The sequence below is a fragment of the Zea mays genome, chromosome 5 (genome assembly GCF_902167145.1).
Source record: "Zea mays cultivar B73 chromosome 5, Zm-B73-REFERENCE-NAM-5.0, whole genome shotgun sequence".
Taxonomy (NCBI): Eukaryota; Viridiplantae; Streptophyta; class Magnoliopsida; order Poales; family Poaceae; genus Zea; species Zea mays.
The window spans coordinates 60,774,295-60,846,383 of record NC_050100.1 but is presented as its reverse complement, the minus strand read 5'-3'; the positions used below and the strand labels follow the sequence as shown (position 1 = coordinate 60,846,383).

At 42.8% G+C, this 72,089-nt stretch overlaps 2 long non-coding RNA genes across 2 annotated transcripts; both read right to left on the bottom strand.

Annotated features, from left to right (window-relative positions):
- Positions 1-35,607: 35,607 nt before the first annotated feature.
- LOC103626425 (uncharacterized) lies at positions 35,608-37,137 on the bottom strand. Its single transcript, XR_552944.3, has 2 exons — positions 36,848-37,137; positions 35,608-35,729 (listed from the first exon to the last, which is right to left on the bottom strand). It is a non-coding gene; the product is annotated as an uncharacterized lncRNA (long non-coding RNA).
- A 3,114-nt stretch (positions 37,138-40,251) lies between these two features.
- On the bottom strand, positions 40,252-44,045 carry LOC111589268 (uncharacterized). Its single transcript, XR_002748267.1, has 5 exons — positions 43,581-44,045; positions 43,313-43,481; positions 41,247-41,359; positions 40,787-40,891; positions 40,252-40,580 (listed from the first exon to the last, which is right to left on the bottom strand). It is a non-coding gene; the product is annotated as an uncharacterized lncRNA (long non-coding RNA).
- Positions 44,046-72,089: the final 28,044 nt, after the last annotated feature.

Genomic DNA, 72,089 nt, shown 5'->3' with positions numbered 1-72,089 from the left:
GTCTTAAGTTGGGCATTGAGACTAGCCACTTCATCATTTAATTTAGAAATTGAAGCTAGGTGTTTGCTACAAGCATCAATATCAAAATCTTTACACCTAGTGCAAGTTACAATATTTTCTACACATGATGTTGATTTACTAGCCATTTCTAACTTAGCATTCAAATTATCATTTATGCTCTTTAAGCTAGAAATTGTCTCATGGCAAGTAGATAGTTCACAAGAAAGCATTTCATTCCTTTTAACTTCTAAAGCATGAGATTTTTGTGCCTCTACAAATTTATCATGTTCTTCATACAATAAATCCTCTTGCTTTTCTAATAACCTATTCTTATCATTCAAGGCATCAATTAATTCATTGATTTTATCAACCTTAGTTCTATCTAGACCCTTGAATAAACATGAATAATCTATTTCATCATCATCACTAGACTCGTCCTCAATTGAAGAAGCATAAGTAGTATTTCGAGTACATACCTTCTTCTCCCTTGCCATGAGGCATGTATGACGCTCGTTGGGGAAGAGGGCCGATTTGTTGAAGGCGGTGGCGGCGAGTCCTTCGTTGTCGGAGTCGGACGATGAACAATCCGAGTCCCACTCCTTGCCAAGGTGTGCCTCGCCCTTAGCCTTCTTGTACGCTTTCTTCTTTTCCCTCTTGTTCCCTTGCTCTTGGTCACTATCATTATCGGGACAGTTAGCGATAAAATGACCAATCTTACCACATTTGAAGCATGAGCGCTTCCCCTTCGTCTTGTTCTTGTTAGGCTGTCCCTTGCGTTCCTTAAGCGTCGTCTTGAAGCGCTTGATGATGAGTGCCATCTCTTCATCATTAAGCCCGGCCGCCTCAACTTGTGCTACCTTGCTAGGTAGCGCCTCCTTGCTCCTCGTTGCCTTGAGAGCAATTGGTTGAGGCTCATGGATTGGACCGTTCAACGCGTCGTCCACGTATCTCGCCTCCTTGATCATCATCCGCCTGCTTACGAACTTTCCAAGGATCTCCTCGGGCGTCATCTTCGTGTACCTAGGATTCTCACGAATGTTGTTCACAAGATGTGGATCAAGGACGGTAAAGGACCTTAGCATTAGGAGGACGACGTCGTGGTCCGTCCATCGCGTGCTTCCATAGCTCCTTATCTTGTTGATGAGGGTTTTGAGCCTGTTGTACGTTTGGGTTGGCTCCTCCCCTCTTATCATCGCGAATCTCCCGAGTTCGCCTTCCACCAACTCCATTTTGGTGAGCATGGTGACGTCGTTCCCCTCGTGTGAGATCTTGAGGGTGTCCCAGATCTGCTTGGCATTGTCCAAGCCGCTCACCTTATGGTACTCGTCCCTGCACAAAGAGGCTAGCAACACAATAGTAGCTTGTGCATTTTTATGAATTTGCTCATTAATGAACATGGGACTATCAGTACTATCAAATTTCATTCCACTCTCTACTATCTCCCATATGCTTGGATGGAGAGAGAACAAGTGACTACGCATTTTGTGACTCCAAAATCCGTAGTCCTCTCCATCAAAGTGTGGAGGTTTGCCAAGTGGAATGGAGAGAAAATGAGTATTTGTACTTTGCAGAATACGAGAGTAATCGAAAGAAAAGTTTGAATTAACCGTCTTTCTTTTGTCGTAGTCGTTGTCGTCGTTGTCCTTTTGGGAAGAAGTGGACTCATCGCTGTCGTCGTAGTAGACGATTTCCTTGATGCGCCTCGTCTTCTTCTTCTTCCCATCTTTTCGTTTGTGACCCGAGCCCGAGTCGGTAGGCTTGTCATCTTTTGGCTCGTTGACGAAGGACTCCTTCTCCTTGTCATTGATCACAATCCCCTTTCCCTTAGGATCCATCTCTTCGGGCGATTAGTCCCTTTCTTGAAGAGAACGGCTCTGATACCAATTGAGAGCACCTAGGGGGGTGAATAGGTGATCCTGTGAAACTTGAAACTTAATCCACAAAAACTTGATTAGGCGTTAGCACAATAATGCCAAGTGGCTAGAGAGGAGTCTCAACAAAACACAATAACCACAAGAGTTCAATCACAGAGATGGCACAATGGTTTATCCCGTGGTTCGGCCAAGACCAACGCTTGCCTACTCCACGTTGTGGCGTCCCAATGGACGAGGGTTGCAATCAACCCCTCTCAAGCGGTCCAAAGACCCACTTGAATACCATGGTGTTTTGCTTGCTTTACTATATCCTGTTTGCGAGGAATCTCCACAACTTGGAGCCTCTCGCCCTTACACTTGAAATTCACAAAGAAACACGGAGTAAGGGAGGGATGAGCAACTCACACAAGACACAAAGATCACAGCAAATACGCACACACAAGACTCAGACTTGAGCTCAAGAGACTATCACAAGTTCCTCACTAGAACAGAGCTCAAATCACTAAGAATGTTGAACAAGTGCGCAAGAACGAAGTGTGAGTGATCAACTATGCTCAAAGAATGCTTGGTATTATCCTCTGTTGGGGACCTTCGGCGTCCGAAGGTCCTCAAAAACATAATTTAACAATGTTTCTGGAGTATAAATGTCTGAACAGGTATCTTCGGACTCGTATCAGAAAGGGAGAAGCTCAAAAGATACGAAGGTTGACACAGCGCCGAAGCTGTGAAGCAGTAAAGCTTCGGCATGTTCGCAGAAGAGGGAACCGACTTAAAGATGAAAAGGCCATTTAGACCTCGATAGATTGCTATGGAATTATCACCAAATGTAAAGGGCATGTATGTAATTTTGTATGGGATGTACCCCGTGCCTATAAATAGGTGAACAGTACTCCCGTACTGTTCACGTTGACTTGGCATTTGCTTTTGCGTCACACTTGTATTTTCATCTCCTTCCAAGCCGAAGGTACATTTATAATTCAATATTGTCTCTATTTCTCTTTGATGAGTTAATAAAGTTAGATGAATAATGTTATATGGTTATTTATGCTATCTTTTATGTTTCATATGCCTCGTCTTTTACTAATGTATGCTGTATTGATGAAGGTTAGTCCTTCATGACCTTCGTCCGGAGATCGTTATATCCTAAGGGAAATAATGCTTCAAAGGACGAAGGACCTTAATGTTTAACATTTTCTGTGTTGCCTTGTTCTTAACTCATAGCATTTGAGAACAAGTCTCCAACATTGGCGCCCACCTCCGGTGAACTCACTTCCACTCCTTGAGCTTTTCAACACCTTCGGCAAGCATCACCTTCGTCATGCCGCCGAAGAAGGCTTCAGCACCAGGGGCTGGCACGCTGCAGCCGCTCGACCCCAATCAAGACGTCCTTTCTCTTAGGGAGGCACGAAGCCAGAAGAGGAAGGCTACCAGTCCAACACCTCCGGAGGATGATCTAGATCAGGAGATTCAAAACCTGGAAATCCTTCAGCAGCAGGTTCAACGCAAGAAGGAAAAGATGGCCAGAGTAGCTGAGCTGCAGAGGCAGATAGACGAAGCCTCTGAAGAAGTTCGTCATCTTGCTCAGGACGAGCAACACCGAAGGCCTCAGCATCAAGACCTTCATCAGGAGGGTTTTCCCAACGAAGATGATTGGTATGACAATTTCCATCATGGGAATTTTGTTTTTGATGATGCTTCTCCTCTGTCCGCTGAGTTGCAGGCTACACCTTGGCCCCCGTCATACAAGCCGCCTCAGCTCCCTGTATTCGATGGCCACTCAGACCCGAAGCAGTTTTTGATGAGCTACGAAGCAACAGTGTCTTCGTATGGTGGCAATGCTTCAGTCATGGCCAAATCTTTTGTTATGGCTGTTAGAAGTGTTGCTCAAACCTGGTATTCCTCCCTTCGACCAGGAACGATCACTTCATGGCAGAAGTTGAAGGATTTGTTGTTAACCAGTTTTCAAGGATTTCAGACTAAGCCGGTCACTGCTCAGGCTCTGTTCCAGTGCAATCAGGACCACGAAGAATACCTTCAGGCATATGTCCGAAGGTTCTTGCGTCTGAGGGCACAGGCACCAACGGTGCCCAATGAAATTGTCATCGAGGCCATGATCAAGGGGCTTCGGCCAGGTCCGTCAGCTCAGTACTTCGCCAGGAAGCCTCCTCAAACTTTGGAGAAGCTTCTCCAGAAAATGGATGAATACATTCGGGCCGACAATGATTTTCGCCAAAGAAGGGAGGAGGCTTTCAGGTTTTCTGAAATGACCAGGGGCTTCGGAGGGAGGTTTTACCCGAGGCATGTGAGATCAATTCACAATTCTACACAAAATGATGACAGAGGAAGCCAACAGCAAAGGCCACAAAACTCCTCACAGGCCTCTGGACAACAGCAAAGCTCCTTCCGGCCACCAGCTCCAAGAGGCAGAGGCGCCAGGGGCTTCGGAGGAAGATTTGGCGATCAACCGAGAAGAATCTTTTGCTTATTCTGCGGTGAGAACAAAGGCCATACTACCAGGATGTGCCATGTTACTATACAGAAGCAAAAGGAAATAGCTGAAGCAGCAGCACAACAAGCCCAGCCGAAGCAGGTCATGCATACAGCTTCGTATCATTCGCCCTACATCCCAGAATATGTGGGCAACCATCCTGCAGTCTCTGCTGCTTCGGCGAGTCAGCCTCAAGCTTCCTGGCAACAGCCTCCACCTCCACCTCCGTTGCAACAAGGCCAGCAGCCAGAAGGGAGCCAATATGCTCCGCATCAAAGGGACTTCAGAGAACAGTCCGAAGCTCGCACGGTCAACAGCACTGTGCCAGAATCAAAGCACATCTATTGACAAATATCCTACCTTAATAGCAATGTTTTTCATTCAGTTTTATTTTCTGTAATAAAGGACATTGTTTAGGTGTCATGTAACTAGTTTCGTTGATTCCTACAAGAAAAATATGTTTTCTTCACAGGCTTGTGATAATAAAAGGACCTTCGGACTATCGAAAATTCTTCGAAGCAACAAAAAGTCGTTCTAAGGAACGCAGAGTAAGTTTGACGAAGTCACAAAAAGACGTTCCGAAGGGAGCGCAGTGTAAGTTTTCTGCTCCAAAGTCGTTCCAAAAGGAATGCAGAGCATACAACGAAAAGTCAACGCTGATACCGCCTAAGTAAAAGGCGAAGAAGCTCCAAAGACGTTCCTAAGGGAATGCAGAGCTTATACCGCCTAAGTAAAAGGCGAAGAAGCTCCAAAGACGTTCCTAAGGGAATGCAGAGCTTACAGCGAAAAGTCAACGCTGATTCCGCTGAAGTAAAAGGCGAAGAAGCTCCTAAGGGAGGCTTATAGCGAAAAGTCAATGCTGATTCACAAAAAGATTATGTGTTTTATCGCAAATATGCGTGTATCTTCGGAATATCACCTTACATAGCATAACATCATCACATCATCCTTGCATAACATAAGCATCATACATCATAATGCATGTGGCACAAGAAAGAGATATGACATTAATCTTCGGAAAAACGCTTTGAAAAAGGGGCAAATCATGCCAAGTCACAAGGAGAAACAATATTGATTTCTGAAGTATAGCCTTGAATATTGTTTCTACGAAGCTTCAGCACTTTTCCAGGATATTTCGGATATTGTTGTGATAAATGGTAATTCTTCTTCACGAAGCATGAAAAGAAGGGAAGGTGTTTTTTCGCCAAAGACTCAAAAACGGTACGTATGTAAAGTTTCATGCATCGTAAAGAATTGAATAACAAAAATAGATATATTACGTTCACGATTACAAAATGTTACATTTCAGAAGTTTTTTACAAAAATGTTTAATCCTCTCTCAAAACGACTTCTGCAGCCTCATTCAGGAGCCGATTCACGACTTCGTCCATAATATCTTCGGCCATCTTTTTAATTTCGTCGTCCCCCTTCGGCTGAGGGTCCGAAGGTGCTTTAGTCGTATCTGAAGGACAGGACACGGCTATGCTGCTATTACAAACGGAAATTGAGGTTTAAAACTAAAAATTACAACACAATACAAATTATTAGTTAATACCTAGTTGACCTTCGGGCTCTGTGCTCTTTTCAGCAGCCTTAGCCACTTCTCTAGCATTGTGGATGCCCTTTTCACTTCTCTGAATAATTTCTCCTGCCATTTCTCGGCCACCGTTATCCCAGATATCAGTAAAAAATTTTCCACCAATTATGCTTGCTTCGACCGAAGGATCTCTTGTATCTTCAAAGGACAAGGAGGCTTCGGACTGTGCCAAAATCTTTACGTGTTCGCAGCCCTTCTTTTCTAAGATGGTGGCAATCCCTCTGGCGCCAGAGAAGGCGCATATATCACCTCGGCTATTTAAAATTTCTTCGAAGGCTTCAGCTTCGCGGCCAATCCATTCAATAACACCTTCGGGATTGCCTCTGGAAAAATTTTCCTCACTTGAGAATGCTCCGACCTTGGCAAAACTAGCTTTTAATTTCTTAACACAATCTATAGATTTGTTGTAGCATCTCTTTTTGGACGAACGAAGCTCTTCAACAGTCACTTCTAAGTGATCTGCCCATTGATCGCTGAGTTCACGCTTTGTTTCTTCGAGTATGCGTTCTTCCTTGGCTCTGGCCAGCTGTTTCCGAAGGTCTTCAATTTCACGTTTTTGAGCTTCAGCTTGAATTTTAAAAGCAGCTTCGTCCTCTTTTACTTTATTTATTAATGAGTATAATATTTTGTCTTTTTCGAGACCTTCGTTCCTCAGTTCAATTACTTCGGAACGAAGGTTGCTCAGGGCTATTGTACACCCTTCGTCTTCAGTATCTTTCTGTGCTCTGAGAGCATTGCTAAGTATCAAGCCCTGCAAAAAGGAATATGTGTGTGTGTTAGTGGGTTTAAATGAACGGAAAAATACAAGGATTTCATTTATCGTACCTTTAAACTGTTATAAGCTAGGCTGTCAGCCAGATCGTTTTTTGACAGCACCGAAAGTCCGTCTTCTAAAGTTGGGAATCCGAAGCTTCTGCTTATCTCCCGACAGACAGAAATTTCCTTGTTGTCGGGGAGACAGTACAAGAAGTCTTCTTCTCCACTGCCATTAAATATTAACGCCCCCTTTGGATATTTCAGTTTTTGGGCATAATGCTGGGCTTCTTGTTCTTCTTTTTCTGATAATTTTTTCCCCGAAGCATGACGAAAAATATAATCACGAATTTTGGGGGATGCTTCGGGGGCAACAACACTAGTTTCTTCAAAAGTTGGCTTTGTTATTTTCTCTGCCTCACTTTCCAAAGTTTTTGCGGGCTCTGAGGGCCCAGCTTCGGCTTCAATCTCTTGCTCTGGAGCTGTAGAACCAGAAATTTCAACTGTTGTTTCAGGAGTAACAGCAGCTTTCTTCGGAGGTGTGCTCGAAGATTTGATCGTTTCCAATACATCTAGCACATTAGCCATTCTCTTTCTCTTCAAAGTTGCAGCTGGCACTTTTTCATTTTTTGCTGTCCCAATGATTGCTGTAGGACTCAAAACTTCTGATGTTTTGGAGCCCTCAGTTGCTTCTTTTACCTCTTCAATTTTTTCTGTGAGCGGCGCTTCGGTTTTCTCTTTTGTTTCTGACAACAAAATGTTTGATTGTTCTGATTCTATCTTTGGTGGCACTTCGGCCGTTTCTGCGATCTCTGGCAACAAGGCTGGCTCGATTGGTTTTTCAGCTTCGGTGGCTGAAGAAGTTTTCCCGGTAAACTCCGGCACCGAAGCTGGTTCAATATAACGCGGCTGATGCGTAAGAACCTTTATCTTTTTCCTTTTCGGTTCTGGTTCGCTAGGAGCAGCTGCAGCTTCTTCTTTTGCAGAGGTTGTGTTTTTTCTCTTCTGCCTCCGAATGGGATAGCAATAATCAGGGTAGACAAACCCAATGGCATCAAATACCCGATTCAGTCTCTTCTTTTTTCGGCCTCCGAAGGCTGCTGACATTGCATTATCTTCAGCCTTCGAGTAGGTTCCGAGCAGCTCATCACTTAAATTGTCAATGCTTTTCAACCACTCATCATCTGGCTCAATAAATTTATCTCCAAATTTGAAGGTGTACTTCAGTCTCACAAGCCCACCTTCGTCGGCCTCTTTTATGGTTTCTTGTGGCATTTCCCATTTCTCAGCAAGCGGCCACACCCTGAAGGCGATATGCTCTTGTACTAAGTCCCTTGTTCCTATAAAAGAGCAGACAACGCCGAAGGCCCTCTGGCATTCTTCGGCAGCTTCATTCATTTCCACCTTCGGCCTTCGAAGGCCGAAGCTTTGCCAAATAGGTCGCATGATTATACCTTTGATGTCTTCCCGTGCTTTCAAATCATTTTTTACATAAAACCATTCTGTCATCCAGCCGCTAGGCCACCTCTTCCGAAAAGTTGGCACGGGACAGCTTGACTCAGACCGAGAAACAAAACTGTAGCAGCCAAAGTTGTTGTGATACTGTTCTTTACCCCAAGGTATTGTCTCGTATGATAATTCGTGCATATTGCAGAAACTTTTTGCATCAGGCTTTAGACCTTGGCTTCGCACGGCCCACACGAAGATGTTCAGCCTTATGATAGCCTCGGGGGTAAGTTGGTGAAGATAGACTTCAAAAATCTTCAACACTTCCACGACGAAGCTGCTCAAGGGCAATCGCAGCCCAGCCTTCAAAAAGCTTCGGAATACTACGACTTCATTTTCCTCAGGGTGTGGACAAGTCTTCTCCCCTTCGTCGGCCCTCACAATGGACAAATCCCGGAAATACCTTCCTCTCATATTAACAAGATGATTCTCTTTGATAGTTGATTTACCATAAACTGAATGGCTTGGTCGCCAGGGGCGATCTTCGGAGTCTTCGCCACCACTGTCTACATCATAACTTTCACTGTCACCAGTATCTTCAGACAGTCCTTCCAGAATCTCATTGGTGATTTTTTCTGTGTTGGTCTTTGACATCGCTATAAGAAATCCTAAATTCTTCTCTTCATCAAGAGTCAGCTTCATCTCAGCAGCAGCCTTCTTAGCAGCTTCAGACATCTTCGGAAGCACTAAAAAACTGTTTTCAATTCCGAAGCTTCAAAGCTAAAAAGCTTAGCAAAACACAGTGCACAAGAGCTAAAAACTGAGTAAGCGGGAGTGGTTGGCCAGAAAGCGTGCAAAATGAGTTTGCGGTATGGCCGTATTTATACGCTCGGTGCGTTGAAAGTTGAAAGACCCCACTTGTCATTGAATGTTGCTATTCTAGCATAGGGAAGGTGTTTTTTCGGACCTTCGGCGTAAAGCCTTCGTCCATATCGCAATCTAAATTTATTATTTCTAACAAATTAATATTGCGAGGGGCTACTGTTGGGGACCTTCGGCGTCCGAAGGTCCTCAAAAACATAATTTAACAATGTTTCTGGAGTATAAATGTCTGAACAGGTATCTTCGGACTCGTATCAGAAAGGGAGAAGCTCAAAAGATACGAAGGTTGACACAGCGCCGAAGCTGTGAAGCAGTAAAGCTTCGGCATGTTCGCAGAAGAGGGAACCGACTTAAAGATGAAAAGGCCATTTAGACCTCGATAGATTGCTATGGAATTATCACCAAATGTAAAGGGCATGTATGTAATTTTGTATGGGATGTACCCCGTGCCTATAAATAGGTGAACAGTACTCCCGTACTGTTCACGTTGACTTGGCATTTGCTTTTGCGTCACACTTGTATTTTCATCTCCTTCCAAGCCGAAGGTACATTTATAATTCAATATTGTCTCTATTTCTCTTTGATGAGTTAATAAAGTTAGATGAATAATGTTATATGGTTATTTATGCTATCTTTTATGTTTCATATGCCTCGTCTTTTACTAATGTATGCTGTATTGATGAAGGTTAGTCCTTCATGACCTTCGTCCGGAGATCGTTATATCCTAAGGGAAATAATGCTTCAAAGGACGAAGGACCTTAATGTTTAACATTTTCTGTGTTGCCTTGTTCTTAACTCATAGCATTTGAGAACAAGTCTCCAACATCCTCCATGCGCCTAGGGGTCCCTTTTATAGCCCCAAGGTAGCTAGGAGCCGTTGAGTGCATTCCAGGAAGGCATTTCTTGCCTTCTGTCGCTTGGCGCACCGGACAGTCCGGTGCACCACCGGACACTGTCCGGTGCAGATTTATTTCCTTCTTTGGCGAAGCCGACCGTTAGCGCTTTGGAGCCGTTGGCGCACCGGACACTATCCAGTGCACACCGGACAGTCCGGTGCCCCCTTCTAGCCGTTGGCTCGGCCACGCGTCGCGCCCGGATTAAGCGGCCGACCGTTGGTCCGGCGGCCGTTAGCTCACCGGACACTGTCCGGTGCACACCGGACAGTCCGATGAATTATAGTCGTACGCCGTTAATTTCTTCCTGAGAACAGCAAGTTCACCTGAGCCAGCTTGGCGCACCGGACAGTCCGGTGCACCCAGAGCTTGCTTTGGGTGAACAAGGCCATCTCTCCTCCAATTTGATCTCTCCTGTTTCCAGCACTTAGACACAATACATTAGTTTCTAAAACAATGTACTAAGTCTGAGAAACATACCTTTATACTTGATTTGTACTTTGTCCACCATTTGATACTTGGGCACTTGTATTGGACACTAAATCACCAAAACACTTAGAAATGGCCCAAGGGCACATTTCCCTTTCAAATGCCCAACTTAAGACTTGCAAAAATGACTTTGATAAGTTAAAATTTGCTAGGGATGCCTACACCGTTGGTAGACATCCTTCAATTTAGGATGGACTTGGCTTTCGAAAGGAAGCCATGAACTTAACAAGCCAAAGGGCTCCCATTCCCAACAAGGAGAAAGGGAAGGCCCCTATGGCTAGTTGTAATCAAAAGAATCATGCTTTCATGTACAACGATAGAAAATTTTCTAGAAATAGGAGTTATAATGCTTTTGACTCACATGCCATGATTGCTTCAAGTTCTAATTTTAATGGTAGGCCTAGGAGAAATTTTATGTCTCATGCTCCTAGGAAAGTGTGTAATAAACCTACCACTGTCTTTTATGCTTGCAGCACTACGTTTGTTCTTTCATGTAAAAATGAAAAGTGGTTGCTAGAAAGTTGGGGGTCAAATGCAAGGGAGACAAGACTTGCATTTGGGTCCCGAAGGCTATTGTAACTATCCTCGTAGGACCCAATAAGAGTTGGATACCTAAAACCCAAGCCTAATTTGCCTTGCAGGTTTATGCATCCGGGGGCTCAAGCTAGATTATCGACAGCGGATGCACAAACCACATGACGGGGGAGAAGAAGATGTTCACCTCCTACGTCAAGAACAAGGATTTCCAAGATTCGATCATCTTTGGAGATGGGAACCAAGGCAAGGTTAAAGGACTAGGAAAGATAGCCATTTCATCCGAGCATTCCATATCTAATGTGTTCTTAGTTGAATCGCTCGGGTACAACTTGTTTGTCTGTCTGTCAACTATGTAATATGGGTTACAATTGTTTATTTACCAATGTAGATGTGTCTATATTTAGGAGTGATGGTTCATTAGCTTTTAAGGGTGTACTAGACGACAAACTCTACTTAGTTGATTTTTCGAAAGAGGAGGCCGATCTAGATGCATGCTTAATTGCTAAGACTAGCATGGGCTAGTTGTGGCATCGCCGTCTAGCACATGTTGGGATGAAGAACCTTCATAAACTTCTAAAGGGAGAACATGTGTTAGGACTAACCAATGTATTTTTCGAAAAAGATAGACCTTGTGCAGCTTGTCAAGCAGGTAAACAAGTGGGAAGCGCTCATCACAGCAAGAATGTGATGACCACATCAAGACCTTTGGAGCTACTTCATATGGACCTCTTCGGACCCGTCGTCTACCTCAGCATCGGGGGAAGTAAGTATGGTCTTGTTATTGTTGATGATTTTTCCCGCTTCACTTGGGTATTCTTTTTGCAGGATAAATCAGAAACCCAAGGGACCCTAAAGCGCTTTCTAAGGAGAGCTCAAAACGAATTTGAGCTCAAGGTGAAAAAGATAAGAAGCGACAACGGGTCCGAGTTCAAGAACTTACAAGTGGAGGAGTACCTTGAGGAGGAAGGGATCAAGCACGAGTTCTCCGCTCCCTACACACCACAGCAAAACGGTGTGGTAGAGAGGAAGAACAGGACGCTTATCGACATGGCGAGGACGATGCTTGGAGAATTTAAGACGCCCGAGCGGTTTTGGTTGGAAGCTGTGAACACAGCTTGCCACGCCATAAACCGGGTCTACCTTCATCGCCTCCTCAAGAAGACATCGTATGAACTTCTAACCGGTAACAAACCCAACGTTTCATACTTTCGTGTATTTGGGAGTAAGTGTTACATTCTAGTAAAGAAAGGTAGAAATTCTAAATTTGCTCCCAAAGCTGTAGAAGGGTTTTTGCAAGGTTATGACTCAAATACAAAGGTGTATAGAGGCTTCAACAAATCATTGGGTTTGGTTGAAGTCTCTAGCGACATTGTATTTGATGAGACTAATGGCTCTCCAAGAGAGCAAATTGATCTTGATGATATAGATGAAGATGATGTTCCGACGGCCGCAATACGCACCATGGCGATTGGAGATGTGCGACCACAGGAACAACAAGAGCAAGATCAACCTTCTTCCTCAATGATGGTGCACCCCCAACTCAAGAAGATGAATAGGTTCATCAAGAAGAGGTGTGTGATCAAGGGGGAGCACAAGAAGAACAAGTTATGGAGGAAGAATCACAACCAGCCCCTCCAACTCAAGTCCAAGCGACGATCCAACGGAATCATCCTGTTGATCAAATACTGGGTGACATAAGCAAGGGAGTAACTACTCGCTCAAGATTAGCTAACTTTTGTGATCATTACTCTTTTGTCTCTTCTATTGAGCCTTTCAGGGTAGAAGAAGCCTTGCTAGATCCGGACTGGGTGTTGGCCATGCAGGAAGAGCTCAACAACTTCAAGCGAAATGAAGTTTGGAGCCTGGTGCCACGTCCAAAGCAAAATGTTGTGGGAACCAAGTGGGTGTTCCGCAACAAGCAAGACGAGCACGGGGTGGTGACAAGAAACAAGGCTCGACTTGTGGCAAAAGGTTATGCCCAAGTCGCAGGTTTGGATTTTGAGGAGACTTTTGCTCCTGTGGCTAGGCTAGAGTCTATTCGCATTTTGTTAGCCTATGCCGCTCACCATTCCTTTAGGTTGTTTCAAATGGACATGAAGAGCGCTTTCCTCAATGGGCCAATCAAGGAGGGGGTGTACGTGGAACAACCCCCTGGCTTTGAGGATGTCAGGTATCCCAACCACGTCTTTAAGCTCTCTAAGGCGCTCTATGGACTTAAGCAAGCCCCAAGAGCATGGTATGAATGCCTTAGAGATTTCTTAATTGCTAATGCTTTCAAGGTTGGGAAAGCCGATCCCACTCTTTTCACTAAGACTTTTGACAGTGACCTTTTTTTGTGCCAAATTTATGTCGATGACATAATATTTGGTTCTACTAATCAAAAGTCTTGTGAGGAGTTTAGCAGGGTGATGACACAGAAATTTGAGATGTCGATGATGGGCGAGTTGAACTACTTCCTTGGGTTCCAAGTGAAGCAACTCAAGGATGGCACCTTCATCTCCCAAACTAAGTACACTCAAGATCTTCTCAAGCGGTTTGGGATGAAGGACGCCAAGCCCGCGAAGACACCGATGGGAACCGACGGACATGTCGACCTCAACAAAGGAGGTAAGTCCATTGATCAAAAGGCATACCGGTCTATGATAGGTTCCTTGCTTTATTTATGTGCTAGTAGACCGGATATTATGCTAAGCGTATGCATGTGTGCTAGATTCCAATCCGACCCAAGGGAATGTCACCTTGTGGCTGTTAAGCGGATTCTTAGATATTTAGTTGCTACGCCTTGCTTCGGGATCTGGTATCCAAAGGGGTCTACTTTTTACTTGATTGGATATTCTGACTCCGATTATGCTGGATGCAAGGTTGATAGGAAGAGTACATCAGGGACGTGCCAATTCCTAGGAAGGTCCCTGGTGTCTTGGAGTTCTAAGAAACAAACCTCCGTTGCCCTATCCACCACTGAGGCCAAGTACGTTGCCGCAGGACAATGTTGCGTGCAACTACTTTGGATGAGGCAAACCCTCCGGGAGTTTGGCTACAATCTGAGCAAAGTCCCACTCCTATGTGACAATGAGAGTGCAATCCGCATGGCGGATAATCCTGTTGAACACAGCCGCACTAAGCACATAGACATCTGGCATCACTTTTTGAGAGACCACCAGCAAAAGGGAGATATCGAAGTGTTCTATATTAGCACCGAGAACCAGCTAGCCGATATCTTTACCAAGCCTTTAGATGAGAAAACCTTTTGCAGGCTGCGTAGTGAGCTAAATGTCTTAGATTCACGTAACTTGGATTGATTTATAGCATACATGTGTTTTATGCCTTTGATCAAGTTACTTTATGCATTTATGAGATTTGTTGTTTATGTATGGTGCTCAAGTTGTGCAAGGGATCCCCGGACCTCACAAGTCCATGTGTGAATGATGCACATATTTAGGGGGAGAAGCGCTACAACTTGACCCTTTGAGACTAACATTTGTGCTTGAGTTTACTTAATGTAGTCTCAAAGGTGAATTGAAAGGGAAAGGTGAACTTGGACCATGCAAAGACTTCCACTGCACTCCGGTATTAGTGTACTAACCTCCAAGTTCATTCTTAAGCTCCTATTGCCTTTTTGCTCTTAATTGACATTCTTGGTGAGGCAATGGGGTTAAAGGGCCAAAAATGATCTCGTTTTGGTGCTTAATGCCAAAGGGGGAGAAATTAAGGCCAAAGCAAATGGATCAGCTACCACTTGAGAATTTTGAAAAAAAGAAGAGTTAGAACTTTTGATTTGTCAAAATACTCTTATTGTCAAAATTTGGTCTCTTGTGGGGAGAATTTATGATTATGGGAAAAGGGGGAGTTTTTGGATCTTGATCATTTTCACTCTTGGATTACCTCTCTTAATGCCCAAACAAGTGAGTTTAACTTAGAGATAGGAAAATGAATATGATTTGCAAAAACAAACCAAGTGGTGGCAAAGAATGATCCAAATATGCCAAATTTGAGTCAAAAACAATTTGGTCTTCAATTTGAATCAATGTTGCATGTTTTGCATTTTCCTTTTGATGTGTTGGCATAAATCACCAAAAAGGGGGAGATTGAAAGGGAAATGTGCCCTTGGGCCATTTCTATATTGTTTTGGTGATTAAGTGCCCAACACATATTCTCTAAGTGTTAAATTGTGCCAAAGATTGAAGAAGTGCAAATCATGTAACAAGGTATGTTTCTAGACTTAGTATGTTGTTTTGGGTACTAATGTATTGTGTCTAAGAGCTAGAAACATGAGAAAATAGATTGTGAAAGAGTTGGCTATGTACAGCCAACTGCTGCTCGGTCTGGGTGCACCGGACAGTGTCTGGTGCGCCAGACGAGTCCAAGGTGAACCGACCGCTTTCGGGACTCGACGACGGTGTACGACTAAAATTCACCGGACTGTCCGGTGGTGCACCGGACTGTCCGGTGAGCCAACGGCCGCCAGCGCAACGGTCAACCGCGCAATCCGCGGGCGACGCGTGGCCCGCGCCAACGGTCGGCTGGGGGCACCAGACAGTGTCCGGTGTGCCAACCAGCCCAGAGTTGCAACGATTGACTGCACCAAATTAGGAAGGAGATCCGCACCGGACATGCTACAGTGACTGTCCGGTGGTGCACCGGACTGTCTGGTGCGCCACCCGACAGAAGGCAAGAATTGCCTTCCTTGTTGGTCTCCAACGGCTCCTAGCTGCTTTGGGGCTATAAAAGGGACCCCTAGGCGCATGGATGAGTCACCCAAGCATACTTCAAGCATTCTAAGTCTTCCACACTCTGTCTCCGCGCACTTGATCGACTATGTTAGTGATTTGAGCTTCGTTCTAGCTGTGAACTCGTTGTGCTTCATTTTGAGCTCAAGTCTTGGCTTGTGTGCGTGTGTATTGCTGCGGATTTGTGTGTGTTGCTTCCCATCCTTACTCTAGTGCTTTCACTGTGATCTTTGTTGTAAGGGCGAGAGACTCCAACTTATGGAGATTCCTCGCAAACGGGAAAAAGAGATAAGGAAAGAAAATTCGTGGTATTCAAGTTGATCATTGGATCACTTGAAAGGGGTTGAGTGCAACCCTCGTCCATTGGGATGCCACAACGTGGAGGTAGGCGAGTGTTATACTTGGCCAAACCATGGGATAAACACTGTGTCTCTTGTGATTGCTTTTCTGTGATTACTTGTGTGTTCGCAAGAGCTCGCTACTTAGACATACTAACACTTAACCAAGTTTTGTGGCTATTTAGTGTTGATTTTTACAGGATCACCTATTCACCCCCCCTCTAGGTGCTCTCAGATACTTACCATGCTGGGTAAGATTGAACTGGTCATTCCATTGTTGGGATGAAATGAAAAGTTATAGACAATTCTATTGGTCATGTTTTCCCCATAAGATGGATACTTGATGAGTGTCATCAGGAATGAGATTTTAAGTCCCTCTTATCTTAAAGTCTGATCTGAATTGGTTACGTTCTTTGAATTGTTTCCAAAAGAACGAGTGTGGTCCATTACAGAGATTGTATGGACATTGAAGGCTTTATATGGTTCTTTGGTGCATCTATATGATGACTTGAAGTGTGTCCTTCGGACAACACATGATCATTAAGTAATAATGTCTCAAGTTTGAGCACATTAGCCTCCACACTAATGAATTTACCAAATGTGCTTACAACGATGATTGTTTGTCTTGGTATTCAGAATGATATCCATAATGGATATGACGAGTCTATGATAGATTCAAAAATTTCAGATCATTAATGACCATCAGTAATGAATTGTCATTTCCAACTAGTTATGGTTGGAGTCAGGAAGTTTTGCATGTTCCTGACTTCTGATTATCTGCACGTACTGCATGTACAAGTTCCCCTATGGTTTTAGTATGTGGGAATCCATGAAAGATTTCCCATGCGTACATTGGGTATGTTCCCAATCTCACCACCGCAGCGTATATGTATGGGCACACAAAAAGCTGGGGATCTAAGTGAGAATTCATTCTCCGTCGATCATTAAGTTTTAGAATCTCTTCATGAGAATCTATTTACGGCCCGTGCGCTAGCTTGAATCATGAGTTTTTCCATGGATTAGGGGAGATATCAAGTACCAAAAAGAATGCCAGGAAATTATAATGAATGCAGTAAGCATTCAGGCTCAGGATCACGTACTAAAACTAAACCTTTAGGTTCGAATGATTTGCAAGAAGTTGCAAATTGACTGCCATGTGCATTTACTATGAGGTGTCACTCAAATTAATCCTACATGGAAGTGCCAGAAAGAGTGGTTACATGGAACACCACTCAACTCCCTATTACAATGATGTTGTAAGTAAGAGGGGGAGAAGTATGGTCACAAATTGGGATTAAGATGCTTGCAAGCAGCTGAAGGCTAGACCTTATGAGCTAGTAAATGCAAACCAACTATTCGTTGGTAACCAACTTAGCGTTGGTGGACACCTAGAGGATATGAATTATCCTATGAATGGAAGACATTCACAACCTAGCTCAGTGCGCACTGATGAGGCTAGGTTATCGGAACCCTTAATTCTCGTTTTGGGATTTCACGAGAAATCATAAGGGTACATAAGAAAATGACTTGATGTCAACTGGAGAATTGTGTTATTTAAAAGCTACAAGTGTCGACACATACATCTCAGCAATTGTATATGCGCTCCAAGTGATCCAAAAGACTATGGCCATAGCAGAGCACGAGTATGCTCAAACTGGATCTTGTTGAGTGATACAATGTTGTAGAGATAGCCTTGCTCACCAAAAAGAAGTGTTGAATTATTTCCACTTCATGGTATATTATTGTGGATACAAGTTTTCATGGACTTGAAAACAATGAGGTGGTGAGAAAGCATGGCTAGTAGCAATTGGGTTTATACGCAAACCCAAGCATTATTTTAATGCTATAAATTCTCCTCTACTGTGAGTAGTAAAATTCCGATACAATATTATGGGCAGTAAATCATCTATCTGTGCAGTTGATAGATGTAGTGACAACATATGCATATGTGGTAATTGAATTATGGTATTTATGGAGTCTTGAAGGATTCCAAATACATAATAATCAATCACAAATTTACAATGCTTGGAAAGTCTTTGTGACTTAGAGCATCTAGGTCAAATATGGTACATCCGACCTAGTGAATCCTTCTGAAAGGATACATGAAGAATAGTATGTTCAATATAAATATGTGCAGCATATTTTAAACATACATTACTTATCGATGGAGTTTGAGATAGAGGATATGAATTGTAAGAGATTTTCAATTCAAAGTAAACTATCTTGAGTATCTTGGATACAAAGTTGTCTATATCCAACGTATATTGAAGAAATTCAATATAACGGAATCATAGTTATTTGATTCTTTTGGATCATGAGATGTGCTATTGCAAGAGCATCCGACTGGATATTGCTTTGCAATGATTCGCTAGCTAAACATCACATGAGATCGAGTTATGTTCCCTATGAGTACTCATGATCTGTTTACGGTTGGATATACTGATCTTGGATATCTATAGAAGATCCCTAGGTACAAGATCAATGACCTGAAAGTCGCCTAGAGGGGGGTGAATAGGCAAATCTGAAATTTATAAAGTTTAAGCACAACTACAAGCCAGGGTTAGCGTTAGAAATATAATCGAGTTCGAAAGAGAGGGCGAAAACAAATCACAAGCAAATAAGAGCGGATGACACGGTGATTTGTTTTACCGAGGTTCGGTTCTTGCAAACCTACTCCCCGTTGAAGTGGTCACAAAGACCGGGTCTCTTTCAACCCTTTCCCTCTCTCAAACGGTCACTTAGACCGAGTGAGCTTCTCTTCTCAATCAATTGGGACACTTAGTCCCCACAAGGACCACCACACAATTGGTGTCTCTTGCTTTGATTACAAAGAACTTGGAAACAAGATTAGAGGAAGAAGAAAAGTGATCCAAGCGCAAGAGTTCAAAAGAACACAAAAGTCTCTCTCTAGTCACTAATTTGTTTGGAGTGATTCCGGACTTGGGAGAGGATTTGATCTCTTTGTTTGTGTCTTGGAATGAAGTCTAGAGCTCTTGTATGAGGTTTGATGGCTGAAAACTTGGATGCATTGAAGTGTGGTGGTTGGGGGTATTTATAGCCCCAACCACCAATATGGCCGTTGGTGAGGGCTTCTGTCGTATGGCGCACCGGATAGTCCGGTGCGCCATCGGACACTGTCCGGTGCGCCAGCCACGTCACCCACCGTTAGGGTTCGACCGTTGGAGCTTCTGACATGTGGGCCACCGGACAGTCCGGTGGTGCACCGGACAGTCACTGTTCACTGTCCGGTGCGCCTTCTGGCGCCTGCTCTGACTCTACGCGCGCAGTCGGCACTGTTCACTGTTCACTGTAGCCGTTGCAGACGACTGTTGGCGTAGGTAGCCGTTGCTCCGCTTGGTACACCGGACAGTCCGGTGCTACACCGGACAGTCCGGTGAATTATAACGGAGTGGCTCCTAGAATTCCCGAAGGTGGCAAGTTTGGAGTTGATCTCCCTGGTGCACCGGACACTGTCCGGTGGTGCACCGGACAGTCCGGTGCGCCAGACCAGGGCAGCCTTCAGTTGTCTTTTGCTCTTTTTATTTGAACCCTTTATTGGAGTTTTTATTGGTTTGTGTTGTACCTTTGGCACCTGTAGAACTTATAATCTAGAGCAAACTAGTTAGTCCAATTATTTGTGTTGGGCTTTTCAACCACCAAAATCATTTAGGAAAAGGTGTAAGCCTATTTCCCTTTCACATACTTCTGGTAAGTTGGACCTAGTGTTTGATAAATGTCGATCAACAGAGATTAATGGTCACTTACACTAATCATTCTATAGCACACTTCATGGGATTGTGCAGAATAATATACTACATACTGAGGGTATGTGGTGGTCATGATTTTAAATATCACTGACCTTATTATCTATGAAGATAATATTACTTTGTGTTGTTTAGATGGAAAACAAGTTAGGAATTAAGTCTCTACCTTACTCCACATTTTAAATGTGTTTGAGAGTAGGTATAGGATGACTTAGTGATTTGCAAAGATCAGGGGGAGTTTCCCTTTTGATCGGAAGAACTTGTTTCTACATCATGTTGTACTCGTTTCTTTGCATGAGTTTTTCCCCTGTTTGGGTATCTCATTCAAAGTTTTTAACGAGGCAACATCAACACAAGGCCTATGCCGTATCATCTATTTTTTCCCGTAGAGGTTTTCGACGATGATACATTATGACATAGCTATTGTTGTATTTGAACTAGGTTATGAGTTTATCTCCCTAAAAAGTTCAAATGGATCAACAATAGAGTATGACTACTCTCCTTAGTTTTCCCGTTGGGTTTTTAAGGAGACTCGGCTCATATGTTGATTTCTCAGATTTTCTGACTAGATTATCTTGGAGAAATATTAGCCTGAGTTATATGTCTCATCATTCATTTTCCCTACTAGGGTTTTTGAGATGATGACTGTAGACATATTATTGTTCTTTGGGCTAGAGGTCCATGGGAGAACAATGGCATACCATGGTTCAATTGAACTACCGACAATTATCTATAAGGATAATTGAGCTTATGCTGTTCAGATGGAAACAGGTTATATCAGGAGCAACATTAATAAGCATATTGCTCCTAAATTGTATTATCCATCTTGCAAACAAAGACTTGTGATAATATTGTTGATCTATTCACAAAATCTCTACCATACTCCACGTTTTCAGAAATGTGTTGAGGGGATTGGTATGAGAAGACTTAAGTGCTTGCAAGGATTAGGGGGAGTAATTCTCAATGATATTTGACATGTTTTGATCCATCATATTACACTCTTTTCTTTGTATGAGTTTTGCCTTGTTAAGGTTTTCTCATCCAAAATTTTTAATGAGGTAATATCAACTAAGCTATATGCTTCATCATCGATTTTTCTCCCACAGGGGTTTTTATACATGATGATTACAAGCATATTTTCTTTTGGAGTTCAATATGAGTTTTACTCATAATCCAAAAGACATTGTGTACTCCTTATTTTTCCCCACATGGTTTTTGAGGAGATGATATATTGAAAGACAAATTACAGATGATCAAATGGACGTGGATTGATCAAGGGGGAGTGTTACAATATATTGTGTACTTGTGATCAATCCTTCTGAAAGTTGCCTAGAGGGGGGGTGAATAGGCAAGTTAAAATTTTTCCAACAAAAACTAGAAGCAAATTGGGTAAAACTGAATTGATCTCGAAATTCACCCAGTTAACTTTGGAAATGAGATGTTCTAAATGATCCACAGGGTTCAAAGTAGTAGATCTGAGAAGGGCACTTCTCAAAATCCACACACCAAAAGATATAAACAAATCTTCCACACAATGGTGAGAGAACGAAGAACACTAACAAACACAATGAGCAAGAACACAAGAGACACAAGATTTATCCCGAGGTTCGGTCACACCACAAAAGGTGCCCTACTTCCTCGTTGAGGCGCCCACAAAGAGCCGGGTCTCTTTCAACCCTAATCCTCCCTTTGCCGACCACAAAGGTCAAGCTCACACACTAATCTTTGCTCAAATGAGCGGGTAATACAAACTTTCTTGTGGTCTTCCACAAGATTTGGAGACTCACAAGAGACACCTAGTCGTCTAGGAGCTAGAAGCTCCAAGAGTAATGAATCCACAAAGAACTCGATGTAGTACCAAAGCTCGAATGAAGAAGAAGAGCAAGAGAGATTTAGAGATGAAGCACAAAATCGCAGCTCTCAAGCTCACTCAAAGATTTCTCTCCAAAGATTTGAAATGGGAGAGGCAAGAGATGTGTGAGAGAGAGAGAGGGAGGTGTTTCTTGGGTTAGAAATGGAGTTCAAATCGTGCTCACTGCTGTGGGGTGAGAGGTAGGAGTGAGTATATATAGGTGGAGCTCAAAACTAGCCGTTTGGGCAGATTTTTCTGCCTGAGACCGATTGAACCGCCCCCTAGGGCGGTTGAACCGCCCCTGGCAGGCCTGGCAGCCTGTCTGCCAGTCTGACTGGCAGACTGACGCGTAGACTGACCGCAGACTGGTCAAAGTTGACCAACACCGGTTGAACCGCCCCTGACAGCTCCTGGCGACCTGTTTGCCAGTCTGACTGGCAGACTGCACATCAGAGGTCAGAGGGGTCAGAGACCAGCTGAACTGCCCCTCAGGACCAGTTCAACCGGTCTTGACCAGTGAGTTTAGGAGAGAAAACCCTAGCTCAACTGCCTGGAGGCAAGTTCAGCTGGTGTATGGTCAAAGAGGTTCACAGCTGAAGTTGAGTTCAGCTGAAGTTGAGAAAGCTCAACTTAGCTGAAGTTTAGCTCAGCTGAAAAGCTCAGCTGCAGCTGAAGAAGCTCAACTCAGTTGAAGTTAAGTTCAGCTGAAAAGCTCAGCTGCAGTTGAAGAAGTTCAGCTGCTTTTCAGCAAGAACACTCTAGGTTTCTCAACCCTAACCACGGTCAACCATAGAACGTTAAAGAGATTTTTGCTTTTCAAAAATAGCTTTTGAATAGAAAGGTTTGAGCTTTGGCAAACACCAACCTTCTTTTTGGATCCCCCTTTATAGTACGACGATTCCTATACTCAAGTTAAATAAAATAAATTGAAGTAAACTCCTTGAGTCATTGGTGTCTCATGTGTGATTTCTCCATGGCATTGCTTCATAAGGATCACAAACATCTTTGTCTCACCTTTTGAAGCAAACTCAAATCAAACCCTGTGACTTGTACCATATCACCTTATATGAGTTCAAATCATGGCTTCAAGTCACCTTACTGATGCATCAACATGGTATAACTCTTCATAGCTGATTAGTTCATCGACTTAGTGCAAGTACTCTCTTCTTCACCTTAGCCATGGTACCTCGGTCTACAAGCCGTCACTTGGCCTTCACCTTCGCCTAGTTCCTCGAAGCCCTTTCCTTGCTATCTTCACCCTATCAAGTCATTCTTGAGTCACATCATATTGAGCATCCATTGAGAGAATCATTTCTTCAATATTGTGAACCTTGCTTGAATGTCTTCTAGATATAACTGTTAAGATTAATCAAGCTCTAGTTTGATTCTCATAGAAGCATATATGGACTGATAGTAATATGGTCAAGCCAATTCACGATTCCTCATATCTTATTCTCTTTGGCTTGACCAATCCTCTAAATCACTTTGTCCTCTATTCTGGTCATATGTATGTAGTGATTTCTCAGGTCTTGTCCATATATTCAAACCAATATAGAGATCATATTATATCCATTTGCATTGTCTCACTGGATTTAACCTTGTGTTGAACCTTTGTTCACTGATCATTATACACTATTCAAGTATGTTCATCATACTGAATTTCCTGTTCAACACTTAGCAAACTTGTTAGACCTTTAAATGTGTTGTTATCCAAATCACCAAAACTCACAAAAGGGATGAATGCACTTTCAATCTCCCCCTTTTTGGTGATTGATGACAACACATTTAAAGCTTACATAAGATTTGATAAATAAGATTTTGAATCCTATGATAGTTTCCTCCTCCTAAACATGTGCATTTCAGAAAATAACACTTTTGTACTCAAATGCCAAAAGCACATATTTAGGTCAAAGAGTGAAGACAACTTATATCATACTATTCGTGGGGTGCAGTGTGTCATAAAATAAACGTGATACTCATGACATAGTATGCACTCATCAACTTTCTACATCTTATGTTTTTCTTATGATTCCCCCTTTGTTAATTATTTCTCCCCTTTTCAAAAATAAAGATAAGCTTTAATGCAAAATTTCTCCCCCTTTGTCATAAATCTCCAAAAAGGATACAAAGAATATAAAGGGTAGAAATTATGATTAAGCTAGATGGGAACACACTATCATGAAAAGGGTCCTTAGATGGCACAAAAAGTAATGTAGAAGTGACATGAAGTGATGTACCTTTGTGTTTTACCTTTTCAAGGGGGTGTTCCAAACTTGTGTTGGATTTAGAATTCATTTGCACGCTCTTGTTGGTATAGTTGTGACATAAGTCCAAGATATCAAATGAAGATTGTCATACTAAATTGAAGGTGAAACTTGATACCTAGAGTCTAGATGTCACCTAGCATTTTCTTATCACAACAAGAGGTAACATGAAAATTGCACAAGTATGGATTATGCAACTAGTGATCATGTATGAAAAATATCAATTGAAAAACACCAATTGATACAATTTGATAGATAAGCAGATCACTAATAGCATATTACACTAAGTTCTCCTCAAGTTTTAGTGCACACATATATATGAATTCAATTGATATCCGTTGAAAGTACTTATTTGCAATTTAAAGTACCATTGGCATAAAAGGAGTATCAATTGAACATAATCATGCAACATAAGAAACATGTGCACTATTTAATCAATTAAGTTCTAGACAGGAGAATTTATAAGCTATGCTACTTTAGACATTTGCAATCCAAAAGGATGTGATACATGTTTACCAATTTTAGATGATGTTGGAGTAGCATATAAAAGAGAAACTCATTCCCTTATAAAATGTATAAAAGATACATTTATTGGAGCAAAGAATCTTTGATACCCATCAAAATTTGCAGTGGAAGCGATTGTCTTTGCCCAAAGATTCCTTTCTAATTCGAGACTACACACATAATAGACTTGGAAATGAAGTTAGTCTCAAAGATTCAAATTATAGATTATTCTCCCCCTAAATGTGTGCATACAAGTGATGAATACTTGTTTAGCTTATGCACTTGGACTTGTGAGGCCAGGGGATTAAGTCCTACAATTTGAACCTTAGTACAAATAAAGTATGAAAATATGAAATTGCACCAATTTAAGGAATTACTCATAATCAAACGGTATACTAATAGACATGATATGCAATATTTTAAGCCAAGATTCAAGTGCAACCTTATGATGTGACTTAAGATATTGCATATACATGCATACACTAACTTGTAAGAGCCTAGATACACAAATGTAATACAATAGTTCATGGAGTGACATACCTTTGTTCTATGCCACATGGTCTCCATTATAATCATGAATTTCCATCTTAACTTTTGATAGGCTTGACATTTCAAAGAGAAACTCATCCTCTTTAAACGATCAAGAAAAACTCATTCTCTTCAAAGAACTACACAAATTCACTAAAAGAAAATGTTAGTCTTTAAGGACACAAGATATAGAATGAGCTCCCCCTAAATGTATGCATCAAGTACTCGAATTACTTGTAACATGCACTTGATTCCCATCAAAATTTGCAGTGGAAGCGATTGTCTTTGCCCAAAGATTCCTTTCTAATTCGAGACTACACACATAATAGACTTGGAAATGAAGTTAGTCTCAAAGATTCAAATTATAGATTATTCTCCCCCTAAATGTGTGCATACAAGTGATGAATACTTGTTTAGCTTATGCACTTGGACTTGTGAGGCCAGGGGATTAAGTCCTACAATTTGAACCTTAGTACAAATAAAGTATGAAAATATGAAATTGCACCAATTTAAGGAATTACTCATAATCAAACGGTATACTAATAGACATGATATGCAATATTTTAAGCCAAGATTCAAGTGCAACCTTATGATGTGACTTAAGATATTGCATATACATGCATACACTAACTTGTAAGAGCCTAGATACACAAATGTAATACAATAGTTCATGGAGTGACACACCTTTGTTCTACGCCACATGGTCTCCATTATAATCATGAATTTCCATCTTAACTTTTGATAGGCTTGACATTTCAAAGAGAAACTCATCCTCTTTAAACGATCAAGAAAAACTCATTCTCTTCAAAGAACTACACAAATTCACTAAAAGAAAATGTTAGTCTTTAAGGACACAAGATATAGAATGAGCTCCCCCTAAATGTATGCATCAAGTACTCGAATTACTTGTAACATGCACTTGATTCAATTAAGATTCTTAGAGGAGTTCATCATATATCTTGGTCAAGGCATAATATATTTGAAATAATTGAATTTATGCTAGAGAACACATATCGTTCCCCAATAGAACTAATCCATGGGGTGACATGTGGTAAATATTTGATCATTTCCTTGGAACCAATCATCCTCATTTGATGTTCTCCAAGGTGTGAGACTACACAACATGAACTTGAAAGAAATAATTAGTCTCACAAGATATAGGCTAAACTCTCCCTCAATTTGTGCATGCAAGAGTACACAAAGTACACTTATGCACATCAACAATACGAGGTTAAAGGAGTTGTTTGAACTATATCTTGGTTTAACATAACATGCTTTACATAGATGATGAAAATTAAACCAATTGAAAGTTTAAGAACTGAAAGTATATCAATTGAAATCCTGAAGGGTAAAGCATGCTAATATGAACCTCAAACCTCATAATGAAGGATATCATATAAATATGTCACTACATTTTCATTATTTGGTTGACAAAAAAAATAACTCCCTTCTTGAGTCGTTGTGATCTCTTTTCTCTTTACGATTTTATCCAACCAAGTGATCTTGAACTTCTTTCATCTTTTCTTGATTTGATCGTACTTGATATGAGACCTATTGAAACTCAATGATTGAAAGAACCAAGACTCTTATATCCGTAGATTTTGAATCCATCTTGAAAGCACTTGGAAGGACCTTGTTCAAACACTTAGAAAAGAGAGCATTAGAAACACAAGGGAGGGTTTCACAAATGATAATCCTTATATGTGGATGGAGAATGAATCATCATTCTTGAAACCCAAAAGGATAGATTAAATTTCTTTTAAATTAGTGCACACATATAGTTGATCTCAAAGTTATATGCACTATTGAACATTTTGTATTGCAAGGAAATTAACCTATAATATAGTACATCCCACTAAGGATAGAATACTAAAACAACTGAAGGAGAGGAAGTTTTCATACCTTGGCCTCTTATCAACTTCATCTTACTTTAGTTGAGTAGTATCCTTTAAGCTTGTGATTTATCCAATTCAAAACAAGCACCATCTCTTAACATAGATTTTCTATGGATAAACTCAACACAAGAGATGGCATTAGTAGTACAAGCACTAGTTTCTTATTTTGCAACCCTTTATATGTGGAAGGCAAGCGAGTTGCTAAAATAGAGAAACCTCATAATATGGACTAGATTTCCCTTGAGCCCTCATGCATAATATATTTTGAATGACATGGATAATATGCATGGTTATTCAATGAAGTCTAAAGGGATGACTTAATCCATATTATGGTGAGTGTCTAATATAGAAGAATCAAATCCAAATTAACTAGATAGAGAATACGTCACATAATTTTGGATTGTTCACCATATGATAATATTCATTCAACTTCCAATTAGACCTTTATTTCATAATCAACAACTGATGTATATCCTCAAGTGCTTCTTTTTCCTTAGTGGCTACATAAGTCACAAAAAGATAAGATTTGAAAATAATATGCACTTGAGATTCAGTTGTTACCACCCTAGCTACTATCTCCAAATATGATTTATACATTCATTATCGAGCACCCAACTTGATCCATTGAAGGAGTGATCCTGCAAAACAAGTTTAAGCTTCATATCTTGGTACCCAATTTGAATTGGGTCCTTTGAGATTAGTAGTAAAAGCCTTGAGTACCCACACAATCCTTATTGTGGCCTTTCTCTTTGTGTAGGCACCCACATATACATGACAACCATCTTACATGGTTTCAATTCAATATTTAATCACATAGATAAAAATTAGAGTTAAGAATAAGAGCCTTTTCTCCTTTTCTTGATACATCGTTGTGTTGCCTTCTTGATGATGAACCTAGCTTGACCTTGGGTGCACCTAGCTTATCAAGGTTAGTCGCACAAGCATTCATATCATGAAGACAAGTTATGCATGGAATTTATAACTTAGTGATCCAATTCAATGTGAAGCATATGGATACCGATTGAAGTAGATTTCTAAGATATCAAATTGTAGGTTTCCAAAATTTAGAGTATGGATCACTAATTTCATTTTTTTTACAGTTTAAAAAACATATCCATGTTAGTGCATATGCATATTATGAATATCAACAAAAAGGATTATTATGGACTTGATATAATATAAAGGAAATTTTAAACTACATCAAGAGTAGCTATTTGGAAAACTAAGATTACAATCCATATGAATGAGATACAAATTTATCATTATGGATTGAGTTAGTATAGCTTACTAAAGAGAAACATATTCTCTAAGACACAAGATATATAATGTGCTCCTACTAGATATGTGCATCAAGTATTTGAATGACTTGTCACATGCACTTTCAATTCAGTTAAGAGTCTCATGAGGAGTACATTACATATATTGGGTCAAGGCATGACAAATTTGCAATGAATTAACTTATCTTTAAGAATACTTACCACCAAGTAGAGCGTACCATTTGTTATATCAATTGAAAGGTCTTACTATATGAGATGGTGTCATCTAAGTATTCTTCTTTTCTTCATTTGTGGAGACTTCCTTCTTTAGCTTGTTATCCCTTTTCCTTTTAGAACTAGTCGAAAAGCACTTTGAAAAGAAGTATTAGTAGTACAAGGAAGTATTTAATAAATGATGATATTTATATATGAATGGCAAGTAAATCATCATTTATGAGACATAAAGGCATAAATTAAATTCCTTTTAAGTTAATGCACATGGAGGAGTGAGTTAACAATGTGCACCAATTTACAAATTTAAGCCAAAAGAAATTTAACCTTCATATTGACATTTCTTTACATAGAATAGATTATTACAAATTGAAAGAATGCCACTTGAAAGGAACTACTATTGATCAACTACCAATTAAAGCAATTAGTTCCATACCTTTGCCTTGAGCAGTCCTAATCTTTCTTTTAGGTGAAGATTAACCTTTAATGCTTGTGATTTTACCAATTGAAAAAGCACAATCTCTACTTATGAATTTCCATGAAATGGCTTAAAAGAGATTGCATTAGAAACATAAACAATAGTTTCCTATTTAGAAACCTCTAGTATATGAATGACAATAAGGTTACTAAATTAAGGAAACCTCATGATATGAACTAAATTACCCTTACAGGCATCATGCATAACATCAATTGAAACAAGATAAAAGTAGCATGATTGTTTAATTAAGTTTATAGGGCAAGTTTAATTCATAACATGGTGAGTGATTAATGTAGAAGACTCAAAACCAATTTAAACAAGAATGAATACATCACATAGTATTGGTTCGATCTTCTTTGAATGTTGAATGGCACACTCCATTTGAGAAACACATTCTCATGTTGTGAGACTACATAAACACTTAGATAGAAATACTAGTCTCACAACTCTAGTCATATAGAGAATTCCCCTTTTGGTAAGTGCTTTAAGAATTTGAATTTATTACTTAGCACTCTATTCATTTAAGAACATGGGATAATACTCTTTATGTCTAGGTCATGGCAATAATACGATAATAAATTGGAAATATGCCACAAGATACATACAATCAATTTAAATCATGTAGATTGTCACAATATAAAAATATGAACTTGCAATCTACCATATAATTAGATCATTTCCAAAGCAAGGTAAAATCTTTTAAGTTCATTCTTAAGTGCTTCATTTTTCCTATGTGGCTACAAAAGACACAAAGGAATATACCAATTAAAAGCAATGTGCACTTAAGAATTAATTGTTACCATCCTTTGGATATCACTTGGTTGTAGGCCTTTTGCTTGATTCCCACAAAGGTTAATCCTTATTCCCTACAACACAAATTCTTGCTAGAGATGAATATGAAGTTAGTGATATAACAACTCAATTCATCTTTGGGTCAATCTTAAAGGATAGACAATGTAAGATTGATAGCTTGAGATAAGAATCGAGTTAAACTTCTCAAGCACCCCAAAGCTTCATATCATCTCTAGGTACCTACAAAACTTATCAAGTACATTTTGGTACCCATCTTTGGATGGGTCCACCAAGGTTAGCTAACAAGTACTTAGGCACCCAAATGGCCTTTGTGCTAGTTTTAGGTGAACTAATTACCTTTCTAGCACAAATGTCATTTTTGGGTCTCCTAAGCGAATATGAATGAATTGACATGGTAGGCTTAGGATACTTACTCATGGGACAATCCTTGCATAGGTGTCCCTTTCTTCGGCAAGTGTAGCAAATCTGATTTTTAATTTTGCAAGACTCCTTCTTGCCTTGCTTCTTGTTTGCTACATGGTTAGTGAGCCTCTTTCTTTCTAAAGTTAAGCCACTATCTTTTATGTAGGGACATGACTTAATCTCATGTCCCTTCTCATGACATTGATAACACTTTCTAGTGCATCTTCTCTTATTTGGAAGAGTGGCTTGTTTGTTACCTTGTGTGGAGCATGTGGAGACGTGGTTGAGGCACTTGTCATGAGCTTTGGATTTCTTATCTTGATGTTTGCTCATGTCCTTCTTGGAAAGCTTGATATTCTTTTGAAGGGGTTTTGTGCATGCTACTATTGCCCCCTTCTCAAGCTTTTTCACCATATTATCATGGTTATCTTGAGAAGGTTGAGCATGACACTTTCCCTTCAATTGAATCAAGCTCCTTTTTAGCCTCTCATTTTCTTCCTTGAGCTCATTGTTTTCTTTTGCATAGGAAACATTACTTGTTCCTGAAAGTTTTAGCTCAATGGAAGATTGGCTTTCTTGAGAGCAACATTTGTTAGCACATGATAATATAGTTTCTGTTTGAGTACATGTGCATAAGTGAGGTTGGTATGATTTTAAATTAGTTAACACAACCTCATGAGCCATTTCTAACATGATATGTGAATACATAAATTTATTATGAGAGAACACAAGCATATCATGTTTTTCTTGCAAAGCTAGATTTTCAATATTTAGCCTTTCTATCGTGTTCTTGAACATAGCATTTTTATTTTCTAATTGAGCAATATATGATGAATGATTAACAACTTTAATTTGCTCAATTGAAATGTCTTCATACCTTTGGACCAAATCATCATGAGAGCACTTTAGCTTCTCATGCTCTTTGGTCAACTTCTCTAAGTCTTCGATTTTTTTGATAAGGAAGTCTTCTTGCTTATGAAGCATTTCTTTTTGTTCTTCCGCTCTTTTCATGAGTTTGAGCAAGCTCATCCGATGTTTCTTGCTTAGCTGAGCGAAGAATTGTTGAAGATCATCCTCATCTTCACTATCACTTTCTTGCTCCTCCTCATCCTCACTTTCGCTTTCACTGTCACTCTCATTAGCAACAAAGCACATATGAGAAGTGGATTTGAAAGACGAACCTTGTGAAGAGATGGATTCGTCGTTTGGTCTCCATCGATCATTTTCTTCTTCTTCAATAATGTTCTTTGCCTCATCTTCCTTCATTTTGAGGAACATCCTTTCGGCGATTCTCATGGCAAGGTCTATTGCCCTAGGATCAACATCTGCACCAAAAGATGAAGTCGAGGCAACCTCAACTTTTTCAAGGTTAGAAGCACTTTCATTTCTTAGTCCCCCCAACATGATCTTTCCTCACGCGGTTAAGCGTTAGAACGAGGATTAGGCTCTGATACCAATTGAAAGTTGCCTAGAGGGGGGGTGTGAATAGGCAAGTTAAAATTTTTCCAACAAAAACTAGAAGCAAACTGGGTAAAACTGAATTGATCTCGAAATTCACCCAGTTAACTTTGGAAATGAGATGTTCTAAATGATCCACAGGGTTCAAAGTAGTAGATCTGAGAAGGGCACTTCTCAAAATCCACACACCAAAAGATATAAACAAATCTTCCACACAATGGTGAGAGAACGAAGAACACTAACAAACACAATGAGCAAGAACACAAGAGACACAAGATTTATCCCGAGGTTCGGTCACACCACAAAAGGTGCCCTACTTCCTCGTTGAGGCGCCCACAAAGAGCCGGGTCTCTTTCAACCCTAATCCTCCCTTTGCCGACCACAAAGGTCAAGCTCACACACTAATCTTTGCTCAAACGAGCGGGTAATACAAACTTTCTTGTGGTCTTCCACAAGATTTGGAGACTCACAAGAGACACCTAGTCGTCTAGGAGCTAGAAGCTCCAAGAGTAATGAATCCACAAAGAACTCGATGTAGTACCAAAGCTCGAATGAAGAAGAAGAGCAAGAGAGATTTAGAGATGAAGCACAAAATCGCAGCTCTCAAGCTCACTCAAAGATTTCTCTCCAAAGATTTGAAATGGGAGAGGCAAGAGATGTGTGAGAGAGAGAGAGGGAGGTGTTTCTTGGGTTAGAAATGGAGTTCAAATCGTGCTCACTGCTGTGGGGTGAGAGGTAGGAGTGAGTATATATAGGTGGAGCTCAAAACTAGCCGTTTGGGCAGATTTTTCTGCCTGAGACCGGTCGAACCGCCCCCTAGGGCGGTTGAACCGCCCCTGGCAGGCCTGGCAGCCTGTCTGCCAGTCTGACTGGCAGACTGACCGCAGACTGGTCAAAGTTGACCAACACCGGTTGAACCGCCCCTGACAGCTCCTAGCGACCTGTTTGCCAGTCTGACTGGCAGACTGCACATCAGAGGTCAGAGGGGTCAGAGACCAGCTGAACTGCCCCTCAGGACCAGTTCAACCGGTATTGACCAGTGAGTTTAGGAGAGAAAACCCCAGCTCAACTGCCCGGAGGCAAGTTCAGCTGGTGTATGGTCAAAGAGGTTCACAGCTGAAGTTGAGTTCAGCTGAAGTTGAGAAAGCTCAACTCAGCTGAAGTTCAGCTCAGCTGAAAAGCTCAGCTGCAGCTGAAGAAGCTCAACTCAGCTGAAGTTAAGTTCAGCTGGAAAGCTCAGCTACAGTTGAAGAAGTTCAGCTGCATTTCAGCAAGAACACTCTAGGTTTCTCAACCCTAACCACGGTCAACCATAGAATGTTAAAGAGATTTTTGCTTTTCAAAAATAGCTTTTGAATAGAGAGGTTTGAGCTTTGGCAAACACCAACCTTCTTTTTGGATCCCCCTTTATAGTACGACGATTCCTATACTCAAGTTAAATAAAATAAATTGAAGTAAACTCCTTGAGTCATTGGTGTCTCATGTGTGATTTCTCCATGGCATTGCTTCATAAGGATCACAAACATCTTTGTCTCACCTTTTGAAGCAAACTCAAATCAAACCCTGTGACTTGTACCATATCACCTTATATGAGTTCAAATCATGGCTTCAAGTCACCTTACTGATGCATCAACATGTTATAACTCTTCATAGCTGATTAGTTCATCGACTTAGTGCAAGTACTCTCTTCTTCACCTTAGCCATGGTACCTCGGTCTACAAGCCGTCGCTTGGCCTTCACCTTCGCCTAGTTCCTCGAAGCCCTTTCCTTGCTATCTTCACCCTATCAAGCCATTCTTGAGTCACATCATATTGAGCATCCATTGAGAGAATCATTTCTTCAATATTGTGAACCTTGCTTGAATGTCTTCTAGATATAACTGTTAAGATTAATCAAGCTCTAGTTTGATTCTCATAGAAGCATATATGGACTGATAGTAATATGGTCAAGCCAATTCACGATTCCTCATATCTTATTCTCTTTGGCTTGACCAATCCTCTAAATCACTTTGTCCTCTATTCTGGTCATATGTATGTAGTGATTTCTCAGGTCTTGTCCATATATTCAAACCAATATAGAGATCATATTATATCCATTTGCATTGTCTCACTGGATTTAACCTTGTGTTGAACCTTTGTTCACTGATCATTATACACTATTCAAGTATGTTCATCATACTGAATTTCCTGTTCAACACTTAGCAAACTTGTTAGACCTTTAAATGTGTTGTTATCCAAATCACCAAAACTCACAAAAGGGATGAATGCACTTTCACCTTCCCCCCTAACAGTTATTCCCAAGGGACACACCCCTTGGGAGATACTGTTTAGACTTGTATATAAGAGAATCCTCTCTGCAATAAAGGAAGACAACTATCATTTACACTATCTCTCAGTCTCATTACCACTGCGCTCTAACAAGAATAACGAATTGCACAAGTAAAAAATATCTGAAGAATAGGATATGCAACTCATCTTATAGTTTTGGCCATTATCATTTTTTATTTCTTTTCAATGTAATATACAATTATAAATATATATATATTCGGATTCACATGGAAAAAGTAGCTCGAGAATACTTCAAAGGCTAAGCTCAACAAAGCTATGGGCCTTAAAAAAGTAACTTTATGCATGGCACTGTTTACCTATTTATAGCGAAGAGATACAAATTCGTGTGAAATTACAAAACAAGCACACGAGGTTTACAAATATGATTAATGTGACAGCCCTCCCAAGTTATCAGGTCCACATACACTAATCCTTGCCTTAATGGTCTCAGATTGCTATGCACGTGTACCGGGCAAGTTAACAAGGCTATCGAGTTCATCAACTTGAACTCATCATCCCAAGGATCTCCCACATAACAGCATATTACAGTAATCACATTTGATACACACACATTGGAGATAGAGCGGAAGACTTTTACAAAATACCCAGAACTCAAGTTTTACAACATAAAAGGGGTTGAAATTGTTACAAGTCCTGATAGTCTTCAGAGTGCATAACTTAACTACAATACTTGGAAAGGTGAAGCCTTTTCATAAAAGATACACATAAGTAATCTAAGCTTCAAGACCAAGGGGTACTAATAAAGCCAAGGCATCAAAAATCTTTCCTGCAACAACATAGGGAATAAAACCCTGAGTAGGCAATTACTCAGCAAGACTTACCCGACTAAGGAAAAGACTCTCAAGGGCATGCTAGCTTTTGGGGAATCAAGGGAAAAGCTCATCAATTATCAATGACTCCTTTTTGCATAAAAGCTTACTAATAATGGATCCTTAAGCCAAGTTTTATTTCACAAGTTAGGTTATTACCTGAATCTACTAACCTGTCTCTAGATTTTCCTAATCTAGATCATTCACTTGGCCTACACTAGATTGCTTTTAACCAAAACTCTGTTATACTTGTTATCTACGATGCAGAGCAGTGATCTAGTCTTCATGACCGAGAAGTAATGGCGATTCGAATCGATTAACACCCAGCTGGGGATCACCAACCACACGACATATGTAGCACTTAACCCTTGCATATGTCTACCATTCCCACGGGTCCTCCACTACGTGAACCGGTCCGCGCCACCCGAGAGTACGGTACTCCACCATCCAGCCACGTGCCAGGTGGGTACACGCCACTCCCGCCATCTCTCCACTCCCAGTGGGCGATTGTCTTTTCACATATGGAGTAGTCGGGTTCAGGCTTACCCATGACGAGGTATGTGGCCAGTTAAAAGATCCTAGATCAACAGGCCTACAATCGGTACAGTCCTTGATCGACACAGACGGGCGACCTGTCGAGCTCAACGTCTGGTCTCATTTTAAACAAATTCTCAAAGTTTGATACCTGGCAGAGGTACCCTGCTTGAATGATGAATTCATCCCCGCGGAGGATGCCTCCATCATCCCAAGCCCGTTTTCTTTTTTAAAAATCATGAGTCATAGATCAAAAATATTTTTCTTAATCTATAAGCATGACTAAGCATTACTAGTTTTTATAAAACAGGTAACAAGGTATGATAATCAATCTTGCAAGGATGGTAATGCATCAAGTGTTTAATCATTCAACTCCTATCACCTAATGCAGCATATAAGTGATAAAATTTTATAATACAAGAAAGGTGGAAAATGCACCGGGGCTGGCCTTATTGCAGGAGAAGATCTAAAATCCTTCTACTCTGGTAAGAAGTTAGATGAAACTCCACCACTGGATCAGCAGGCACTGAAGTGAACTCCTTCTGCAGACACCACTTCTTCTAGGTGTTCTACAAGTCAATTACATGTAGATGAATGTTTGTTATGGTACGGAAATGCATTTCATAAAGAAGGTAACAAACAACCCATCCTGAGTACACTTTAATACAAGGTGCATAAAACTAGCCAAAACACTAGAGGATTACCAAGGGCACTAGAAGACATCATTAACTAACAATTCACCAGGGGACTAACCCATCTTAAACTTCATCCAAAAGCTCAAACTTTTTTTAAGCAACTTCATTTCCTAATTACCCGAGGTTAAAATCTTTTTCTTTTCGGGCAACAATCTATTTGCTGAGCAAATTTCTTCCAAACAGTTTCAAACTTGGACCAAGTGCTCAGCTGGTCAAGACAAGGTTCCCCAAAAATTTGGTATCTACTGTAAAACTCCTAAATTTATTTCTACTACAAAGTACATGAATTTACACACCTCATAAAACTGGTCTTACAATTTTATCATTTTTGTACAATTTTTGGCCTAATTTACAAGCTCTCAGCTAAATAAATAAGAAAAAACCATTTCTTTATGTGCTGGAACTAGCCCACTGTGGCCCAGCATCGGGCAGAGTCGGTCTGCGGCTGGGAGCCCTCGTCCGCGCCTGCTCTTTTGCGCAAAGACCCTAGCCGCTCAAAAAAATCCAACACGCATCCTTGCCACTATTGGCTCCTCTCACTGACCACTTCACCCAAACCCCTCAACTTCTCTCCTTTTACAAAGTCTCGACCCCGACATGGTCGCGCGAGCTCCGGCAAACCAGCGTTTGATTAATCTGGGCGGTGCAACGTAATCGACGACAACAGCATCCCCGCGACCTCCGAACCATGGCGGACCCGGGCATGGGCGTGAACTCACTGCGAGGACACCACAACCCGGTCACCGACGGCGGAAAACGCAGCAGACGAGCTCGATCTCGCGGCCACCGTGTGGTAGAACTCCAATCAAAGGCGTGGAGAGTATCACTGATCTACCATGGCCATGGTGCATGCAAGAATCCGAGCGGAGATGACGTGAGCTGAGGGGTCGGCGTGGAGACTGTCCCCGGCGCTGAACGGAGGCGTCGTGACCCCGTTCCAAGCAACACACAACAATAGAGCTAGAGATTCCAACCGGGTGAGCTTCACTAACCTTTGCAGAGCACGGAACATTCACCACACGGGTGAAAAACTCCACGAGAAAGCCTGGCCACGGTGAGGTGGGGAATTTAGTGGGCGTGGTCACCAACTAGGGAGCTGGCACACAGCACAAGAGCAAATCAGATTTGGGGGTTTGAAAGGGAGGTTACCTAGGCCTGAACACTGCCACATCACTCACACGATGACCACAAATTTGGAGCTCAAGAGTAGGGGAAAAAATTCACAAAACCAAACCCTAAGGTGGCTGAACGAGGGAGCAAACAGCCATGAGCACACCACGCAGGCAGTGGAGAGTGGTCTATATGGTGCTAGCGCTGCATGGACTCCACACGTGGCATACAATCACAGTGCCACACAGGTTCATGGGTGCAGCCAAAACACTTAATTTGGTTCATTTTACATAAACAATAGAAGGCAGATAAGAACTCCACCTAGGACAGGCTCACATAAATCCAACTTGACATTATCTGCATGGGTAAAACTTTCAGAATTTTGTTGTCCAGTGCACTCCACCACAGAGCTAGCAGATGAGATTTTTACTGCTCACAGGCCATACAACAGTCCAAAACTAAATATTTCGCAGTAGTGATGAGGTCACTAAATCCTTGGTCATACACTCTATCTCTGTTACAACTCGAGCACTCTAGTGAAGTCCAGCCAACAGAGAAAAAATCTTCAGTTACAGAAGCCCAACCCTGAATTTTCTGTTTCAGCTACCCGAACACATGAACCTGACAGGATCACTTTGGAGCAAATTTTCTCCCAATTTTCAGTAATAACAGGCTAACCTTAGTTAACAAAATTTGCTCACAAAACATACCTCTACAAACCTGCTGCAGCAAACCTAGGTCAAATAATCATGGACCAAGAGTTATAGTGCTTCAAAGTGGGGTGAAAATACAGAAATTCAGATTCAGCTATCTAAACCAAATTCAGTACACATCTATCTGACAGAGCAACTTTGAGCTCAATTTACTCACAAATTTTAGTAGTAACAGGGAGATCTTCGTTAACAACACTTGTTGACAAAATATAGCTCTACAAATTTGGTGCAGGAACCATAGACCAAAGGCTCATGGATCAAAAGTTATAGTGATCCAAAGTGGGTTGGAAACGCTAAAATTCAGATTCAGCCAACTGAAACCAAACTGAACTCAACACCTGACAGGGAGATTTTGGACACAGTTTACTCCAATTTTTTTGAAGCACCAAATCAAACTTACTTAAGAAAACTTATTCACTGTTGTATGGTCTTCCACTTTACTATAGAAACCATAGTATATAACTCCAAAAATTAGCCACAAGAAAGCTCCAAACTTGAGCAAAACTCACTGAAATTCAGTTTCTGCCAACTGAACTAAGTCTGAAATCTGGAGTCCGACAGCATGTTTTTAGACACTATTTTCTCCTATTTCTAGGCTAGTTCAGGGGGATCCACCTCAATGAAAATTACTCACCACATTACCCTCTAACACTTTTCTCTGGATAGTGCAGGCCATAACATCAGAAGTTTATCACAACAGAGATCTGAAGTTTGCTAAAAATGCTGAAACTGCACTTCAATTTCTGAATCAAAGTCCAGAAATCACAAGTCTGACAGCTCCAATTTGGACCACTTTTTATCCAAGTTCCAAGTAGCTTTAGGGGTATGACCTTTGACCAAACTTGCACACCAACATATGGTCTTCAAACTTGCTACAGGAATTTCAGTCCAAAACCATATAGATCAATCACAACATAGCTCCAAACTAAGCAATAAAATACTGATTTCAGACTTGGGCTATTATTCAAAATCTGAAAACTCAGAATTCAAACAGCTCAACTTTGAGCCACTTTTACTCCAAGTTGCATATGGTTTTAGGGACAGGTTGCCCAAGAAAATTTGTACCCCTAGTGTAGCTCTACAACTTTGTTACATTGTCCACCTTCAAACTGTTTATAGATCAAAAGTTGTAAAGGCCCAAAAACAGCTAGTTGATATTATTTTCAGCAAATTCCAAATTACACCAAAACTGAATTTTTGCAGTTTACTCCAAGTTTTCGTATAAAACTTGGACATCTTCACACATGAAAGTTGTTCAACTTTCCAAGCTTTAGCACTTTAGTATATGGACCTTTGGCAACTTCTCACTAGATTTTAAATTCCACTTTTCGGGCTAGTTTATGGTTTCAATTGAAATTTTGGACCTATTAAAATGCATTCTAGGTGTATCAAGCTAGATGATGCTAATGCATATGATGAGATGCCAAAATTTTAGTTCTCGTAACACCAGTGGTGTTACAATTAACGAATTTCATAGGGGCATCGTTGTCTTTTTCTCTTTCTTTCTTGCCATGCCACACAAGTCTTCGATTTCATCCCCTTCGTCGCTTCGCGCACGAAGCCCCATTAGTCGCCGAAGCGGACGACCTCAGTCCGCTCCTTCGCCGCTCTTATGTTCTGCTAAAGCTTCTTCGTAGGTTGCTTCGATCGAAGGTCGGCTTCGTCCATCCTTTGTTACATGTCTAAAACACATTTCAAGTTGAAGGTCAGGTGATCTGAAGATCTTCGCCAAGGTAAGTCCCCTAACAATGTATAACCTAGATAATATGTTGTGTTTCTCCGGGTACTAGATATATTTAAGAAACTTCTTCATGCAACCCAATATATCTAAATAAATGTATCTAATTCTTGTATCTTGTTCGCTAAACTTGTGGGTTGTATAGGTGGAACCGTATCCAGATTTAGAGAACCGCGCTAGAGACGTTCCTTTACCAAGATATGTATTTACTAGTTAGGTGCCCGTACGTTGTAACGGCTCACAACTTACAAATCTAAATGAGCATAGCCTAATACATACATTTAAACTGTGTTCAGCCGCTTAGTCATATGGTTTACACTCTACACTAAGTGAAGTTTAAATATAAAGATGAGGATGGATAAGCTGTTAAAGATAGTATTAGAACAAGTAACTAAAAACAAACAATTGTATTCTCTAGCAAATTAAATTCCCTTCTTTTTGTGACAACTCTCTCACTTTCAAACCAAAATAAACTATTTAAATCAGTTATAGGGCAGTAAGAGATGACATGGATAACAAGGAACTCATAATACAATGATCTTCTTTATAAATGGTCAGAGCATCCATGGATATGTGATAATGGAGTGGCTACTCATCCAACTGCTCTTCTTGGCTCTTCTTGTATCGGCAAATTGACTGCAGTGAATAAATCAAAGAAATTGGCTCTACATGTGTGTTTATATGTCATGGAGAAGTTAATTCTGTTTTTGCATTCAGCTGCAGTTGCAAAACATGGGGGAAATCAAGAAAATTGTGCCCTTCTTCGCATCATGTGATATCAAGATTGAATCCAGTCATGAGATATCTTCAAAAATAAACTGTAGAAATAAGGTTATCATAACTTACAAACTTCCTTCATCAAACTTAAAAAGGAACATGAAGTACAAGGAATATCACATTCAGTCTACATGTTCACTATACGGCTATACTGTGTTATACTTTGGTTGTTTCCTATCTCGGTAGATGAATACATTGAAGCTCACAAATCACATAAATATCCTGATGAATAGACCAACTCTAGTTGATTTTCATGATTGTTTCCCCTACAGTGTATTCATGTAGAATATTTATTTCTTACATGATCTGTCTATGGAGCTTAGGAAGGAGCTGCTTGTGTGCTTCAAAAATAAACTGTGTATTCATGGCGATGAAGGTACGCTCCATCTAGAATCACAGCAGAGGACTGTTGTGAGCTTGAGAAAAAGGGAGAAAAATTCTTTGCATGGGAGCCCACTCTCAATCAGTTTGAGTTGGACTACCCTGCCTGACATATAGGCACCATGGTGATTGCTCCAGTATTATTGGACCACACCAGAAAGCATGAAAAATAAAAATAAAAGGAAGAGGATGAGGGATCTAGGGTATTGTACCTCTGCAGCATGAGCCTCTTGGTCCTGGTGTAGATGGGAGGTGGTCGTCGACTGCAGTGAGGATTTTGGGGCGAGGATGGCTCTCGGCCTGAATAGGTGATCCACCTGCAAGAATAAAGTGAATCGTCCTCCCAAGATTGCACGAACCTTTCTAAAGACAAGCACCACAAAAGCTTCTCTAGTCTCCACACACCAAAGCAGCTTCCATTAACAACGGCTAGACGATGGCTATAGGAAATATCAAATAATCTCTTCACTAACTCTCCTTTTACATCAACCTGAATTCATCTAAGCATGAAATAAATAGAACAGTTTGCAAGAACATGAAAGACCACAAAAAGGCAAAGTATGAGCTAACTGTAATGAATAACATTACATTTTTTTCGTACACCATCACGGACACGATCAAGTATAGCAGGTACAACAGTCATTAAAATTGGCTTTAGTACAAAAGCATCACCTTGCGTCACAAGCGGGGCGTGCAGGTGGTGGCAATAGCCAAGCGTGGTCCATTTCTTGGAGATGGGGCCTGACCCTCGTAGCACCAAATCATCTCCTCGTCCTCCTCTAGTCCTTATTATGAGTACAGTTTTACATTTAATAGGATATAAAATAGTAAGCATATGCGGATTTTGGTTTATAAAAATTGTTTGCAATTTATCATTCAAGTTGAATTAAAAACCAAACCGTTTATGTGATATATATCAGTGTTCCTTTATAGCTTCCATGTTCTCCTTAAGAACATCAGTAACAGTAGATTTATTTTGCTCAATGGAAATAAACCTTTAACAGATTCAGTACTTAAGCTTCTAAAGAAAAAAATGAGTGTATAACTTATGTGTTCTTTATCCAATGGAATTTAGATATTTCTAAAACAGATTGAAGCATCAAAGGGTACCTTAAATAATTTAATAGGTGTAGGAGCAAAATCCTAAAAAGGTAATGGAACAGAACTGTTAGTAGGACATCATGCAAGGGGATTGTATTAGCCACAATGGCAGCTATATATTCCATAGCATTCAGATATAAATATTTATGGATGTTTAGTATTTGCACCAACTCGTGTTGGTGTCTCACCGGGGGATTTACCAGACCGGAAGATGGTGAAAACATGAACCATGTTGGCAAAGGAAACGTGGATAGATGGCTCCATATGCTCATGGATAACCAACAAGAAGATCATGTTGCGTACCATTCTTCAGACGAACACGATAATGACGAGGAGAATGCTTCGGATGAGCAGCGAACGCAGAGCCGGGTTGACGAAGAGAGCTGCAGGAATGGGATAACTGAATATTTTGATGAGATCGTCGAGGTCGAGGACGAGATTGTTTCTGACCAGGGAGCAGAAAGAGGGAGGAACAGCTTTGGAATTAAAGACAGAGAGGAAAAGAAGATTTGGTTCCATAGGACTGACAGCACCTGGGGTTTCCGGTCACTGCCATCATCACCCTCCATGATCCTGGGAATGAGAAAAGGTGTGGAACGCATGGCTGTCGACGATGACCGCAAATATGGCTATGAGGATTCAGTGTCTAGAAGCAGCACTAAGTTTCCGCGCCCAGCAGCCTGTGCAGCTGCGCCTCGACGCTAGAGCCCAAGACGTCGCCCACGAACCTGTACACCTGAGCGAAGCGCAGGTCGTCCGGAGACAGGGGGAACTGAACAGTCTCGACGTCGACGCCCGGGACCGAGGCACCATTGTCAGCGCACCAGATGTATATAGATAAAATGTTGATCTGTGTTCAACCAAACCAGATGTATATAGATAAATGTTGATCTGTGTTCAAACCAACATTGCACTATTCAGCAGGATTGGTTCTGGGGCTAATTTGAAGCAAGATTTAAGTCTCATGAAAGGAGCTAATTTGAAGCAGGATCTTGTTTCCATCATTTTTTGTGCTATCAATAGTCTGTAGTTGTGGATGCTTAAAGTTAGTGTGCATATATTAAATTTAGTGGGCAACTGAATCGCTTGGCTAAATGATTCTCACAAAGAGCTTCACATGAATAAAAAAATAAACAAACTGAATCACTTAAGTAATGCAAAAATGATTCAGTTATAAGCCACATAAAAAGTTAAGACTACAGCCAGGAAAGGATCTTGTGCTAGCAAAATCCCTAACGCTACTGCCCCTACCAACTGCCGCAAGCCAACCTCATCAGCAAGCTACCGCAGAACAGTGTTCACCCATGGCTTCAGCCTGTTACCACTGGAACACTTCTAAATACCGATGAAGCTGCCATATTAAATAAGGGAAACTGAAATGGCTGGATTGTTGCATGAAAGCAGTAAATATTTCAACAACAAAAAAAACTTGTGTTGAAACAATAAGTCAACCCATTGATCGGTGTACTTCAGAAGTTCAGAATATATATGGTAAAGTGTTTCAGTTAGAGTCACCCTGATGTCAGATGACTGAAGACATTCTGAAATTGAAATTGTCATCTGTTCTTTTATGACAGCAATTCAAGTGGCGTTCAGCATCAACTGCTGGTCAGAAGAAAGAGAAGGTGTAGGCGTACCTAAGATGAGCTGGTTGTTGTTGAATCGGGAGAGTGGGATGGGGTCCGTGCGTGGGTGCTTGCCCGTGCAGGCAGTACGACGCTTGTCTCCTCCCCCAGCGCCCCGCGGAGGCGCGAGCACAGCCACGAGAAGGTGAGGCCCGAGTCCCTGAGGTCCAGCGCCACCGCGCTGAAGCCAGCGCCGCCATGAGGGAGAGGAGCTATGAGAAGAGTACCAGCGACCGCGACGACACGAAGAACCAGTAGAAGTTAAGGTTGGTGGGAGTACCTGGGCTGCGGGGCAGAGGAGGAGGAGGGAGGAGTTGGTGTAGAGATCGATGGCAGCGGCGACGGCGTGCTCACCCGCGAGGATGATCTTGCCGGGCGCGAGGGCGTGCACTTCCAACGGGCCCCGATGCTCTGCCGTGCCAGCGACTGGATCCATGGCAGGGCACTGGGTACGCCGTCGCCGCCTCAACGCCACCACGCTGCCGCCGCGCCAGTTCGTCACTGCGAGACAAAAGACACGTGCGTCGCTTCCCCCGGGCCGGTTGGCCGTGTCCAGCCGTCGCTGTTTTGTTCCTATTTCTTGGCAACTCCGCCTGTTTCACCTCCGGCGGCCCGACAGCGACGACGCCAGTAGATAGACCTCTCTGGCCACCTCCGGCCTCTGCAGCGGCGAGGAGGGTGGGGTGGCCTCCCTGTCCGGGCCCAGGCTCGGGCCGCTGCTCCCCTCGTCCTTATCGACGCTTAGAGAGGGGAGACGGGGCGGCTATCTCGGGGCTCGAGAGGGGATTGGATCACGCCGCTCTGCACGCCGAGGAGAACTGTATACTGGGGGAGTGGATCGCGCCGAGGAGTGGATTGCGGTGGACCGGGATGGGCGGGCACGGCCGTGGATCGCGGCGAGGAGCAGATGGGTGAGGGAGTGGATCACGCCGATGGAGAAGGGAGTGAATCGCGCCGAGGAGGAGAAGGGAGTGGATCGCGCTGAGAGTGGATCGCGGACCTTCCATCCGTGGCCTCAGGCAGAACCGTGCGCCAGCAAAAACTGTGGACGTCTACACTAAGATCTTATAGAGTAGTAATAGATATGGGCTGTACATGCCTTTATCTCCAAATAACTCTAGTTTTACAACAAAAAAATTGGACCAACTTAAAAGATGGTCGCATCTCATTGCGCCATTTGTACCTTCGAAATTAAAATAATAAAAATTTATGACTATATTTAATATATATATATATATATATATATATATATAACCAAAGTAGTGAATAAAATTCAACATTGACAAAAAAACATGTATTTCAGTCTAACGAGACCTGGCTCTTGTTTCGTCGGACTGCTTTCCTTCAGCTCTGGAATAGCCCATTCAAATCTTAGCAGCCAAATATTGAACGCCATGTGCTTTTGAACCAAGTCCCTTGTATCGATGTAGGTGCAAACAGTGTTGAAGGCAACCATAACAGTTTGAGCTTCGAAGTTCATATAACAAACTGGCCTCTTAATACCGAAACTGGGCTTAATAGGTCTTTGGTTTATGCCGTTGATGTCCTCCGTGCCTTTAAATATTTTTCATATAAAATCATTCCTTCGTATAGGACTTCAACCATTTGCTACGGTATGCCAGGGCTGAAAAACCGAGCTTCTCTTCGATAAGCAAAGTCGTAGCGTCCGAAGTTATCATGCAAAGACTCTCTTTCTCAAATGCTTTTGTCTGGTATTGTACTCATAGATCTGACAAAAGCACTCTGCATTTTGCTATATGCCTTGGCTTCGTACAACAGAAATAAAACTCCAATCCATGTTATCGTATTAGAGTCAATTGATGGAGGTATATATCAAACCTCTCCAATATCCCCACAATCATTTTGTGTAGCGGGAACCAAAGCCCATCCTTGAGAAAGATTCGGAAACCACTACTATATCCTATTTAGCAAGGGTATAGTGTCTTCCCCCCAAGTCTGACCAAACCAATATCACCAGTGTAGTTTGTATTCTTCGGTACTTGAAAATAACCACCCATAACTGTTGATTTACGAAGCATACAAAACTTGGCTCTGTCGACCGAATATCATTGTTGTCCTCATGATCCAGGTCTTTGTCGTCATTTTTAGACCCTTCTGTTGGACCAGCCAACACGCCTCCAGGTTCACTTTCGACTATCAAAGCAGTCGCCCCAACCAAAGCACTACTCTCAGCGAGTGGAAACCTCTTCCTTCCTCTTAGTAACATCTGAAGCCAGCATCAGGGGTGGGCTCATGGGTTGTTTTCTCTCTCGCCATCTCTCAAAACAACGAAGTTACTAAGACACAAAGTCTCACGGAAAAAACACTGATTAGAAGTAAGCTTCAGAGACAGAATACACTAACAGTCAGTGAGCAGCATCAGCAAATGTCGTGCCCGGCCACGCGAGCCTCAACTCTTTTTATACAAAAAAGATGTGTCGTTTGTCCTCACTCGCTATAAAGTGGTCCCCACTTCTCAGGCGTCTATAAATGTGTATTCTTTAGAAATTCTTTTTCAACAACGAGCTCCACAAAGGTGTTTTTGGGCCTTCGACACAAGGCCTCCCTCATCCATTTCACGGTTTGAGCTCGTTATGAAAAACGAACCAACACCGCGAGGGACTACTGTTGGGGCCCTTTATTGTCGATTGTCCTCAAAATATTGTGTTGCAAATTGTTTTCAAACATGTTTTAGGTGTTTTGAAGCAACAATGAAACCAACCTGTGTTCGGAATCTTCGTCTAGAGCAGTGTGTGTACACAAATGAACCCGAAGAGCTTCAACTTCGTGACAGCGGTGCGCAATAGAAGGTATGTGAAGGTAGGGGAGAAGAATTTTGAAGCTTGGCCAACATGTATGTAAGGGAGAAAGACAATGTTACCTACGAGATTTGTAGTTCATATGTATAGGCCTATAGGGACTAAGGGTATGTTTATAATTTAAAACGAAGATGTACTATGAGTCCCCGTTATAAATAGAGGTTGCATATCATACCGTCGACGAGGTTGAGGTCTCACATCTTATACCGAATTGCTTAGCCTCTGAAGCTTGGACATCATCTTACTTTCGAAGTATTGCCCGTGTCTCCGAAGGCATCGATGTAATAATTTATAATAAGGAAAAAAAATAAGAGAAGTATATCTAAGATATTTTGTTTCATACATCATTATGTCTTGATAACCTCGTTCACTATTCATCTCCTTTACCTTCTCCCTTTAATTAATCTCTTCATAAGGAGTCAATTAAAGGGAAAAGTGTTTGTCATTTTAATTATGTTGTCTTGTTTTGGTTTTCCACATGAATCAAAACGAGTGACCAACACTCTACCGTCCTCAACCCTAATTTTTTTTTGAAATATATACAATAAAGTAATATAGCTTGAAAGTAAAACGCTAGAACTCCAAAATACATTTATATAGAGTGGAGAGGGACCTACCATCCTATAGAGAAAGAAAATGGAACTGAAAAGGAAATGGTCTTTACCATATTTTCTAATTGATTTTTGTGTTTGATGACCATCACAACCTTGTGGACTAACTTGTTTGTCTAGTCTATAATTCACAAGTGTATAATTTCATTCAACTCAGATCTAAGACAAAAACAGCTCAAAACCAACCATAGAGGTGTAAAACTTGGAAAATATAAATAATATCTAGTTTCATACTTTGGACAAGTTGCATATACCCCTAGGAACCTTTTTTGCACAGCTAAGGAGGTTGGAAAGCTCAAGTTTGCAAACTCAACATTTTGGAGCAAGTTTGAGCAAAAAACAAATTACTAAGTTGGAGAGATTAAAAGATAAAAAATCATGACTTATACTAGTTGAATTGTCAGCACATTTGTTTGTCTAAGTCATAGAAACAACCTCAAAGATGTAAAAAAAAGATTTAAAGCTGATTTGAAAAAGACAAGAAAATGGGACGCTGGACAGGAGCACAGGGGCTCACTAGACTGTCCGGTGGCACACCGGAGGATCTACGCAGAGAGTTCGCAACTCAGCAAAATCAGCCCTTGCACCGCACAAGTACAGTTCACGGTCCGGTGGTACACCGGATCGTCCAATGGGAATTATAGTGAACTGGTCAGCCTCAGGAATCTTTGGTCTGGTGCACCTGACTATCTAACAAGGGGGCAACGACTATGTGCAAATTTAGAATGACTCCCTGCTCTCGGACTATTCATGGTCCGATGGCGCACCGGACCGGTACTGTTCGCGGTCCGGTGCACCACCCGACTGAGAAGTTTTGGCAGCTTTTCTCTAACGACTATTTGGGTGGTTGGGGCTATAAACACCCCCTAACCAGCACATTGAATACAGAAGACCCCTCCCAACCTTCCAAACATTAAGCGCAACATCTCCACGCATTCAAAACCCTTCTCGCATCGCTTTCGATCGGTCTGTGTTTAAGAGACATAGCAACTAGCACATTTAAGTGTTGCAAGGTCTTGTGATCATTTGAGTTTTGTTTGTTCTCTTCTCTCTCGATCTTATTCTCATGATTGTAAAGTGAGGCAAGAGGCTCCAATTCTGTGTGTGGAGGCCCTTGCGGGACTTGGTGTCCTTGAGATAGTGAACCAAAGCTCAAACAGTCTCGGGAAATGCACTACCGGAATCAGCTTCTTTGCCGTGTGTCTGAGACACACGGCAAAGGCTATTTTACACTCGGCAAATGCTTTGCCGAGTGTAACACTCGGCAAAGAACGCTCGGCGAACTGTACATCGGCAACAACATCTTTGCCGAGTACTTTTTGTCGGGCACTCGGCAAAGACTTTGCCGAGTGCCATTTGGCACTCGGCAAAGAAAAGTCACCGTCACGGCGCCAAGTGACGGTGACAGATCCTTCGCCGAGTGCCCACGGCGACACTCGGCAAAGGAGGTTTATTTGCCGAGTGTCAGGTGGACTGGCACTCGGCAAAGAACCCTCCAGTGGGCCCCTTTGCCAGTCCCTTTGCCGAGTGCCTTGGCAGTGGCACTCGGCAAAGACATCTTTGCCGGTTCCCAGGTTTCCTTCTTTGCCGAGTGCCATTTTCAGCACTCGGAAAAGACGGCTTTACCGGTTCCCAGGTTGCCTTCTTTGCCGAGTGCCATGGTCAGCACTCGGCAAAGATGGCTTTACCGGTTCCCAGGTTGCCTTCTTTGCCGAGTGCCATGGTCATAGCACTCGGCAAAGAACCCTTTGCCGAGTGTTACACTCGGCAAAGTGACCAGGATGTCCCTTTTTTATTTGTTTTTGCTGTTCTATCCAAACAAACAAAAGATATATATCATTCACATCACATTATATATCAATCGCATCACAGAATGAACACATTTATCATCAACACCATATATATCACAAAGTGTCACTAATATAAGTCTCACAAATATAAGTATGTGTATTTACCAAGTCTGGATCACTAGCCAAACATCACCAACCGTCACATATATATCACAAAGTGTCACTAGCCAAACATCACCAACACTCACAAGACCAAGTCTGGATCATCAACGAGGTGGGCATCTGGACTGGTTCGGCGAAGGGCTGGACGAAGCATGAGGGTTGTTCGACGCCGCCGATTGACCCTGCATAGAGAATAGATTGTATGTGTGAGAACATATGAATATATATCATGCAGTACTAAAATTTTGATACTCACAGGAGTAGTGAACTCAGCAGGGTCAGTTGCAGGGAACAACGGAGGTGGTGGAGCATGACCCTGTGCGGCGCCAAGGCTCTGCACGTACGCGAACATCTCCGCCATCCTCTTCTCCAGCTCCTCACGTTGCCTCCTCTCATCATCTAGCTGAGTCTGTAATATTTCGCCCTAATGTTACGATAATGCAAAGAGAAGATATATAAAAATTAATGAACGATGAATAGATAAGGAATAACCTGGAGTTGCTGGATACGATGCTGTGAGGTGTCCTGCCGAGGTCGTATGGCTGGGCTCGCGCTCGTGCTCCTTGCTCGCACCTGAGAGAGAGTGGGAGTGGAGGACGAGTCGATTGCCCCGTCGGCAATCCAGTACCGCCCATGCCTCTTGCCTCCTCCGACCCTCATGAGGACATCTCCGTCGATGTCCTCGGTCCTCGGATCGTAATCTGGCCCATGGACCTCCTTGGCCATTGCGGTGTACTCACTGAGTCGGCTGTGGATGGCGGGGTTGGTGTACGCCTCGGGCCCGTCATCCGGGTTGTAGGTGATGTCGGACGTCGCCTTCCCCTTGTGGGCCATGGCATATGCCGAGAACGTGGAGCAAGGCGCGCCACCATGTGCCGCCGACTGCGAGAAAACCAACGATATGGTTAGAAATCATGTCTAATCGAAAGTTATATACCTAAATAAAAAAGAGCGCGTACCCATGCTTCCGCGTATTTGCCCAGGCTGCGGCTGCCTTGATGGTGGGAGGGACCTTGCATCAGCAAACGCCGTTCCCGGCCAGCGTTGTGCGCCTCGTCCCACTCAGCCGAGCACCACCTCTGCACCATCTTCTCCCAGCACTCAGGATGCGCGGCGCACCAATGAGGAATCATCTAAAAAAATATAAGTACACCGCATATCAGAAGAAAAGAATAAGCATATTTAGTACCAATAATAAAGTTTTGTATTTACCTGCAAGTACTGGTCCGCAGTCAATGACATGGTTCGGGCGTCCTTCTTGTTCACCTTCTCCCCAAGGACGGAGCCGTGGTAAGTGACGATGGCCTGGATGCGCGCCTCGTAGTGCATGTCCACGACGAGCTTCTTACAGCACGTCGTAGACACCACATCCGCCCTGGCCTCGTATCCAGCATCGCACCTGAAGAAATCCTACATACAAAGATGATGTATCCATACATTATTTAAAGAATATGCAACAAATGCGACTTATTAAACAATATAGTGCGAGGAAGACTTACCCACAGCTCTTGCTTGACCCGCTCCGCCTTGTTGTTGAATTGTCTGCCGTCCCGATCTACTGCATCGGGGGCGACGGCGTAGTGGTCGAAGGTGTACGCTGGGCTCGTCACTCCGGCGTACTCGACAAGCCCAGGGAAGTGTTCCCGGCATAGAAGGCCGAGGATGCCATTGGGGTTGCGGCCGTGACCCCCTGCAGTCTCCAAAACCATCCAAGACCTGTCGAAGTGATTAAGATGAAGTATTAGTTTCTATTATTAATTTGAACATATAATATGAAAAAGCAGCAACAACATCTAAAGTTACCTACCTCTCTCCATCGGGTCGTATGAGCGGACGTCTGTCACGAAGTATGGGTCGCTTAGGTAGGCTCGCGGGACCTCGCAGGTAGATACTCCTCGAACCTGAGGAGCCAGAACCTGAGACGTCCTGCTGAGCGGCGTCGTCGTCGTCGTCGTCCTGCTACGCCGCATCGTCGTCGTCCTGCTGTGCCGCATCGACAGCGGCTTGCTGCTCCACCTGCTGCTGTACGGCGTCGTCCTGCTGCGCCTCCTCCTCCGTCCTACGGGTGCTCCTCCTCCCCCTCCCCCTCCCCCTCCTCGTCCTCGTCCCACCGCCCACCATCTTTGTCCAACAACCTGCAATTAAGAGTAAACAATTAAGCACAGATAAAAAAATATGTATTTAGAAACATATGCAAAATAAATGAAATATAGCATTACATCGATTAAAAATAATCTTCATATGTGTCCGGGTTAGCCGGATCATAAGTGTCATCATCACTATCAACCATTTCATAGTCAACATCATCTGAAGGCGCAACTTCGTCATTGGCATTGCCTTCAAGTATTTCTAAGTCATTCTCATTTTGCACCTCATCATCCTCGTCATCAACAACCATTTCAATATCTACTTCCATTCCGATCGCTTCGGTTAAGTCTATCTCAAATTGCCCTTCGAGCCCATCTTCTTGGAAGAACTCTCCATCATATGTGTCCGGGTCTAAGTTATAATCTTCATCGTTTGGAACAGGTAATTTAGCGTGCGGTGATACCTTATACACAACATCCCAACCCTTAAGATGTTGTTTCGTTTGGCACGCATATGGAAGATAATACACTTGTGTGGCCTGTTGGGCCACAATGTAGACATTGTCTCCTGTTAAGGTGGAATCCTGTCGAATTTCGACTATCCCATGATTAGAATGTGTCTGTCTCGTAACTTCAGGGTCAAACCAATGACATTTGAATATCACTGGAGTAAGAGGTTTGGAACCATAAAAATTGAGTTCATATATTTCTTCAATTCTTCCATAATACTCGACCTCGTCAAGCCCGGGCGTAAAGACTCCAGAACACGTGGTTTTTCGATTGGGCCGACTTTGGTCGTAGCTTGTTGTGCGAAAACGGTATCCATTGATGTCATACCCAGAAAATTTCCTGACCCTATAGGCAAAGCCATTGGCTACTTGTCTCAACTCGGCACTCATAGACGGCTCTCTTTGGCCCTGCAAGTTCAAACACGCTAGATTGTTATATTATTCGCACGTAAGAGCAACTTGGAATAACAAACTAAGCACGTACCTTATGTTTAAACCAGGAAATGAAATCGGGCAATCCATTTCCCGCACCCTTTCTAAGAAGGGTATCATATTCCTGTGGAGTTGGGTCCCTTGATCGACGCCAGAATTCATGAAGAAATTGCTCCATGTATGGCGTCACCTCTTCAAGGTTGGTCAATACATATAGCATGATATGGCGCCACTCTTCATGTCTCAGGGTCTTGGTGGTCGAACCACTCGCGCTTCCGAGTTGCCCTCGAAAAATGCTGAGGTTCGATTCATTGCCGCCATCATTGTAACGAGGGGGTGGATTATGCACGCTCGGCAGTTTGTCACCATAGTAAGTTGTTGTGAAGTTTGACACCTCCTCCAGTATGTATGCCTCTGCAATGGAAGCCTCGATTTTGCATTTATTTCTACATTTCTTTCGGATACTCTTTAGACATCTCTCGATTGGATAGCACCAACGTCCCTGCACGGGCCCCCCCCCATTCGTGCCTCATATGGGAGATGAATAATCAAATGCTGCATCGGATTGAAGAAGCCGGGTGGAAAGATCTTCTCCAGCTTACACAGTAACACGGGTGCCATCCTTTCCAAGTCTGCAATCATGGTCCGAGCTAACTCTTTTGCACAAAGCTGGCGGAAGAAATAGCTCAACTCTGCAAGCGCTAGCCAGACATGCTCAGGGACATAGCCTCGAACCATCGCCGGAAGAATTCGTTCAATCCATATGTGGAAGTCATGACTCTTCATCCCTAAGACTCGCAGAGTAGATAAGTTCACCCCCCTACTAAGGTTAGCTGCATACCCATCAGGGAACATTAACATCTTGATCCACTGTAGTACTTCCTTCCTCTGGGCCCTGCTCAGGACGAAATCGGCCTTAGGCCTTCTCCATGTCTTACCACCACTAGGCGGCTTCATCTCTTGGTTTGGTCTATCACATAACTCTGCCAGATCCACTCTTGCCTTTACGTTATCCTTTGACTTATCAGGAATCTCCATAATTGTCGCCCAAAGTGCCTCGGCGACATTCTTTTCAGTGTGCATCACGTCAATGTTGTGTGGAAGGAGCAGGTCATCATAATAGGGGAGCCGAGTCAAGCCCGACTTATGTGTCCACATATGTTGCTCACCATATCCCACAAAACCACCTTCTGGGTTGGCCACGAGACCATCTATCTGTTCGCGAACTTCGGCACCAGTCATCATTGCAGGTGGGCGGTCTGTCACCACGACACCTTTCGTAAAGTTCTTGATGTCTTGTCGGAATGCATGGTCAGGAGGGAGAAATTGTCGATGTTTATCGAATGACGAATATTTGCCACCCTTCTTCAACCAAATGAACCTAAGAGCTTCCTTGCAAACTGGGCATGGGAACTTACTGTGAACACACCAGGCGCAAAATAGCCCATACGCCGGAAAGTCATGCATGGAGTACTGGTACCAAACATGCATTTTGAAGTTTGTCTTCGTAGCTCGGTCGTACGTCCATACCCCTTCCTCCCAAGCACGGACCAATTCATCAATCAAAGGCTCCATGTACACGCCCATTTTATTCCCCGGGTGTCCAGGAATTATCAACGACACGAATATGTTCTGTCTTTGAAAGCATACGCCGGGGGGGGGAGATTGATGGGGATAACGAACACGGGCCAACATGTGTATGGGGCAGCGGTCATTGCCTTTTTTGTGCCATGTCATCTGTTTCGCGGATTCCTCTGTCATGTATAGACGCTGGATCCTCGGTATGAACGGAAGGTGGCGTAGGATTGTCACGGGGATGTCGAGCTGCTTCTTCTGTCCATCACCAGAGTCTACCTCCATGAACCTAGACGATTTACACTTCGGACAGTACTTTGCCTCAGTGTGTTCTTTCCTAAATAGGACGCAGCCCTTCGGACAAGCATGTATCTGCTCATACGTCATCTTGAGTGCACGAAGGAGTTTCTGTGCCTCGTACATGCTCTTTGGCAGAACGTGATCCTCCGGAAGCAGGCTGCCAATAACTGTCAACAAACCATCGAAGGCGTCTCGACTCATGCTATACTGCGACTTCAACGCCATTATACGCCCAATGGCATCCAGTTGAGAAACCTTTGTCTTGCCGTGAAGGGGTTTCTGTGCCACGTCAAACATGTCGTAGAATGCCTTTGCGGTCGCCTCTGGCTCGTCCTCCGTACGTCCTTCGGCGAACTGTGCCTCGTGATAGTCGTTCAACATGTCTGCTACCCCGGCATCAGCATCGTAATCCTCGACGCGTTGTCTCACCACCTCCTCTCTCGTGCGATGCGCTTCACCATGGAAGATCCACCGAGTATAGTCCGGCGTAAATCCATTCTTCCAAATATGTTCTACCATGGCCTTCTTTGGTTTTCTTTTCCGGTTGTCACATTTGCTGCACGGACAAGGGACTAGGCTAGCTCCTTTAACAGCTTCGCCATATGCCCGTTCCACGAAAGCATCGGTCTTCCTAATCCATTCTGGGGTGACATCATTACGTCGAACGCGGCCCGTGTACATCCACTCACGGTCCTCCATCCTCTAACATATATAACCGAGTATAGTTTAATATAGACATGTAATGCATGTACACTACGTTCCTACCTTCTAATAGGTGAGGATAGGTCCTAATCCCACCCGCGGTTGCGTAGATGGAGTTAGTTTCCATGCTCTACTCCGATCCGAGATAGAATTTCGATAGCACCTCCCCGCTGTTCTCCGGATACACGTCCTGGCAGGGAGAGTGTACTGTCCGGAGAACAACAGGGAGGTGACGCCGAAACTCTTTCTCGGACCGGAGTAGAGCATGGAAACTAACACCATCTACGCAACCGCGGGCTGTCCAAAAAACGTGGACAATTCGAAACTGATACATTTGTAGATATGCAAAGATCTGCATATCTACACCGTATCACTTTCGAACGGGAGACGCCTAACTGGGTTACGTGATCTACGACCATGATGCGGAAATAGAGGTTATACCTAGGGTGGCGGTGGAGTCAGGCTAGTGGGGCTGTGGCGGGTCGGTGCAGTGGCGACGCGACGCGGTGCAGGCAGACCCGCAGCGGCTAGGAAGACAAGTATCTTCTCTGTAAAAAAGAAACACAAGTCTAAGGCACTTCTGGCTTGGGGCACCCTCACATCTATGGTGTAGTTCGCAAGAATAGATTCAGGCACGAGACCCTTAATGCCATAGGTTCTTCCCTACTAGCATAAGTCCCTCGCATCATGCCCTCGAGGCCCCTCATGCGTCGAGCCACCTCGATCCACTCATAACCTAAGTACCCATGGCCCTTCGTTCCCTAGAGTGCTAATGGAACTAGGTGTTCGGGTCCCTCTGACCCACAAGGCACTCGACAACACTTAGTCGCTTGGGGCCCTCTGTTGGCTCCTGGTGCCTAAGGTCCCTGGCATCGCCTAATATGAAACATCGGGCCTCAAACCCTTGGGGCCCAAGCTCTCTCCTATAAACAATAGACTTATTGCTACTAAGTGTAATTCTATCCACAAGACAGAATTATTTTCCTAGACCCACTAGGGCATTAGTACCCTAAATCAGGGACTCCATGTCTAGAGTTCATGAGTGGGTTTGTAGCGATAGCGTATTGGATAAACTTAGGTACAACACATTAAACATGTGATGTGTGGCATTACAAGTCTAACAAATGCACTGTCACAATGACTTAGGAAACATGTAATGTGTGGCATTACAAGTCTAATAAACATGTGATAAACTTACGTACCGGAGGCGAGCGGGCGGACGACGGCGCGTGGGCGGGCGGACGGTGGGGCGCGGGCGGCGGTGAGGCGGGCGAACGGCGGCGGTGGGGCGCGGCGGTGGGGCGCGGGCGGCGGTGAGGCGGGCGAACGGCGGCGGTGGGGCGCGGGCGGCCGGGCGCGGCCGGCAGTGAGGCGTGGGGAGGCGGGCGGCGGTGAGGCGGGCGGCGGTGAGGCGTGGGAAGGCGGGCGGCGGTGAGGCGCGGGAAGGAAGAAGAAAGAAGAAGCAAAGCAGAAGGAAGAAGAAAGCCGGCCGCGCGGCCGGTTAAAGTTAGTTTCTTTGCCGAGTGCCCGTGATCCGGCACTCGGCAAAGATTTTTTTAAAATTATAAAATATTCTTTGTCGAGTGCCAGATCAGCGGCACTCGGCAAAGAGTTCTTTGCCGAGTGTCCCCCGTTGCGGCACTCGGCAAAGGTTCTTTACTACCTCTTTGCCGAGTGCCACACATCTAGCACTCGGCAAAGGCGGCTTTGCCGAGTGCCATCCCTAGACACTCGGCAAAGTATATTTGTATTTTTTTTATTTTGTCTCCCAAACTTTTTGTGGTATGTTCCTACACTATGTAGATCTACATGTATCATTTGTGGACAATTTTAACAGAGTTTGAAATAGCTAGTAGATTTAGTTTGTTTATTTGAATTTCTTCGGAAAATTCAAATTTGAACTGCAGGTCACTCGAAACTTGGAAAACCGTGCATGAAAAAAATGATATTCATGTTACTTAGCATAAGTTTAGACCGATTCCATGAGCGGACCGAAAACTTCGAGCAACATGCTCACTAAACATGGTCGTGAACTTGCCATCCACATGTTTAAACATTGTATAAAACACAAACAAAGTCAGAAAATCATGAAACTTGTCCACGTGTCATGATATCATATGTACAGGTTGTGATAAAAAATTGAGAATGTTTGGACAAAGTTGTGAGACACTATGTGTAGAAACCTAAGAGAACTACACATGAAATCATAGAGTTTCAATGTGGATCTATTAGGTTTGTACACATAGCGCCTCATAGTTTTCTCGAAATTTTTTCAATTTTTTATCGCAGCCTGTACATATGATATCATGACACGTGGACAAGTTTCAAGATTTTCTGACTTTGTTTGTGTTTTATACAAGTTTTAAACATGTTGATGACAAGTTCACGACCATGTTTAGTGAGCATGTTGCTCGAAGTTTTTGGTCCGCTCCTGGAATCGGTCGTAACTTATGCTAAGTAACATGAATATCATTTTTTCATGCACGGTTTTCCAAGTTTCGAGTGACCTGCAGTTCAAATCTAAATTTTCCGAAGAAATTCAAATAAACGAACTAAATCTACTAACGATTGAAACTCTGTTAAAATTGTCCACAAATGATACATGTAGGTCTACATAGTGTAGGAACATACCACAAAAAGTTTGGGAGACAAAATAAAAGAAATAAAAATATACTTTGCCGAGTGTCTAGGGATGGCACTCGGCAAAGAGTTCTTTGCCGAGCGTCAACTGGGCGACACTCGACAAAGAAGAATCTTTGCCGAGTGCCAACCGTTGGCGCTCGGCACAGACTGACGGCCGTCAGCTTTGGGACGGCCGCTGACGGCCCTTTGCCGAGAGCCCCATTTGCCGAGTGTTTGACACTCGGCAAACATGGATTTGCCGAGTGTGGACCTGTACCGAGTGTCCTACGCTCGGTAAAGACGCTCGTTACCGAGAGCCGAGCTTTGCCGAGTGCGGCTCTCGGCAAAGCCGTCTTTGCCGAGTGCCCGAGAAAAGGCACTCGGCAAAGCGGCCGGCACTCGGCAAAGGCTCGGATTCCGGTAGTGATGGTTGAAAGAGACCAGGTTTACGTGGCCTCATCAACGGGGAGTAGGTTCTTCCGAACCAAACCTTGGGAAACAAATCGTTGTGTTTGTATTGATCATTACTCTACGATTTGATTCTTCCTCTCCCCTCTCTCTAAAGATCTCTTGCTTATCCTTTTTTATTTAGTTCCCAAAATTATCCACGTTGATTGAGCAACTCATAGTGAAAAGAGCTCTCTTTCGCACTCCGATTACATTTATACTCATCCTAACGCTAACCTCGGGCAAAGTTTGCGTTCAAGTTTATAGCGACTTTTAGGAACCAATCCCAACATGATGTTTGTTACCCACCCACCGACGACAAGGACCAATTTGTGATATATATATACACACTAGCCAGTTGCCCATGCTTTTGCTACGGACCCTAAATATAACATATAAATAGGTATTAAGATATTTATTCAAACACAATTATCATTTATTTCTAAACACTAAGGTATGTGTAGTCTGGTGGTTAGCCCCAAATTTATAGAGTAGGTGGACACGTGTTCAAATGCTTGTTTTGCACTATTTCTATATAATTATTGTTTATTCTAAACACTAAGATATGTGTGGTCTGGTGGTGGCTACGCGGCGCCGGGTCCATAGGGCAGTAGCTGAGAGAAGCGTGGGGTCAACAGGGCACGACACCGAGGCGGGGGCATGGGGCGGGCCTAGTGTGTCAGCGCGGGGTGAAGACGTGTGATTTGCCTAGAGGGGGGAATAGGCGAAACCTGAAATTTATAAACTTTGAACACGCACTTAACTCGAGGTTAGGGTTAGAAACAATTAATAATGAATACAAAGTGCGGAAGATAGTTTTTCTTGCAATTAGTTGCTCAATCAATGCTGATAACTTTGGGAGATAACTCAAAAGGTTGTGAGCAAGAGAACTTTTAGAGAGAGGAGAGAGGGAAGAAACAAATCGAATGGTGAAGATCATCAAAAATGAACACGATGATTTGTTTCCTGGGGTTCGGTTCCAATGAACCTACTCCTCATTTAGGAGGCCACAAATGTCGGGTCTATTTCAACCCTTTCCCTCTCTCAATCGGTCACTTAGACCGGTTGAGTGCTTCTTCTTAATCTCATAGGTCACAAAGACCCTGCAAGGATCACCACACACTTAGGTGTCTCTTGCTTTACAAATCACTTAGAGAGTTTAGAAAGAGATGAAGAAAGTAACCAAGCAACAAGAACAACAAATGGAACACAAATCTCACTCTCTCAAGTCACTAATCACTATTGACCACTTCTATTAATTGTGGGACTTGGAGAGGATTGAAAGCTTTGAATGTGTCTTTAGAATGTATTATTTGCTCTTGTATTGAGTGTTGAGAGTGGAAAGCTCGGATGACTTGAATGGTGGTGGTTGGAGGTATTTGTAGCTGAAAGAGAAATTGGGTTAACCATTTCCTATAATTAATTTTGGTGGTTGATAGACAACACAAACACATGGACTAACTAGTTTGTCTAGAATTCATGTATTACATGTGCATAAGGTTCAACACAAACCAATAAAAGAATCAAGTTAGGGACACAATTTTTAAAGGAGCAAAACGATTTGAGTGTGCTGGAAATTGGCGCACCGGACAGTGTCCGGTGCACCAGGGTCGTACACTCCGAAGTAGCCACTCTCGGGAATTCAACGGCGCGCTCCGCTATAATTCACTGGACTGTCTGCTGTGCCACCAGACTGTCTGGTGTGCCAGCGGAGCAACGACTACCTGCACGCAACGGTCGACTCTAACAAATCAACAGTGCAGCGCAGAAGTCAGAGCAGCAAGTCAGAGGGGCACCAGACTGTCCGGTGCCGCAAGAGGACAAAGCTCCAACGGTCGACTCGGCTCCGAACCCTAACAATTGGGTGACGTTGCGGCGCACCGGACACTGAACAGTGCCTGTCCGGTGCGCCCATCGCCAGCAACCTCCCCAACGGCTATGGAAGTGGTTGGGAGCTATAAATACCCCCAACCACCTCATTCATAACAATCCAAGCATTCCAAATATCTCATTCAATATAAGAGCAAAAGACTCCACTCCAAGACACATCAAATAGATTGAATCCTCTCTTAGTCTCCAAAATCAACTCAATTCCATTAGGGACTTGAGAGAGGGTGTTCTTGTGTTCTTTTGTTGCTCTTGTTGCTTAGCTTGGTCTTTTCTTTTCTTATTCTTATTCTCAAGTGCTTTGTAAGCGAGGCAAGAGACACCAAGTGTGTGGTGGTCCTTGTGGGGTCTTAGTGACCCGTGAGATTAAGAAGAAGGCTCACTCGGTCTAAGTGATCGTTTGAGAGAGGGAAAGGGTTGAATAGACTCGGTCTTTGTGACCTCCTCAACGGGGACTAGGTTCTTTAGAACCGAATCTCGGTAAAACAAATTACCATGTTCACTCGCCTTGATTCTTGGTTGATTTGTTTTCCCTCTCTTTCCGACTTGAATTTAACTCTAACGCTAACCCCGACTTGTAGTGTGTGTTTAAAGTTATAAATTTCAGGTTTTGCCTATTCACCCCCCTATCTAGGCGACTCTAACGCTCCTAAGGCTGTAGAAGGCTTTTTACTTGGTTATGACTCAAATACAAGGGCATATAGAGTCTTCAACAAATCCACTGGGTTGGTTGAGGTTTCTTGTGACATTGTGTTTGATGAGACTAATGGCTCCCAAGTGGAGCAAGTTGATTTTGATGAATTAGATGATGAAGAGGCTCCATGCGTCGCGCTAAGGAACATGTCCATTGGGGATGTGTGTCCTAAGGAATCCGAAGAGCCCACACAAGCACAAGATCAACCGACATCTTCCAATCAAGCATCTACACCTACCTAAGATGATGAACATGCTCAAAATGATGAAGATTAAGAGGATGAGCCACCTCAAGAAGAGGACAATTATCAAGGGGAGATGAAGTTAATGAAGACAAGGAAGATGATCAAGAAATTCAGGGTCAAAGACTGCCACACCCAAGAGTCCACCAAGCAATTCAAAGATATCACCATGTCAACTCCATTCTTGGTGACATTCATAAGGGGGTAACCACTAGATCTCGATTTGCTCATTTCTATGAACATTACTCTTTTGTTTCCTCTATTGAGCCATACAGGGTAGAGGATGCACTAAGAGATCCAGATTGGGTGCTGGCAATGCAAGAGGAGCTCAACAACTTCACAAGGAATGAGGTATGGCATTTAGTTCCACGTCCTAATCAAAATATTGTAGGTACCAAGTGGGTATTCCGCAACAAGCAAAATAAGCATGGTGTGGTGATAAGAAACAAAGCACGACTTGTGGCCAAAGGTTATTCACAAGTCGAAGGTTTGGACTTTGATGAAACTTATGCACCCGTAGCTAGGCTTGAGTCAATTCGTATAATACTTGCCTATGCTACTTACCATGACTTTAAGCTCTATCAAATGGACGTGAAAAGTGCCTTCCTCAATGGACCAATCAAGGAAGAGGTCTATGTTGAGCAACCTCCCGGCTTTGAAGATAGTGAGTACCCTAACTATGTGTATAAACTCTCGAAGGCGCTTTATGGGCTCAAGCAAGCCACAAGAGCATGGTATGAATGCCTGAGAGATTTTATTATCACTAATGGTTTCAAAGTCGGTAAAGCCGATCCTACACTCTTTACTAAAGCTGTTGCAAAAGATTTGTTTGTATGCCAAATTTATGTTGATGTTATTATATTTGGGTCTACTAACAAATCAACTTGTGAAGAGTTTAGTAGGATCATGATTCAAAAATTCGAGATCTCTATGATGGAGGAGTCAAAGTATTTCCTTGGATTTCAAATCAAGAAACTCCAAGAGGGCACCTTCATCAGCCAAACAAAGTACATTCAAGACATACTTAAAAAGTTTGGAATGAAGGATGGCAAACCCATCAAGACACCCATGGGAACAAATGGGCATCTCGACCTCGACACGGGAGGTAAATCCGTAGATCAAAAGGTATACCGGTCGATGATATGATCTTTACACTATTTATGTGCATCTCGACCGGATATTATGCTTTCTGTAAGCATGTGTGCAAGGTTCCAGGCAGATCCTAAGGAAGTTCACCTTAGGGCCGTGAAGAGAATCATGAGGTATTTAGTTTACACTCCTAAGTTTGGGCTTTGGTACCCCAAGGGATCCACTTTTGATTTAATAGGATATTCCGATGCGATTGGGCAGGGTGTAAAATTGATAGGAAGAGCACATTAGGGACTTGTCAGTTTCTGGGGAGATCCCTGATGTCATGTACTTCAAAGAAACAAAACCCAGTAGCTCTTTCCACAGCCGAAGCCGAGTACATTGCCGCAGGCCATTGTTGTGCGCAACTACTTTGGATGAGGCAAACCCTTAGTGACTATGGCTACAAATCGAGCAAAGTCCCTCTCCTATGTGATAATGAGAGTGCAATCCGCATGGCGGATAATCCCGTTGAACACAATCGCACTAAGCACATAGATATTCAGTATCACTTTCTGAGGGATCACCAACAAATAAAAGGGAGATATCGAAATTGCTTATGTTAATACCCAAAACCAATTAGCTGATATCTTTACCAAGCCACTAGATGAGAAAACCTTTAGCAAACTTAGGAATGAGCTAAATATAATTGATTCTTGGAATTTTGATTGAAACATTGCACACATAACTCATTTATATACCTTTGATCATGTCTCTTTCATTTGGTACACATACATATCTCTTATTATTCTTATACCAAGACTAAGCCTAATGTGTTTTCAAGTATATCTCTATGATTATTCTTAGATTGAAAGGGAAATGGAGTATTCGGCAAAGACAAGGCTTCCACTCCAACTCTAACGGTATAATTTACCCTTTGTCGTTACTCCACAAAATCTCTCAAATTGGTATAATCTTTCATCGCATTTCTTTTACCAATGGGGGAGAAAGTATTAAAGGGCTCTCAAAGTATTCGTTTTTGGCGATTAATGCCAAAGGGGGAGAAAGTATCAAGCCCAAAGCAAAAGGACCGCACCACCACTATTTCAATTTTTTCGAAATAAAGTTTTAATTGGTAATCCTTCAAATTGGTATCTTTAAAAGTTAATCTTCAAAATGGGTATCTATTTCAAAAACCCTCTTGAAAGCTAAGAGCAGAATTTCATTCAGGGGGAGTTTTATTTAGTCAAAGGAAAAGCATTTGAAACAGGGGGAGAAATTTCAAATCTTGAAAATGCTTCTTGCAATATCATTTCTATACCTTTGACTATTTGCAAAAAAAGACTTTGAAAAGATTTTCCAAAAGAATTTGCAAAAACAAACATGTGGTGCTAATGTGGTTTAACTCCAAGTAACATATGCACATTCTAAATGCAAACTAGTTACATTTCTGGACTTTATATTTGCTTTGGTTTGTGTTGGCATCAATCACCAAAAAGGGGAGATTGAAAGGGAAATTAGGTTAACCATTTCCTATAATTAATTTTGGTGGTTGATATACAACACAAACACATTGAAAGGGAAATGTGCCCTTGGGCCATTTCTAAGTATTTTGGTGATTAAGTGCCAACACAAGTGGTTTAAGTGTTAAACTGTGCAAATTGGTGGATGAAGTGCAAATCAACACAAAGGTATGATTCTAGACTTAGTACATTGGTTTTTGTGTACTAACATATTTTGTCTAAGTGCTAGAATCAGGGAAAACAGAAAAAGAAAAAGACTTGGCTGGAGCAGCCAAGACTCAGCACAGTCTGGGTGCACCGGACTGTCCGGTGGTGCGATGGCTTTGGTCAAACTGGCCGCTCTCGGGATTTCGTCGGCGGCGTACGACTAAAAATCACCGGACTGTCCAGTGGTGCACCGGACTGTCCGGTGAGCCAACGGTTGGCTAAGCCAACGGTCGGCCGCGCAATCCGCGCGTGACGCGTGACTGAGCCAACGGTCTGATGGGGGCACCGGACTGTCCGGTGTGCACCGGATAGTGTCCGGTGTGCAAACGGCTCCAAATCTTCAACGGTCGGCTACGCCAGAATAGAAAAGCAATCAGCACCGGACAGTGTCCGGTGCGCCACCCGACAGAAGGCAAGAATTGCCTTCCTGGATTGCTCTCAACGGCTCCTAGCTTCCTTGGGGATATAAAAGGGACCCCTAGGCGCATGGAGGATGACACGAAGTATACTCTAAGCATTCTTGATCATTCACGCTCCGTCTTTGCACACTTAATTGGCATTCTTAGTGATTTGAGCTCCGTTCTAGTGGTGAACCTTGTGTTATTCATTTGAGCTCAAGTCTTGGCTGTGTGTGTGCGTATTGCTGTGGATTTGTGTGTGTTGCTTCCCTCCCTTACTCTAGTGCCTTCACTTTGATCCTTATTGTAAGGGCGAGAGACTCCATGTTGTGGAGATTCCTCGCAAACGGGAAAGAGTAAAGAAAGAAGAACACCGTGGTATTCAAGTTGATCATTGGATCACTTGAGAGGAGTTGAGTGCAACTCTCGTCCATTGGGACGCCACAACGTGGAATAGGAAAGTGTTATACTTGGCCGAACCACAGGATAAATCCTCGTGTCTCTTGTGCTTGTTCTCACTGTGTCTATTGTGTTTCACAAGAGCTCTTCTTAGCCACTTGATTTCATTGTGCTAACTCTTAATCAAGTTTTGTGGCTTTAAGTTTTAAGTTTTTATAGGATCACCTATTCACCCCCCCTCTAGGTGCTCTCAATTGGTATCAGAGCCGTTCTCTTCAAGAAAGGGACTAACCGCCCGAAGAGATGGATCCTAAGGGAAAGGGGATGGTGGTCAACGACAATGAGGAGTCCATCTTCAACGAGCCGAGGGACGACAAAGCCAATGACTCCGGCTCGAGTCAAAAGAAGAAGGATGGAAAGAAGAAGAGGCACATCAAGAAGATTGTCTACTACGACAGTGACGAATCTTCCTCTTCTCAAAAGGACGACGAATACGAGGAGAAAAAGAAAACGGTTAACTCGAACTTTTCTTTCGATTATTCTCGTATTCCGCATAATTCCAATGCTCATTTGCTTTCCATTCCACTTGGTAAACCTCCACACTTTGATGGAGAGGACTACGGATTTTGGAGTCACAAAATGCGTAGCCACTTGTTCTCTCTTCATCCAAGTATATGGGAGATAGTTGAAAATGGAATGCAATTTGATAGTTTGCATAACTCCATGTTTATCAATGAACAAATCCATAAAAATGCACAAGCTACTACTGTTCTTTTAGCATCCTTGTGCAGGGAAGAGTACAATAAGGTGAGCGGCTTGGATAACGCCAAGCAGATCTGGGACACCCTCAAGATCTCGCATGAGGGGAACGACGCCACCATGCTCACCAAGATGGAGTTGGTGGAAGGCAAACTAGGAAGGTTCACGATGATCAGGGGAGAGGAGCCAACTCAAACGTACAATAGGCTAAAGACCCTGGTCAACAAGATAAGGAGCTATGGGAGCACAAGATGGACGGACCACGATGTCGTCCGACTTATGCTAAGGTCCTTCACTATCCTTGATCCTCATCTTGTAAACTCTATTCGTGAGAATCTTAGGTACATCAAGATGACGCCTGAGGAAATACTCGGAAAGTTCATAAGCGGGCGAATGATGATCAAGGAGGCAAGATATGTTGATGAGGCGTTGAATGGCCCAATCCACGAGCCTCAAACCGTTGCTCTCAAAGCAACAAGTAGCAGGGAGACGCTACCTAGCAAGGTGGTGCAAATTGAGGCGACCAGGCTAAATGAGAATGAAATGGCCCTCTTCATCAAGCGCTTCAAGACGACGCTCAAAGGTCGCAAGGAGCATCCCAACAAGAGCAAGACGAAGGGAAAGCGCTCTTGCTTCAAGTGTGGTAAGATTGGTCACTTTATTGCTAACTGTCCCGATAATGATAGTGACCAGGAACAAGGAAAGAGCGGAAAGTGGGAAAAGAAGAAGACCTACAAAAAGGCGAAGGGCGAGGCACACCTTGGAAAGGAATGGGATTCGGATTGCTCCTCGTCCGACTCCGACAACGAAGGACTCGCCGCCTCAGCCTTCAACAAGTCGGTTCTCTTCCCCAACGAGCATCACACTTGCCTCATGGAAAAGGAGAAGAAGGTAAGTACTCAAAGTACCATTACGTATGCTTCTTCATGTGATGATGAGTCTTGTGATGATGAAGTAGACTATGCTAGTTTATTCAAAGGTTTAGATAGAACTAAAATTGATAAGATCAATGAATTAATTGATGCCTTGAATGAGAAGAATAGATTGTTAGAGAAGCAAGAGGATCTTTTATATGAAGAGCATGATAAATTTGTTAGTGCACAAAATTCTCTTGCTCTAGAAGTTAAAAGAAATGAAATGCTTTCATGTGAATTATCTATATGCCATGAATCTATTTCTAGCTTAAAGAGTATTAATGATGACTTGAATGCTAAGTTAGAAGTAGCTAATAAATCTAGGTCATGTATTGATCATGTAGTAATTTGTAATAGGTGTAAGGATTTTAATGTTGATGCATGTATTGAGCACCTTACTTCTATTGCAAAATTAAATGGTGAAGTGGCTAGTCTTAATGCCCAACTTAAGACTAGCAAAAATGATTTTGATAAACTAAAATTTGCAAGGGATGCCTATACTATTGGTAGACACCCCTTTATTAAGGATGGGCTTGGTTTTCGAAGGGAAGCCAAGAACTTAACAAGTCATAAGGCTCCCATCTCCGCCAAGGAGAAAGGAAAGGCCCCTTGGCAAATAGTAGTCAAAAGAACCATGCTTTTATGTATCATGATAGGAAGTTTTTGTGACGGAACCTCCCAAGTAATTAGGCCCACCTACAGTTGTCCTTGTCTCACAGACATCAGACAACCCTGTAGGTGCCCCTGAACTACTTGACAAGTTCGGTATCTTTCCTTACCTTACCAGGAACGTCTCACCCGTCTTGTAGACATTACAGAACATCGGAGATAAAGAAAATGCGGAAGCGAATTACATAATCTTACATTTATTTCAAAAGCAAGCTTAAGTTATGTTATTACAGACCAGACTAAAAGTGAGTGCATATAAGTATTATTATACAAACCAGGGAGGCACAAACTCCTCCCGAGAAGTCAAAAGCAAAAGATCCTAAGTGGAGGACCGAGTCCTCCCGCACTTCAGTCTTGATTTTCTTCTTTTGGAACCACCTTGGCACAGAAGCAGCAAAAGTCTGCTACTTCCTCACCTAAAAACAACGAAGGGATAAACCCTGAGTATGGAATACTCAGCAAGTCTTACCCGACTAAAGAAAAGACTCTCAAGGGTATGCTGGTTATATGGGAGTCAAGGTAAGGCTTTTCAATATTCAAAGACTCTGTTTTGCAGAAATGCTTACTAAAGTGGATCCTTAAAAATCCAGTTTTAATTTTGTCAAGTTAAGTAAAATTACCTGCACTAGGGTTCTTTCTACCCTAGTTCAATCACTGGTCCTACACTAGCCAATTTCTTAACAAGAGCCCATCGTTTTTAGTGGAATGCTACGTGTAGGGTAGTGACCAAGTCTTCATGACCGCGAAGGTACGGCGATCCGAATCGATTATACTCAGCTAAGGATCTCCAATCACACGACATATGTAGCACTTAACCCTTGCATATGTCAACCCGCCACCGGGGTTCTTAAGACCGGATCAGGTTCACGCAGACCGAGAGCACAGATACACCACCGTCCAGCCTCTTGCCACGGAGGGTACACGCTACTCTCGCCACCGCTCCACGCCCATCTCGTGTTGTCTTATTCCGGCCTTAGTCTGCCCGAGGCAAGGCTTACCCATGACGAGGCATGTGACCAGCTAAAGGGTCCTCGATCAATAAGCCTACATCGAGACGGTCCTTAATCGACTCAGACGGAGACACTACACCGAGACTCTCTTCTCGTGCAAGTCACCCGCCCGGTCTCAGCTTAATCATTTCAAACCCAAAGTTGGTACCTGGCAGAGGTACATCTTTTCCGATGTTGAACCTATCAAGGCCTTTGATAGATCCATCATCAAGTTTTATTTTCGAAAAACATCCCACCCACTTTTGCTACATCATATTTTGTAAAAACAAAACCTTTTGTTTTTCTAAAGCAAAGCTAAGCATTAAAAAGCTTTTGTAAAACAGGTGATCAAGAAAGGTAATCAAATTCAAGGAAGGTAATGCAGGAATGGTTTTATCAAGCAACTCCTATCACCTAATGCAGCAATCAAGTGAGAAAGATTTTGAAATAGCAAGGGAGGTGGCAAATGCACCGGGGCTTGCCTTCGTTTACAGGGGATTCAGGCTCGGATCCACAAATGTCGAAGTAGAAACTATTCCTGGCCTGAGTGTCCAAAGGTGGTTGTACTTGCTCTTCAGTGACTTCTATCTCTTCTTCACGTTCTAATCATAGCCATTCACAAGTATAAGAATGAATGCCATGGGATGCTCATGAGGATGCAAAGATAACATAAACTTATTATTTATGTCTTGAATACAACTTGCCTTCACGGAGTTCCGGGAACTTAGGGTTTCCGGAGTCGGTAAAGGAGTTCATAGGGCAGGGGGGGTGTTTTGGGGTTTGGTGATCAAACAAGGTCCAAATCAATTCAAACTTTACCCAAGGCTTCTAAATATTATATAACACTCATATAAAAATTTTGGGCATTTTAGGACTTATCAATTATTTTCTAAAAATCCATAATCAACATTTTTAACCATTTTAAATACCCTAAAATTTCTTACTTTCACTAAAAACCACCAACTTATTTTTATTAAATACTATGGAAAATGACAAACCTAGGAAAATTAGTTTCACAATTTTATCATTTTCTATAATTTTCTACAGATTTCTAAAGTTCCACTGAAAAAGAAAAGGAAAAACTCTAAACATTACTGGGCCAATTCAAGTCCAGGCGGCCCAAGCCCGAGTGGATTCGTGCGCGCGCCCGCGCCCGCGAGGGAGATTTTGCGCAGAGGCCCTCGACGTTTTGACTAAACCAGAACAGGGTCGTTCACTATTGTGCAGAGTCACTGACACCTACAAAAAGGCCCCTGCGTTTCTATCAATTTGCAACCGGAAGTCCCCGACGGCGCTCGCGCACCGCCGCGCTCCGGCGAGCTAGCAGACCGGCCGATTGGGGCTAAGACCGGCGCTAAGCTACCGCCGAGACCAAATTCGAGTCACCACGATTGTTTCCCCCAACTTAATTTGACTCTTTATCAACTATAGAGCTCTGGCCACGTTGGCCGTAAGCATAGCGGCTATATGGTCGTGTTCCCGGCGACCAGAGAGCCCATAGTTCAATTCAATGGCTCGGCAAGCATCCTAGGCATGCGAAAAAGCTTAAACGAGGAAGCAGGGGACGGGAGCTGACCGGAATTGGGCTAGCGACGGTGGGCTTGGTTCCACGGTGGCGGAAATCGGTTTTGGGGCGAATCCAAAATTCGTGAGTTCTAGCGAAGGACGGCTAGCGACTAGTGGTGGCTGAATGCGTGAGGATGTGGTGAAGCTCACGGCGGGGTCAATTTATAGAGCCCCGAGGCGGTGGCGCTTTAATTTAAGCGGCTAGCGGAGGTGGCCGGAGATAAGGAAGAAGACGTCGCGGTGAAATCGTGGCTAATGGCGTGGCAAGCTCCCCGTCGACGATGGGATGGCCTAGAGGAGTCACGACGGCACGGTGTAAAGACGGAGCCACGCGGCGGACGCCGGTGATGGCTCAACGGCGGTGAAATCCTTATCCTCGAGCGGAGAGCAAGGGGAGGAAAGCACTACAGCTGGCCGGAGTGGCTTACAGCTCACCGGCGGCAAGGGTTCATACCGGCTGTGCATATCCGATGACCACCGAGCACGAATCACGACGAGCCACGATCAACGGCGACGGCTACCGGCGATGAGCACGGGGGAGATCTTCTTCAGTTAATCAGGCACTGTACCATGGCTAGGACCAATCTGATGGACTGACAGCCAGAATTGAGGGTCGATTTTCTTCCAAATTTCTGTGGCAACACAAACCAAACTCTGCAGCAAAGTTATAGTGCTATAAACCAGCTACATCTTTGCTATATGGTATTGTCACAAAAAGGCAGCAGATCATGCATGAACTTGGTCTTGAAGTTGCTATCAGTCCACTGTCAGTCTGAATTTTCAGACTTAGATAGCCTGACAGTCCAACTTCAAGCAAGATTATCTCCCAATTTCTCACAAGAACAAGGCTTGTACTCTTGAGCAAACTTATTCTCCTTTGAATGCTCTACAACTTTGGTGTGGTGACCTAGGGCAAAAACCCTATGCTTTGCAAGTTACAAAGCCCTAAAGTGGAGCCTTTAACACTGAATTTCAGACTTAGTGTAGAACTCAAATGAGGTCCATTTTGCATTTAAGTCCAAAACTTAGGGTTTGGCTTGTAAATTCACATATTTGTGAACCAAATGACTTTATATGTCAAAACATAGTAGTTTTTACACTTTAGTCCAAAGGTTCATCATTTTTGCACATAAGCCCCTAGGGTTTGGTTTTAGGGTGTTCCAGGGTTCCAATTAGGTTTTCTGGTATCTCAGGGGTATAAAAGTGATTCAAGCTTATTCTTAGGGTCATTTTATGACTTTTACCCTAAAGTATTTAGGTTTTCTTAACTTGAGTTAAGTTTTACCCCTTTAACCACTATTTAGGGTTAAGTCCATTAACAAGGGTTCCATTTGCAAAAACAGTAAAACAATACAACTTGTTTGAAATTTTTGCCTAGTGAATGCACTCTAGGTGTGTCACACATATGCAATGCCAATGCTTATGATGTCATGCTCAAGTTTTAGTTATAGTAACACCAGGGGTGTTACATCCTTCCCCCCATAAAAGAATCTCGTCCTGAGATTAAAATCCTAGGGTAAGTAATGGTAAAGGAAACGCATCACATTTTTATTTCCTTATTTTTGGTACAAGACAGGGGTGATGTGGGGGTTACTTCTTTATTACAACAGCTATACAGGCTTTACAATTTACATGAGGCTAGGAAGCCTGGGAAATTCTTATTTAAAAAGTCTTGGGTTTCCCATGTAGCCTCAGCTTCCGAATGCTGGTTCCACTGTATCTTGTAGAACTTGAGAGTCTTTCTTCGGGTGACCCTGTCCTTTTGATCCAGAACTCGAATAGGATGTTCCGAGTACGTTAAATCTGGTTTCAGGACAACATCAGTCACTTCAACGGTTCGATCAGGAACCCGAAGACACTTCTTCAGTTGTGATACGTGGAACACATTATGCACAGCAGACAAGGTTTCGGGGAGTTGGAGTCGATACGCCACTGGCCCATATCTTTTCAGAATAAGAAAAGGACCAATATATCGTGGTGCAAGTTTTCCTTTAACTCCGAAACGCGATATGCCCTTCATTGGCGATACCTTCAGGTAGACATAGTCCCCTTCAAGAAAATATAAGGGCATTCGCCGTTTGTCTGCATAACTCTTTTGCCGTGCTTGAGCTTTCTTCATATTATGGATAATTCTCTGAACCTTTTCTTCAACCTCTTTCACCATATCAGGTCTAAAGAAGTATCTTTCTCCAGGTTCAGACCAATTTAGCGGAGTCCGACACCGTCGTCCATATAAAGCTTCAAAGGGTGCCATCTTGATACTTTCTTGGTAGCTATTATTGTATGAAAACTCCGCCAAAGGTAAACATTCATCCCATTTTAGTGAGAAATCCAGGACACATGCCCGCAGCATATCTTCAAGTATTTGGTTCACTCTCTCAGTTTGTCCACTGGTTTGAGGATGATAGGCCGAACTGTGGAGCAGTTTAGTACCCAGGAATTTATGAAGTTCTTCCCAGAATTTAGATACAAATTGTGGTCCACGATCCGACACTATAGTCTTTGGGATACCATGCAAACTGAGAATACGGGCGATGTACAACTCCGCATAGATATTGACGTGATATTTTACCTTGACCGGGAGAAAGTGGGCGATCTTTGTAAGTCGATCGATGATAACCCAGATGGAGTCAAAGCCTTTTGCGGTTCTGGGCAATCCCATAATGAAGTCCATACTAATGTCTTCCCATTTCCATGTTGGGATTGGCAAAGATTGTAATGGACCAGCAGTTTTCATGTGTATGGCCTTGACACGTCTGCAGGTGTCACACTTAGCCACATAGCGTGCAATTTCAATCTTCATTTTTGTCCACCAGTAATGTTGCTTTAAATCTTGGTACATCTTAGTGCTTCCGGGATGAATAGAGTAGCGACTAAGATGTGCTTCATCCAGAATTTGCTGGCGGAGCTCTTCGTTCTTTGGCACAACTATGCGGTTTTTAAACCATATCACACCTTGATCGTCTTCTTTGAAACACTTGGCTGTTCCAGCCCTTATCTTTTCTCGTATGTGCTTCATACCCAGATTATCCTTTTGAGCATCAATTATTCTTTGCAAAATGATTGACTCAAGCCTTAACTGATTTAGAGTCCCTTGTTGAATGATCCCCAGGTTTAGCTTTTCCATTTCTTGACACAAAGTGTTCTCGAAGATCTTCGCCATAAGACAGTGGCAGGCAACCCTACGGCTCAGCGCATCTGCCACCACATTGGCCTTGCCTGGGTGATAATGGATCTCCAGTTCATAGTCTTTAATGAGCTCAAGCCATCGTCTTTGCCTCATATTTAACTCTGACTGGGTGAAGATGTACTTCAAACTTTTATGATCTGTATATATGTGACAGATATTTCCCAGCAGATAGTGACGCCAAATCTTTAGGGCATGAACCACAGCAGCTAGCTCCAGATCATGAGTTGGA